A 56,767-nucleotide genomic window follows, 5' to 3' on the forward strand; every position below is an offset into this window, starting at 1 on the left:
AGATTCGATTAATTTTTTTTAATACATCTTGAAAACAAAGTTAGCAGGAAGCATTATTAATTATAATGGCATGAACAGAGGTTCAGTCTTGTTATAATGAGGTATGCAAAAAAACTATCAAGAGATACTGCTTTTTAAATAAATTAATATTTTTTCCTTTATTTACTTAATATCTGGGAGGTTCAGACAAATAGTTAAAATGCATAATTTGTTTCTCTATGTCTGTGTTCTTAGCTGTTCTTTATCAGAAACCCCTTTGAACGAAAACAGATGCGAAATTAGGGGAGTTTGATGAAAATATATGTAATATTCTGATGCATTGCCAGATTGTTTTCCACAGTTGTTTTACCAGCTTGCCATCTCACTAACAATGGAGGAGTGTTCCTCTTTCTCCACATCCTCTAGAGCATCTGCTTTCACCTGAGTTTTCGATCTTAACCACTCTGACTGTTGTGAGGAAGAATCTCAGAAGTTGGCAGAATTAATATAAAAAATTAACATCTTTCCAAAAGCAATATGCAGATTCAATCCCCATCAAAATTCTAACTCATTTCATCATAGAGTTAGCAATGACAATTTGCAATTTCACTTGGAATGACATAATCCCAAATTATTTTAAACAATAAAAGATTTTTTGTGGAAATTACATTCCTTATTTCAACCTGTATTTCAGAGCAATAATTACAAAAACTGCATGTTATTGGTACAGAGATAGGCAGGTAGATCAACAAAATAAAATTGAAGGCCCAGAAATGAATCCACACATCTATTTTCACTTTATTTTTTGACAAAGGAGCTAAAAACATCCCATAGGAAATAAGACAGCATTTCCAAAACACAGTGCTTGTTCAACTACAGTTTTGTATTTAGAATAATGCAAACCAATCCATTATTATCTTGATGTACTGAGATGAAGTCTAAGTAGATCAAGGATCTCCACATAAAACCAGATACCTTCAAGTTAATCAAAGAGAAAGTGAGGAAGAGCCTCAAACACATGGGCACATTGTAAAATATCCTGAACAGAACACTAATGGCTTTTGCTTTAATACAAAGAATAGACAAATGGGAAACCATAAAATTGCAAAGCTTCTGTAAAGCAAAGGACAATGTCAATAGTACAAAATGTCAAACAACAAGTGGAAAAAAAGATCTCTATCAAACCTACATCTGATGGAGAGATAATATCTAATATATACAAATAATCCAGAAATTAGACTCCAGAGAATCAGATAACCCAATTAAAAATGGGGTCCAGAGCTCATCATAGAATTATAAACTGAAGAATGCTGTGTGGCTGAAAATTATCTGAAAATGTTCATTATCTTTAATAGTCAGAGAAGCACAAATCAAAACAAAACTGAGCTTCAATTTTTAAAAATCCAGAAAAAAGTGTATTAGAAATGATACACTTCATTATTTGTCAATCATCTATGAATATGCCAGAAATTTCTTTAAAAGTAAGTGCCTGAAGACAAAGTGCTCTCACCTCTTTCAAATCTAGTGTTATTCTGTTCGATATATAAACAATTATATATTATTTTAATTTTATTTATGACCAATTAATTAATGCATTGGTTAAAAAAGTCAAATATTTACAAAAATGTTTAATCAACCAAATCTCTATTTATTTCTCCATGCAAAAACAAGAATTTGAGTAATAATAATTTGATGAATATATTTTAATCAATGTCATATGATACTAAAAGTCTCTGACAAGATGGGCTAATTAAAATGGGCTTCAGACAAATGAATCAAGTGGAAAGAAAACCATTAACTTGGTGAGTTGGGGGCCCTGAAAAAAAATTTCTTTTAGATAGATAGATTTTCTTTTTTTTTCTTTTTTAAAATTTTTTGAACAACTTTATTTTAAAAAACAAAGATAAATGAACAAATTTTAAGCATTTTTGCATAAAAATATAAACTTTTGTCAGTGCTTAGCTTTTTTTTCTCAAAGGTTTCATAGTGTGCATTAAGGTCTTACTAGTTACAATGAGCAAAAAGTACATGGAAAACAGGATGTAACCCAGAATTAGTCAAAGTTTTCTTGGGGTGTACAGATTGAGCATAATAGTTCTTTCTTTTCTTTCTTTCTTTCTTTTTTTCTTGAACTTCACACAGTCTGTGAGTTGTTTCTGGGATGTTCAGAGCTTTCTGGGGTTAGTATCTGATTATCAGTGACTGCATATTATGTCTGTTCTTTTGTGACTGGGTTATCTCACTCAGGATGATATTCTCTAGATGCAACCATTTTCTTAAGAATTTCGTTAAGTCATTGTTTCATAGCTGAGTAGTACTTCATTGTGTAAATGTACCACAATTGTTGTATCCATTCATGTACTGAAGGACATCTGGGTTCTTTCCAGCTTCTGGTTATTATAAATAGGGCTGTTATGAACATTGTGGTGCATGTAACTTTGTTGTATATTGGAGTGTCTCTGGGGTATATGCCCAGAAGTGGAATAGCTGGATCTTCAGGTAGTACTATGTCCAATTTTCTGAAGAATTGCCAGACTGATTTCCAGAGTGGTTGTATCAGTTTATAACCCCACCAACAGTGAACTGTTCCTCTTTCTCCACATCCTTGCCAGCATCTGCTGTCTACTGAGTTTTGGAGCTTGGCCAATCTGACTGGTGTGAGGTGGAATCTCAGGGTTGTTTTGATTTGCATTTCCCTGATGGCTAAGGATGTCGAGCACTTTCTCAGATGTTTCTCAGCCATTCGATATTCCTCAATTGAGAACTTTTTGTTTAGCTCTGTACCCATTTTTAATGGGGTTATTTGATTCTCTGGTGTCTAGCTTTTTGAGTTCTTTGTATACCTTGGATATTAGGCCTCTTTTTGATGTGGGGTTGGTAAAGATATTTTCCCACACTGTTGGCTGCCATTTGTTTTTTTTGATAGTGTCCTTAGCCTTACAGAAACTTTGCAATCTCATTCAATCTTTGACCTTCGAGCACAAGCCATTGGTGTTATGTTCAGGAAATTTTCTCCTGTGGCGGGCCCTGAAAATTATGCAATGCAACCAATTCTCCAGTTTTTATGACTCATGTTATGGTGAGTTTTTTTTTTTTTTTTTTTTTTTTTTGTGTTCTAACTCCTTTTCCTATCAGTTACTCTTTATACATAATTCCATTTATAACCTAATTAAACTCATTTGGGGCTCACAGTAAAATTTGAGACTTTAGTCTGTCACAAATTCCAAATATGGCTGGGTAGATGAATGTTCATTTCTCCATAGAAGTATTTTCACTTCACAGTATTTAAATTCAATCTGAATGTGTTTGGCTACTCCCAAGTATTTGTGGGCAACCTACAAAAGAATTGTAAGGTTTGAGGAAAAATGATGGCATGAGGTTAGATACATATAAAAATGGGTAACATTGGGGTGACTCAGGGGAGAGGAACAAAAAGTAACAAAATATTATATATGTTAGTTTCAAATACTGATATCATAGTTATAATATATGGTACCTCAGTGATATCATATTACTTAGGCAAATCTGAGATCCTTCTGATAATTTTAATATTTTTATTGTCTTCTATGTACTGGTTTTCAAATTTTATTTGCTGACATGTGAAACCCAAATATATGCATAGATTTGCAAAAAATATAAACTTCAGTACAATACAAGATGATATGATTTATCTGCATATTAGTACAAGAGATTATCAATATCAAGTAAAACCTCAACCTTGGAAGATAAATAAAACAAAATATTAAGTTCATGAATGGGGAAAATTTATTCTCTACAGGTATAATAAATCAGCATTGAAATCCTTGTACTCAACAGTGCTGCTGTTTTTTTGATTGGAGTAAGTCAATAAAATTAAGGAAAAGAACTTTAACACATGACTGGTACCAAGTGACAGACTTTCCTGTTAGACAGTGAATCCCTGAATCCCAATTGCAACACCATGACTGGCAGCATCTTTCAAACAAGAAACTGGATGTGTTCTGTTTTTTGTTTTTGTTTTTGTTTTTTTTTTTTGTTTGTTTTTTTGTTCTTTAGCTTCTGTTTTACAAAATTCAGCGGTATATTTTTATATACAATACCAAAATATCTGAAAGTCAATATCTGAGTGGTAGTTTTTCTGTCTTTGTAAGTGTGGTAGAGTCTATGAAATGATTTTAACTCTTGCTTTCCATTTATTTGTGTAAGACAGGCCAGGTCTTTGAGTGTGAATTTATCTTAACTCACTTCTAATGAAGAGAATAAAGCACTTTTTATAGGGATTTCATTCTTGGTATAGTTTGTTCTGTTGGCTTCATATAGGCAGAAATCTCAAATCATCAAATATATCTAAATTTCACTTTCTCTAAATATAATCATTTTTCTACTCAGAATCTTTAGAGAGGACTGAGCTGTGTGACAAGCATAGCTACTCTGGCCAAACCCAGTGGAGATCTGGTTCTTTACAATGCCCAAATGTAAATTTATGTTAAGGTGATAGAAGATTGAACAGTGAAGAGGTAGGTGGGGAAAGGCTAGGTAAAATGGAAGGGGAGGCAGTAGATAGAGATTGAATGAGGAAGAGGGGCAGTGACAAGATGGATGCAGAAGTGTATTTTTCCCTCATAGTATCTCTAGCTTGATAAGTAATATTATTATTATTTCTGAAGTATTTTTTTGGCTTTTAATCTCATGTAGAAGGGCAGTTTGTATCTTTCTCCATTGGATGGAAGATTATTGTGTAGAGGGTTTGTAGATTGAGAATTTTATATATTAACCTGTTTGATAATCTACCAGGATATAAAGTCAAGTTTGTGCCTGGCAGTGGAGAAAAGGAACATGCTAGGATGATATTATACACTGGAGACAGAAGCAATAGGAGTGGGGGTGCACAGATTGTACCACTTGGGAAGGGAACTATGTGGGGAGGGCAGTTTGCAGACACAGTGACAGATGCAGTGAGCTTGGTTCCACATTAGAGTGGATTCTGCTTAGAGAGACCGCAAGGTCAGTAAAAGGTTAAACCATCATTTGATATTTACTATAACACCCAAGTGAACTTCAAAGTTAATTAGCTCCTACATTTTTCTTAAACTAGTCTCGGAGAGATTTTGAACATATAAATATTTTTTTAAAAAGAGGACAGGGAGTTGTAATTAAATTAAGCTTTTCCTCAATCTTATCCTTAAAGCTACCCTGTTTGAGGAATAATTTGTTTTAAAACCATAAATAAAAGTAACTTCAGAAGAGAGAGCTTATAATGTGTTTGTATCAGTAAACCTCAAATAGTAGATATAAAAATAAGAGAAAATATAATTTATTATCATAGAAACTTTATATAAGAATTTATTCCTGGCCTTGACACTCTCTGCAAGAGGTTCTACCTTCAATCAAAGTCAGAAACATGACTCATAAGAAAAGAATATAGGTAAACTAACCTTCTGTCATGACTTGGACCCCATTGCAGAGAGGGCACCCCTGTATATAATTGTCCTGTGGATATTAATGACTTTGTTGTGCAGAAGAAGTCTGTACCCAATTTGGACAGCTGACATAGGAGAAAACCATCTCAGCAATTCTCATCAACACACAACAGGATGCTAAATTATGTCCATTTAGTTTTCTAAATTCAGAAATCAGTTCATAGTTCCTGAAATTCAAATTCTTCTACCTGGCCTTACATTCTACCTCATTTAGACTCAGTGATGCAGAGACAACATTGCAATGCATTTAAATAATTGAATTGGTTCTTACTTGCAAATCTAGCTTTAAGAGCCTCCTCATTCTTCAAAATGAAATGTGTATTCTGATAACCTGGGAGCAGTGGTTAGTTTTATAGATAGAAGATAGATAAGGAAAACAAGGAATCCTAAATCCACATAAAACCCAAAGAGAACCAAAAGTGCTCATTTCAAGTATATTTTTGCAAAGTTAAAATTTAAGGGATTTTTATTTCTTTTAAACTAATATTTACTTCCTGTTTGAAGAACTTCAGGGACAAAAATGGAGAAGAGTGGAAGATAAAGGAGGCAGAGTGACAGGCTAAAATTGTGATCCAGCTTAAGGAGAAGCCCCAAGAATGAACAATATTGCATAGGCTCTGGAGAGGCCCCAAAAGAGACCTACCCTGATGGCCCTTGGGAAGATCCAGCAAGCAGTTCAAAGAGTCACCTGCAGATATTTGCATACAGCCAATGGACAGAAGATGCTGACCCCTGTTGTTGAATTAAGGAAATGCTGGAAGAAGCTGAGGAGGAGTGTGATCCTTTATGAAGACCAACAGCCTCAACTAACCTGGACCCTGTATATCTCTCAGACACTGGGCCACCAGCCATGCAGCAAATATCTACTGATATGAGGCCTCCAACACATAAACAGCAGGGAATCGTTGGGTCTGTAGTCAGAGAATATCCATCTCACCCTCAAGAAAATACAGAACCCAGGGAGTGGGGAGGCCAGATAGGTTGGTGTATGCTAGGTATAGGGACATCCTCATGAAGATGGTGGTTGGGAGTAGTATGTGACATTGAACAGTTATAGGTGGACTGAGAGGGGAATAAAATATGGACTGTAAAAAGATTTTAAAAATGTTAATAAACTTTAAAAAATTACTAAATGTAGACAGTTTTGGTGATTTCTGATTCTCTCATTGATATGCTCTAATGCACATTTTAACAACTCTGTTTGAATGGCATGATGTGGAATTAAAACATGAATAACTACTTTTATTTAGTCCATTGAGCCTAGTGTAAGAACTGAGTCTAAGCTTGAGGCAAATTGACAGACTATTGTTGTGATGTTGTCTTTAAATTGAAATTGCCACACTGAGAAGGAGTAGAGAAGCTCATATGACCAGAAGACCAACAATGTTAGGAAGTCTCCTAGAATACACAAGGCACAAGTATTTTACCCAATTTTATTTAAGCAATAACTTCCACTAGGATTTTAGAATGATTGATTGTGAAACCAATAACAAATATAAAGAACACCAACAAAGAAGCCTCATGGCTCCAACCACTGGTAAAAATAATTGCAAATGTAGCCCGAATTTAATAAAATACCTTTATTTCCAGTGATCTATAATTCTACATTATACTACACATTTATTCTCTAACCTTTTATTCATATATTTTGTATTATATGGTTACATTAATTTGTCTTTTCACAGCATGTTATGGATATTTAAACACATAATATAGTGCATAAGTCATAATATCAGAGATAATGGTTAACAAAAAAATTGTAAAGGTTTGATATATTTATATTTAAGTGTGTTACAAAATTAAGAAATATCCATGTAAACAAACAGCTTATTAGAAATAGTTTTAGTCACTGATAATTGCAAAAAAAGTTAAATTCAAGCAGTCAAAACAAAAGAATACTTAATATATATTTTTTCTAGACTATACAACAAAATCTATAGTATTTTAAAGATCTATAGTTTCCACATATTTGGCCTGAATTTCTGCCTCCACATTACAGAGAGACAGGTTGGTTTCAACTTCATGTCTCCTAGAATCACAATATATGAATGGAAAGCAGGGAAAGCTGTATTTGCAACCTGACAAAGTAAAACAAAAAGATTTTTCTTCAGTATTTTCTGATTCCAAATTTGAACTATCACAGACAGAATGAAAATAGAATATAGTAGAAGAAAAGCAATCACGATTTTCAAGGCTTTGAAGTGGGCCTTGGTTCTGGCATCTCTGCTTCCTTGAACATGCTGTTGCATCTTCTTCTGATGTGTCCACAGGGAGAAGATGAGCAGGAAAACAGATGACAAAGACAAAACAAAAGGGATGGACAGGAAAATAATGTGCAGACTAAACAAATGCCTTTGACAGTCTGCCTGATAATAGGAACTGAAGCTCCTTGATGTGTTGTTTCTTTGATATTCATTTATACATATGCTAATTTCCATGTTAATTACGAAAGTATTTAAAATGAGGAAGACCAGTGACACCAGAAGTGTAACTGAAACTACATTTTCAACTCTCCACTTTAGATAAAGAAAAAGAGAGTTAGAAAAATTGGCTATCTTGAGAAAGTAAAGAACACTGAGGCAGGTAGCAAGCCAGATGTTGAAATGGTTGGCTACAATCCAAACATTATAAATCACTTGTATCATTTTTGAAGCTGTATTTAAATCTGGACATAAAAAGGAGATGACTAAAGTTATAAAGAAAAGACAGAGATGAAAAATTCTTGATATTGCTAAAGCAGTGAGGATTTGATTAACTAATGACATTTTCTTTCTCTTAAGCCAGTCCATAGAATGTAACAGGGCCATGAGCACATTTCCTATAAATCCAATTATTATTTCAACAAATAAAATTATTGTAAGTGTACTGTGAGAGATAACAAATACTGTCTTCAAAATATTCTGCATTTTATATATTAATTATAAAAAATTGATCATATGTCCATTTGATATATATTTTTAAATATATTATTTAGATGATTTTGACCATTTTTACATTGATTCTCATATTATGCCTTTTCTTAACTCTCCCACAAACACTAACAGAAGAACAAACATACAGGTTAGACAGAGATGGAGTTTGAATTTCTTTCATGTAAATGTGTCTCCTCACACAGTTCAAGGGTGCCTCAGAAGAACTGCTTTGCTCACATACAGCTCCTGTAATGTTTTCAGAACAATGAAGAAGGAAGGTTAGAAACTCACATGCTTGTGTTAAAATAAAAAGATATTAATTCCATCACTTACTTATGTAGCTTTAAATCTATGTGTTTTTTATGATTGTGTTACATGCAAAACACTTTCTGAAAGTCTCACATATATAAAAAACAAATAATTATTAACAGACATGAAACTTTCTCAGATATAAGGATATATGTACATACAATTTCAGAGACCTTGTGATATGAGGTTTTCACCTCTTACATCCTGATCCATTTGACAATGTCAAGAGGTTCTTTAATCTTCCAATATTAAGTGGTTTTAATGCTATTGCCTTATTATTTTACATGCATAAATATGAATACACAAGGCTCACATGTAAGTACCTATTCATTGATATCCAAATATTTTTTCTATAATATATTCACATTAATCAGCATTTATTGTCCAGATAGTCCATGCTTAGTAGTGTACAAGTTTGTCAGGTCATATTTTTGATATAATTTAAATGTTACCTCATGCAATAGGTCTCCTCTATTCATGAATTTAAGAAGGAAAACTCTTCTTTTGCTCTGTCCAGTCAAGAATGAAAATTAGCTAATCCAAAAAGCAAGACACTTCCTTATTTCTGTCCTTTTCTTTGACTGGTAAAGCAACTTCATAAATTAAGAAACGCAATCAGACTGTGTTCAATTCTAGTTACCTGCCTTCATGGAACTCACGGTCACCAAAGCAGAAGGAGGATGTCATACAAGCTGGGAAATATGAACAATGGGTAATTTGATACACTGGTTCCGTGTCTAAAGAGTAATACAGGATTTAATAAAATAAATTTAGAAATATTTGCCAAATGTAGTATAGATGGCAGTGAAAAACATGAAGTGGTTTTGAACCTTTAATATTGGTTTATTTAGTCCCTGATGGAATACTAAGTGAAGAGTTAAACAATTTGAAGACTCAAAATTACCCATCATTTACATGGTAAGATCCATCCATGTACATAGAGAGTGGCACATAACAAGGAAACTTCTGACAATGGAAAAACACACATACCTTCAGTGTAGAGGAAAGATATTCCAGGTGGCTTGCCTCCTTCCAGGTAGTAAAATGAGTTCAAGTTTGAAGAGAAACAAATACAAAGAGGACAAGGGGTGGAGCTAAGTGGAATGGGTACTAATTGTGAGACTCCATGGGCTTTAGAGATAGCCTCAGGACTTGGATTTCCAGCAAGAATTACAGTCACCTCCATGAAATCTTCTTGATAATTTTCATTCTGATTTGGAATCCCACTTCAGCTACAAAAGACAATTAAAAGTCAGCCTGAATTTTTGAAAATAGAAAATACCATGCATTAGAAATGATGCACTTTAACAGGTGTCAATCATTTGTGAACAAATTAGAACTTTCTTTAAATGTAAGTGCCTCAGAGCAAACTGCCCTCACCCATCACAAAGCCAGTTTTACTCAAATAACTGTTGTATTGTTATGTTTTATGTTATTTTTAATTATTGCACTTGATACACTGATTGCAATAAATTCAAATATTCACAAAAAGTTTTAATTATCTACAATATATTTTTTTATTTCATGCCATAGTTAGTTTGCACAAATGGTATTTTGAGGTATACATTCCTATTAATATGTACTTATAATATTAAAAGGGTATCAGACATCTGAGTGGGTTCCAAGAGGCTCCTAACAACTGCGTCATGTGGAAAGTAAACACTTAAACTTACAAGATGCCTGCACTGAAGTTTATGCAATGCCCTCCAAATTTATAGCTCTAATTGCTGTCACCAAACTTAGTCTGAACTTTTAGTGATGTAGCTGTAGTTGATTCATTTATGTTCTTGTCATTAACCCTTCATACATATCCCTATTAGTAATGACATTAAGACTCACTGGGGTGCCACATTGAAATTTGGAACTTTAAACTGTCACCAGTTTCATTTTTAGGTTAATGGATGTTTGTTCCTGTCACCTCCACCAGGAGTACTGTCACATAACAGAACTTAAATCTATCTGAATGTGGTTGGTAACTCCCAAGACTTTATGGAAAACACACTACGTAAGTTTATGGAAAAATGATAATACATGTTAGATGTACTTAAGGAGGGGTGGATCTAGGATGACTTAGGCGATAGGAATATGTAGATACTGAATATATAAAACTTGCAAAATAACAAAATATTTTTCAATGATAATTTAAAAAAAGATACATGTACAGATTTTTAAAAGCATTTTGTAATAACACTATATGAACATAGTTTTGTCAGTACTTGATTTTTTTAAAGGTATGATAGTATGCATTGAAATCTTACTAGTTACTATGAACATAAAGCACATGTAAAACTAAATGTAACATGAAAATAGTCAAAGTTTTCTTGGTGTGTATAGATTGAACATAATAATTTTTAAATACAAAAAATTATCACAACGCTATCTTCTTAGCTCTTGAGTTATTAATGATTTAAGACCTAGGTGGGTGACCTAGAGCTACTCTGAGTGGGTGCTATACAATTGTTGCTTTTTTTTCGAAGAAGCACCGAGGCTTCTACTTCTTGGTCTTTTATTCTTTGAGCTTGCTGTGGTCTGTGAGTTGTTTCTTGGGTATTCAGAGCTTTCTGGGGCTAGTATCCAATTAACATTGACTGCATATAATAAAATATTTTTAAACCATTGAACAACAGTTATAGTAGGTTAATTATAAAAGCTCCAATGATCCTCCTGTAAACTTAAATTTTCCTATTTTGACGTAGGAACAGAATTTTACTTGCTAAACTGAAGACCACAAAAATTATGTATGGGTTGGCAAAATTGCAGCATACAGTATGTTTCTTTTATATGCTAGGAATGAGATTTCATCTTAAAGCTGAAGAAAACAGAGCATTACATTAATGAACAGGGGCAAATTTGTTTTCTTAGAAATAATAAGCCAGCATTGAAAAATTTGTATGTCACATTACTGTACTTTTCTGTTCCATGTTAGTCAATAATTAAGGAAAAGAACATTAGCACATGACTAGAAATGAAATGATGATAGAATTTCATGATAAGACATAAATCTCCATTGCCTAAGCCTTTACAGGCAGTATCTTTCAAACAAGAAACTGCATGCACACTGTTTCTTTGTTTTAAGCTTCTGTTTCACAAAAGAGCAGGGGGAAAGTTTTCTATTTAATGCCAAAAGACCTGAAAATTGACATCTGAGTGTTATTTTTTTCTCTCTAAATAAGTGTAGTAGAGGATCTGAATAGGAGTGCCTCTTGATTTTCATTTATTTGTGTAAACCATGCCATGTCCTTGGGTGTGTGCTTGTGTTAATTCACTTCTAAAGAGAAGAGAACTGTTGTAGTTTTGCTAGATTGGGTAGGTTCTCTAGCCTAAAAGGTCTTAACCCTTTACGTTTATGTAAATTTTTGTTTTTCTAACTATGATGAGATTTCTAATCAGACCCTTTGAAACAGTATGGGCTATGGAATAAGACTTGGCTTTGCTGGCTAATATCCCATGAAGATCTGAAGACTGTCAATGCCCGAGTAAACTTTAAAGTATGTTAACCTCCACATTTTCTTCAAAATAACTGCAAGGATTTTTGAAAGCTTTGAAAAATAAATGGAGGCAGTTGTATTTAGTTAAGCTGTGCCACAATCTTGGTATTTAAGGCTACCTTACTGGAGAATTTCATAATAGATAATAAATACATCAGAAGAGATACATCATGCGGTGAGTTTATGATTCAACATCTACCAAAACACACAAAAGATAGAAGCAAAAGCAATATTTTTTTATTTTAGGAACTCCAGTATGCAATTTGGTTATGCTGTGACAGTCTTTTTAAATCTCCCTACCATTGGCTAATGTCAGAAACATGCTTGGAAACAAAAGACTATAGGTAAACTAACCCCTTGTCATGAGTTGGAATACACTGGATAGAGGGCTCCCATATACATTTTTTTCCTGTACATCTTAATGACAATATTATCTTGAAGAAGTCAGGACAAATTTTGGACAGCTGACATAAGAGAAAGTAACTCTCATAACCTCAGGACAAGAGACTCAACTGTAGATCTCTAAACTCTGAGATAAATTCTTGCTGCCTGATATTAGATGACTCAGTCTTGTTATTTATTTCCATGATGTTTGTCCTTATCCTCCACTTAAAATCTGGAGAAACATGTTCTACTGCTGGCACAAGCCTTGATCCAAGAACTCAGGAGGTAATAGCATGGAGGTCTCTGGTTTCAAAGGCTAGCCTGGTCTACAGAATGAGATCTAGGAAAGCTAAGGGTATAGAGGGAAACCCTGTTTAGAAACAAAAAAATCCAAAAGAAGAAATCAAATGAAAAACAAAACCAAAGCAAAACAAATCAAAAAAAAAAAAAAAAAACTCTCCCATTTAACAACAAATTCTTCCTGCTTATTTTAGGCATCAGATCTATATTAGAAATCCACTAAACCACAGTGTATTTTTACTAATAACCAGAAACATAGTTGTTATATTTCTGTGATTTATATTTTTCTCCTCCTAGAACTGCAAGAGTTGGGAAAGGGAAGGATCTGTGACCAGGCATATTTCTCTGTATTCTATATTATACCTCAAGATTGTGAGTCAGAGCTCTAGAAACATATTTGATATGAATCCAAGTTGTAAACCTGGCCTTTGATTCTACCTAATCTCAGTTCCATGATGCAGATACAATACTGCAAAACATTTAAATCATTAAATTGATTTTAATTGCAAGTCTAGTTTTAAATATCTCTCCATTTTTCAAAATTTAATATGTATTCTGATGCTCTAGGAGTAGGTATTAGTTTTATAGACAAAATATAGTTAAGGAAAACAAGGTTCATAAACAGAACTGAGAAAAAACAGAACAAATGGTGATCATATTATATAATATAAAATTAGAAGAACTTTTTTCTTTTAAAATGATATTTATTAAAATTGAGATTTGGGTATACTTATGCCTCATTCATTCCTTCTGTGTTTATGTCAGTATGACTATATCTCTGAATGCCTGCTTCTCTCTCTCTCTCTCTCTCTCTCTCTCTCTCTCTCTCTCTCTCTCTATCTATCTATCTCTATCTATCTATCTATCTATCTATCTATCTCTCACCTTCCACCCTCATGTCTGAATACACTTAAGTGAAATGGGAGTTTCTGTTGTTGTTATTTTCCATATTTATTTTGTCTGTAATCATATCAGGTTACAATTATACAAAGTCTCTGGATAAAACAGTTCATCTGAATTGCCAGGATGTTGGAACCTTGTATCCCTCAAGCCTTTCTTATATCTTTCTATGTGCAAACAGTAGGATTAAACCTGCCTTTTGTTGGCCATGGTACAGGTGAGGTCGAGGCTTTGGTTGAAAGAATAGAAACCTTGAAGCCTTCCAACCAATTGATGAGATGTAGTGTGATTATTAGTAGGGTCTGTAGAACTTTATGCTTTCTAATGCTTTTAAAACTGGACTATGGTGGAATTTTTGGGGTTCTGGGCATATACCCCAGAGACACTTTAATACACAACAAAGATATATGCACCACAATGTTCATAGCGGCTCTCATTATAATAGCCAGAAGCTGAAAGGAACCCAGATGTCCTTCAGAAGACAAATGAATACAAAAATTGTGGTACATATACACAATGGAATACTACTCAGCCACCAGAAACAATGACGTAACCAATTTTTAAGAAAATGGCTGCATCTAGAGAAGATCATCCTGAGTGAGATAACCCAGTCACAAAAGAACAGACATAATATGCAGTCACTGATAGTGGGATGCTAACCCCAGAGGCTTGCACTCCCCCTGAAACAACTCACAGACTGTATGAAGTCCAAGAAATAAAGAAAACAAAAAATATACATATATTCACAAAACAAGAAGACTTTGACTATTTCCATGTTGCGTTTTGTTTTGCATGTACTTTACGCTTATTGCAACTAGTACGTTTTCAATGCATACTGTCAAGCCCTTGAAAAAAATCAAGTACTGACTAAAAAACATATTCACATGGTTATATGTAAAATTTATTTTAATGTCTGAAAAAACAGTACTGACAAAAATGTATAATTTTAAGCAAAAAATGTTTAAAATCTTTACATTTATCTTTGTTTTGCAAAATAAAGTCGTTTAAAAAATAAAAAAATTAAAAAAAAAACTGGACTATGTGTAAATTTTAGAAAGCATTCTATTTCAGCCTATTGAATTAGTGATCATTTTCCATTGTAAACAAGTACAAAATATATAAGAAAACCTGTCTACAGAATTCTTTTAAGAATATTTTATAAATCCTATGCAATCATTCAAACTATGATTAACATTTTCAGAATTATAAAGCTAGACATAACAAATGTAAATGCTTGTCTATATTCTGCATAAGAACCTTTTGAGCTATATATACATTATGGTAAGCTGTTAACTTGCTTTAGTGAGTTGTTTCTGTTCTTTGCACCACTTAGATGTATTTAATATGTATTTATCAAGTTTTTAGTATTCTGGTAAGTTTCCCAATTGCATTGAAACACATATATGTGTATATAGAAGAAAATTTAAATGGATTCAGTAGGTCTTATGAGTGTGTGGCTACATGATAGTTACTTTAAAATCTCTTAAATTTCAAAGCAGGTAGAGAGACAAAAAGTATAAAGCTAGTGAAAATAAAATAAATTGAGTACTCAGTGTGTGTGTGTTTGCATATTTCATTCTTACAACTGAGCATTACTCAATGATATATTCATAATTTTGATCTCATTTTCACATTATACAAGAGTCTACCAGATCATTGAGAAACCACGACAAGAATATGTTGTATAAAAAGTAAATTTTCAATTTTACTGCCAAAGGAACTGAGTAATAAATGCCATCACCTGTGTACAGATTTTCATGAGCCTCTAGATAGAAGAGCTAAATCTAATATTTTCAAAGGTAATGTTAGGCTATCCTCACAAAGTACTGCAAAATGGGATAAATAAGTAAATCTGTTTCTCTCAAACATTCATTATTAGGTAAATAAAAAAGACCTCAGAGATGGAAAGATCTCCCATGCTCATGGATTGGAAGATGCCACATAGTAAAAATGGCCTGTGTCCCTAAGGCAATCTACAGATTCAATGCAATCCCCAACAAAATTTCAACTCAGTTCTTCATAGAGTTAGAAAGAGCAACTTGCACATTAATTTTGAATAATAAAAAATCCAGAATAGCAAAAACCATTCTCAACAATAAAAGCCTTCTGGGGGAATCACCATCCCTGACCTCAAGCTGTATTACAGATCAATCTTGACAAAACTACATGGTATTGGTACAGAGACAGGCAGGTAGATCAATGGAATGATATTCAAGACACAGAAATGAACCCACACACCTATGGCCATTTGACCTTAGACAAAAGAGCTAAAAATATTCAATGAAAAATTAACAGCCTCTTCAAAAAATTGTGCTGGTTCAACTGGCAGCCAGCATTCAGAAGAATGGAAATTGATCCATTTTTATGTCATTGTACAAAGCCCAAGTCAAAGTGTATCAAATACCTCCACATAAAACCAGGTACACTGAAACTATTAGAACAGAAAGTGAGGAAGAACTTATAACACACCGGGGAAAGAGAAAATTTCCCGAACAGAACACCAATGGCTTATGCTGAAGATTAAAATCAACAAATGGGACCTCATGAAATTGCAATGTTTCTGTAAGGTCAACAACACTGTCAAAAAAAACAAACAAACAAACAAACAAAGAACAAAAATTTTGGAAAATATCTTTACCAATCTGATAGAAGGCTAGTATACAATACATACAAAGAACTCAAGAACATAAACTCTACACAATCACAGAATCCTATTTAAAATTGGGGTAGAGAGCTACAGAGAAACTTCTCAACAGAGAAATGTTGAATGGCTGAGAAGCACTCAAACAATGCTAAACATCCCTAGTTATCAGGAAAATGCAAATCAAAACAACCCTAAGATTCTACCTCACCCCAGTCAGAATGGCTAAGATAAATAACTCAAGTGAGAGCACATGCTGGTGAGAATGTGGAGAAAGAGGTACACTCCTACACTGTTTGTGAGAATATAAACTGATACAACCACTCTGAAAATCAGTCTAGCAGTCCCTCAGAAAATTGACCATGGTACTGCCTAAGGACCCAGCTATACTACTCCCATGCATATACCCAAAAGTAGCTCCAGTATGTAACAAGGACTCATGCTCAACAATGTCTATAGCAGCTCTATTTATAATAGCCAGAATCTGGAAAGTACACACATGTCATTCAGCAGAGGAGTGGATACAGAAATTGTGATACATATACATAATGGAGTACTACTCAGCTATTAAAAAAGTTTATAGAATTTCTAGGCAAATTGATGGAACATGAAGCTATCATCCTGAGTAAGGAAACTCAGTCAAAAAATAATACTCATGGTATGAACTCACTTATAAACAGATACTATTCTCCCCACCCCCAAAATAAGCTCAAATTACCAAAGAAAAAATCAACAGAACTTATGAATCTCAAAAAGAAGGAAGACAGGAATGTGGATGCCTTAGTTCTTCTTAGAAAGGAAAACAGAACAGGGGAGAAAATACAAGGTTAAACATAGGAGCGGGTATTGATCTACAGAGACTGCCTCACATGGAGAGCCACCCCATATGCAGCCACCAAACCCAGGCACTATTGCCGATGCCAAGAAGTGTTTAATGGCAAGAAACAGACATGGATGTCTCCACAGAGGCTCTCCCAGAGTCATATAGATACAGATGAGGATGCTTGCAGGTAAACATCAGACTGAACTAAGGGACCTCAGTGAAAGAGCTAGAGAAATGAAAGAAAGAGGTGAAAGGTTTGTGCACTCATGGGAAGAACAACATCAGCAACAGCCAAAGCAAAGAGGTGGAGAGGGAGATTGGGAGAGGGAGCACCATCATGGAAGCAGGTTGAGGGGCAGGAGGGTGGAGAGTGGGAGAGGGGAAGGGTATACCATTTGAAATGTAAATACAGAGAACATCCAAGAAAATTGAAAAATGGAAAAAAGGGAGAAATAAAATAGCATTTACTAAAAAAGATATAAATGTTTATGTCAGAAACTAGGTACTGAAATGGAAAACACAGAGTATTTCAGGTAAATTACTGTTTCTTTTTCATTTACCTGAAGGAATTTTGACAAAAGGAAATAAACAGTATATATCTTAAAACTTATCTACACTGCCCATATTAGAAGGCAACATACAGGGCATTTACTGGATGTTAGCATATTTTTAAAGATGAACTAAGTTTGGAAGCACAACAAAACACTGCTTATTGAAGTTCTCCCTAAAAGTAACTCACACTAAGTAGAAAAGGAGCTTGGGAAGAGATTGACAAGCAAAGAAATCAACAGTTTCTCACATTGTATTTAGATCATTTAACACATGAGAACAAATTTATGTCAGCCTAACAGTGTCTGCTAGGTTATATTAAATAAATCATGTAAACATCTGGGTAACATTTATTAAGACTCCTCCAAAATACAAGGAAAACTCCCACTGAGAGTAATTTTCATTAGACACTTAACATTGCTGGTTTCAGGAAAAATGTCTTTCAGTGGTTTAAATAATGTAATGTGTTTTCCAATGTGAGACCAATAGATAGAAAAGGTAGACTTAAATTATCAGCCTGATTAAAACCTGGTGGAGGGGTGGTTTTATAAGTATAATTTAAATATAGAGCTGAAAAAAATCAACCACGTCAAAATGATTGCAGACTGATTAAAAGGCTCTTAGTTTTGTGTAATAATGAACAAAGTTGCATTTATAAACAAGCAAAAAAAAAAAAAAAAAAAAAAAAAAAAAAGAGCAGGAGATGATTGTATCACAGAACCCTTTGACCTTGCTCCACTGTTCCTAATATGTGGGGCAGAATGAGACTGAGCAATCATATCAATGACTCTGATGCTGTTGCCATGGTCAGGCAGAGGGAAGTGGTGAGACTAAAGCCTCTGAGTGGCCTCAGATGTAATTAGCTAAAGATGCATTGGAGTAAGACAAAAGGAGAGATGATTCTATCTCTAAATATGATGACTAAAGATAAAGGTTATCATGAGAAAAAAAAATAAATGAAAATCCTTCATTCACATTATGATAAACCAACTCAGAGATCTAGAACTCCGGATAGATTTTGAAATTTAGGTCTTGGTAAAGAACAATGAAGACTGCAGTGATTTTTAGGATATTTTCATAGGAGCCATAAATATCACCACAAATCATGATTCAGAAGTGAGAGCATGTGGTGATACTGTCTAGCACTTACATATGTAGGTCTTCAGGTAATATTATCTTTGGGACTTGAGCTTTGTGGATGGATCAGTGCAAACTTGGAGTTTCTGAATCACAGCTGTTCCCTTCAGCTTACATTGCTGTTAACTTTGACATGGACTTAATGGGTTTCTACTGATTTACTGTTCCTGAGTGTATAATGGAATGTCCCAGATTTGACAGGTGAAAATCACTGTTGCCAGGTTTCCAGAAATGTCACATTATAACAGAGGAAACTACTGTGATTGTTTCATTTCATTGAAAAACACATAAAATATGCACAATTTTACAGAAATAGACATCACTTCTACCATAAAAAGCCTTGACAAATTTTAAACACTTTATTGGTTATTTTCTTTATTCACATTTTAAATGTCATCTACCTTCTCAGTTACTACTCCACAATCCTTTATTCAAGCCCTCACCCCTGCTCCTATGACAGTGTTCCCCTATCCACACACCCACTCCTTTTTCACTGACTTAGCATTCCCTTACACTGGGGCATCAACCCTTCACAGGACCAAAGGCCTTCCTCCCATTGATGACAGATAAGGTTATCCTATGCTACATATGCAACTGGAGACAAGAATATCTTCATGTGCCTTCCCTGGGAGCTCTGAGGGTGGGGATGTATGTTTGTTACTATTGTTATTCTTCCTATGGGGTTACAAACACTTTTCGATCAGTAGCTTCTTCGCCTAACTCCTTTATTTTGGTGCCCATGATCAGTCCTCTGGTTGGTTGCAAGATTCCACATTTATATTGGTAAAACTGTGGCAAAGCCTCTTAGGAGACAGCAGTATCAGGCTCCTGTCAGCAAACACTTCTTAGCATCAGCAATAGAGACTGGGTTTGTTAGCTACACCCCCAGGTGGGGCAGTCACTGGATGACCTTTCTTTCAGTCTCTACTCCACTCCTTTTCCCTGTATTTCATTAGACAGGAAAAATTCTGGATTAAAGTTTTAGAGAAGGGTGTGTGGCCCCATCCCTCCAACAGGGGCCATGTCTAACTTTCTTTTTTTCTTCCCTTTTTTTTCAGCTCCATTTTTTTTTCTCCCTGAAATATTGAGTTTATTATGTTTCTTTCTTTTTTTTCAGCTCCAATTTTTATTGTATAGAGAAAGAAAAAGCTTCTACTTTTTTAATCCTAAATGAATTAAACACAAGTTTGTAAGGAAAAAAAAAACGCTTTGTTCCTTTCAATAAGACTAAACCTACCTTGTTATTAAGAAAGGATTTGTTCTGTCGCATGGTAAGCAGAAGCATGCCTGCTCCTCCTGCTCTCTATGGCTTCTTCTCCTTTCCTCTTTCTCTTTCTGATACGTTCTCTCCAAGTTCTCTCTCACCACTGTGGATAATTTCAGCTAATGTTATTCCTGTTCATCTGGGAGCCTGTTGCTTTCCTGGTGTCTGGGACTTCCTCTTGGCTATCCCAGTTCTCAATGTACAATCACTACACAACTTTCTTTAATTTTTTGACCCTCCGTACATCTCCTCTGTGTCTCTCACACCTACCCCTGCTCCTTTTTTTATTCCTATCCCTGTCTTCACTTAGTCCAAATTCCTTCACAATCTCTAATTCCCATTATAATTTTGTTCTATCCTCCAAGTAGGACTGAGGTGCCCACACTTTGCTCTTGTGTTTTGTTGACCTTCATATTGTCAGTGAGTTATACTTTTATTCAATAATATCCTAATATTCAACTATCAATGAATACATACATTGTTTGTTCTTTTGTGCGTGGGTTACCTTACTCAGGATATTTTCTAGTTCCATCTATTTGCCTAAGAATTTCATGAAGTCATTGTTTATAGTAGCTGAGCAGTATTCTACTTTGTAAATGTACCAATTTTCTGTACCTGGTCATCTGTTAAGGGACATCTGGGTTGTTTCCAGCTTCTGGATATTATAAATAAGGCTGCTTTGGACATAGTGGAACATGTGTCCTTCTCATATATTGGAACTTCTTTGTATACGCCCAGGAGAATAATTGAATGATACTCTTCTATTCTTCATTCTCCTCCACAGATCTGCCTATGTCTTTACATCCAGCTTCATTGGTTCATGTCTCCTCTTCCCTTCTTTTTCAGCTTCTTCTTTGTCTTCTCCCTCCTTCTCCTGTATCTCCTCCTCTTGCCCAATTCTTGTCTCAATTTTTCTCCAGTATAGTAACATTTTTATATAAAGTGAACAACTTTATTTTAAAAAAATCAAAGATAAATGTACATATTTTAAGCACTTTGGCATAAAAGTATACAAATACATTTTTATCAGTTCTTGATTTTTTTAAAGGTTTGATAGCATGCATGGACATCTTAGTAGTTACAATGAGCATAAAGTACATGTAAAACAAGATGTAACCTGGAAATAGTCAAAGTTTTCATGGTGTATAAAGATTAAGCATAATAGTTTTTCATTTTCTTTTTTTTTTTTTTTTTTTTGGCCTTCGTATTTTTTTGAACTTCATGTAGTATGTGAGTTGTTTTTGAGGTGTTCAGAGATATCTGGGGTTAGAATCCAATTATCAGTGACTGCATATTATGTATTTTGTGACTGGGTTACCTCACCCAGGATGATACTCTCTAGATGCATCCATTTTCTGAAGAATTCCATGAACTTTCTGTTTCTGATAACTGAGTAGTACTACATTGTATAAAAATACCACAATTTTTGTATCCATTCATCTACGGAAGGACATCTGGGTTCTTTCCAGCTTCTGGCTATTATAAATAGGGCTGCTATGAACATTGTGGTGCATGTGTCTTTGGTGTATGTTGAAACATCTCTGGGGTATGCCCAGAAGTGGAATAACTGGGTCTTCAGGTAATACTATGTCCAATTTTCTGAGGAATTGCCAGACTGAATTCCAGAGTGGTTGTACCAGTTTAAAACCCCACCAACAGTGGAGAAGTTTTCCTCTTTCTCCGCACCCTCGCCATCATCTGCTGTCATCTGAATATTTGATCTTAGCCATTCTGGTTGGTGTGAGGTGGAATCTCATGGTTGTTTTGATTTGCATTTCCCTGATGGCTAATGATGTCTAGCACTTCTTTAGATGCTTCGCAGCCATTCGATATTCCTCAACTGAGAACTTTTTGTTTAGCTCTGTACCCATTTTTAATAAAGGTGTTTAATTCTCTGATGTCTACCTTCTTGAAATCGTTGTATATTGTGGATATTATGCCTTTATCTGATGTGGGGTTGGTAAAGATCTATTCCCAATCTGTTGGCTGCCATTTTGTTTTCTTGACAGTGTCCTTAGCCTTACAGAAACTTTGCAATCTCATTAAGTCCCATTTGTTAATCTTTGACCTTAGAGCTTGAGCCATTGGTGTTTTGTTCAGAAAATTTTCTCCTGTGCCTATGTGTTCTAAGGTTTTCCCTACTTTCTCATCTAATAGTTTCAGTGTATCTGGTTTAATGTGGAGATCTTTGATTTACTTACACTTGAGCTTTGTACAAGGAGATAAGAAAGGGTCTATTTTCATTTTTTTGCATGCTGAGTATGGCTCAGAAGTTAAAGGCTAGGCTCACATCCATTTTCTGAGATCTTCCTCGACTTACTTCTTTGATATTTGAAGTTCTTTTCATACAGGTCCTACACTTGCTTAGTTAGACTTACAGCAAGGTATTTCATAGTGTTTGTGACTATTGTGAAGGGTATCATTTTTCTAATTTCTTTCTCAGTATGTTTGTCCTTTGAATAGAGGAAGGTTACTGATTATTTTGAGTTAATTTTAGATCCAGCCACTTTTCTTAACTTGTTAATCAGCTGTAGAAGTTCTGTGGTGGAATTTGTGGGGTCACTCAAGTACACTATCATGTCATCTGCAAAAGGTGATATTTTTACTTCTACTTTTCCAATTTGTATCTCTTTTATCACCTTTTGCTGTCTAATTGCTCCAGCTATGACTTCCATTGTTATGTTGAATAGGTAGGTGAAGAGGGGCCAGCCTTGTCTAGTCCCTAATTTTAGTAGGATTCCTTCAAGTTTCTCACCGTTAAATTTGATGTTGGCTATTGCTTTGCTTTCTATTGCTTTTATTATTTTTTTAAACAAAAATATTTTACAAAACAAAGATACATGTACAGATTTTAAGTATTTTTTGCATAAAATTATAAAATACATTTTTGTCAGTGCATTTTTTCAGATTTTAAAATAATTTTTACATAAAACTATATAAATATATTTTTTAGACAGTACTTGATTTTTTAAAGGTTTGAAAGTATGCATTGAAAACTTAATAGTTACAATGAGCATAAAGTACATGTAAAACAAAATGTAACATGGAAATAGTCAAAGTTTTCTTGTTGTGTAAAGATTTTTTTCTTTTGTTTCATTTTGTTTTCTTTATTTCTTGGACTTCATACAGTCTGTGAGTTGTTTCTGGGGCAGTGCGAGCTTATGGGGTTAGCATCCCACTATCAGTGACTGCGTATTATGTCTGTTCTTTTGTGACTGGGTTATCTCACTCAGAATGATATTCTCTAGATGCAGCCATTTTCTTAAGAATTTGGTCAAGTCATTGTTTCTGGTGGCTGAGTAGTATTCCATTGTGTAAATGTACCACAATTTGTGTATCCATTCATCTTCTGAAGGACATCTGAGTTCTTTCCAGCTTCTGGCTATTATAAATAGAGCTGCTATGAACATTGTGGTGCATATATCCTTGTTGTGTACTAAGGTGTTACTGGGGTATATGTCCAGAAGTAGAATAGCTGGGTCTTCAGGTAGTATTATGTCCAATTTTCTGAGGTATCGCCAGACTGATTTCCAGAGTGGTTGTATTAGTTTGCAACCCCACCAACAGTGGAGAAGTGTTCCTCTTACTCCGCAACCTCGCCAGCATCTGTTGTCATCTGAGTTTTGGATCTTGGCCAATCTGACTGGTGTGATGTGGAATCTCAGGGTTGTTTTGATTTGCATTTCCCTGATGGCTAAGGATGTCGAGCACTTCCTCATATATTTCTCAGCCCTTCGATATTCCTCAACTGAGAACATTTTGTTTAGCTCTGTACCCCATTTTTAATAGGCTTATTGGATTCTATGGTGTCTAGCTTTTTGAGTTCCTTGTATACCTTGGATATTAGGTCTCTATCTGATGTGGTGTTGGTAAAGATCTTTTCCCATTCTGTTGGCTGCCGTTTTGTTTTCTTGACAATGTCCTTAGCCTTACAGAAACTTTGCAATCTCATTAAGTCCCATTTGTTAATCTTTGACCTTAGAGCTTGAGCTATTGCTGTTTTGTTCAGTAAATTTTCTCCTGTGCTTATATGTTCTAAAGTTTTCCCTACTTTCTCATCCAATAGTTTCAGTGTATCTGGTTTAATGTTGAGATCTTTGATTTACTTACACTTGAGCTTTGTACATGGAGATAAGAAAGGGTCTATTTTCATTCTTTTGCATGCTCAGTGCCAGTTGGACCAGCACCATTTGTTGAATTGGCTGTGCTTTTTACATTAAAGGTTTACGGCTCCTTTGTCAAAGATCAGGTGACCTTATACATGAGGGCTCATTTCTGGATATTCTCTTCTATTCCATTGATCCACATGCCTATTTCTGTACCAGTACCATGCAGTTTTCAGCACAATTGCCTTGTAATATAGGTTGAGGTCAAGGATAGTGATTCCCGCAGATGTTTTCTTGTTGTTGAGGATAGATTTCACTATTCTAGGTCTTTTGTTCTTCCATATGAAATTGCACATTGATCTTTCCAACTCAATGAAGAACTGTGTTGGAATTTTGATGGGGATTGCATTGAATCTGTAGATTGCTTTTGGTAGGATGGCCATTTTTAAAATGTTGATCTTTCCAATCCATGAACATGGGAGATCTTTCCATTTTCTGAGATCCTCCTCAATTTCCTTCTTTAGAGGTTTGAAGTTCTTGTCGTACAGGTCCTTCACTTCCTTAGTTAGCGTCACACCAAGGTATTTCATAGTATTTGTGACGATTGTGAAGGGTACATTTTCCCTAATTTCTTTCTCCACATGTTTGTCTTTTGAGTATAGGAAGGCTACTTATTTGTTTGAGTTGATTGTGTATCCAGCCACTTTTCTGAACTTGTTTATCAGCTGTAGATGTTCTCTGGTCAAATTTTTTGGGTCACTTAAGTACACTATCATGTCATCAGCAAAGAGTGATGTTTTTATCTCTTCCTTTCTGATTTGTATCCCCTTGATCTCCTTTTGCTATCTAATTGCTCCAGCCAGGACATGCAGTACTATGTTGAATAGGTAGGGAGAGAGTGGGCAGCCTTGTCGAGTCCCTGATTTTAGTGGGATTGCTTCAAGTTTCCCACAATTAAGTTTGATGTTGGCTGTTGGTTTGCTGTATATTGCTTTTATTATGTTTTAGTATGGACCTCGGATTCCTGTTTTTTTCAGGACTTTTAACATGAAGGGGTGTTGAATTTTGACAAATGCTTTCTCAGCATCTAGTGAGATGATCATGTGATTTTGTTTTTTGAGTTTGTTTATATGGTGGATTACATGGATAGATTTCCTTATATTAAACCATCCCTGCATCACAGGGATGAAGCCTACTTGGTCATGATGAATGATCGTTTTGATGTGTTCTTGGATTTGGTTTGCAAGGATTTTTTTGAGTATTTTTGCATCAATGTTCATAAGTGAGATTGGTCTGAAGTTCTCTTTCCTCTTAGGGTCTTTGTGTGGTTTAGGTACGAGGGTTATTGTAGCCTCAAAAAATGAGTTAGGTATTATTCCATCTGATTCTATCTTTTGGAATAGTTTGGAGAATATTGGTGTTATATCCCCAATAAATGTCTGAAAAATTTCTGCACTGAACCCGTCTGGACTTGGGCTTTTTTGGTTGGGAGGCTTTTGATGACTTCTTCTATTTCTTTAGGTGTTATAGGGTTATTTAGATGATTTACTTGTCCTGGTTTAACTTTAGGATCTTGTATCTGTCTAGGAATTTGTCCATTTCCTCCAGATTTTCCAATTTTGTGGAGTATAAGTTTTTGTAGTAGGATCTGATGATTTCTTGAATTTTCTCAGTTTCAGTTGTTATGTCTCCACTTTCCTTCCTGATTCTGTTAATTTGTATACTCTCTCTTTGCCCTCTAGTTTGTCTGTCTAGGGGTTTATCAATCTTGTTGATTTTCTCAAAGAACCAACTCTTGGTATTGTTGTTTTTTTTCAATGGTTCTTTTTGTTTCTATTTGGTCTATTTCTGCCCTAATTTTGATTATTTCTTGTCGTCTTCTCTTCTTGAGTATATCTGCTTCCTTTTGTTCTAGGGCTTTTAGCTGTGCTTTCATGTTGCTGATGTAAGCTCTCTCCTGTTTCTTTTTGGTAGCCCTTAGGGCTATGAGTTTTCCTCTCAGTACTGCTTTTATTGCATCCCATAGGTTTGGGTACATTGTGTTTTAGTTTTTGTTGAATTCTAGAAAGTCCTTAATTTCTTTCTATATTTCTTCTTTGACCCTGCTATCGTTTAACATAGCGTTGTTTAGTTTCCATTTGTACGTAGGCTTTTTATTGTCTTTGCTGTTGTAAAAGACCAGCCGTAGACCATGGTGATCTGAGAGGATGCATGGGAGTATTTCAATCTTCTTATATCGATTGAGGCTTGTTCTTTGTCCAATTATGTGGTCAATTTTTGTGAAGGTGCCATGGGGTTCTTAGAAGTAAGTGTATTCTTTTACTGTAGGATATGTTCTGTATATATCTATTAATTTTAGTTGGTTCAAAATCTCTGCTAGTTTTGCAGTGTCCTTGTTCAGTTTCTGTTTCCATGATCTTTCATTTGTGAGAGTGGGATATTAAAGTCTCTCACTATTATTGTGTTGGGTGAAATGTATTTTTTGAGCTTTAGTAGGGTTTTTTTTATGAATGTGGGTGCTTTTTTTTTTGGATCAAATATGTTAAGAATTGAGAGTTCTTCCTGACAGATTTTCCAGGTAATGAGTAAAAAGTGTCCTTCCTTATCTTTTTTGATAACTTTTGGTTGGAAATTTACTTTATTCTATATTAGAATAGCCACTCCAGCTTGCTTCTTCGGGGTGTTTGCTTGGAAGTTTTTTTCCCACGCTTTTACTCTCAGATAGTGTCTGTCTTTGTCTCTGAGATGAGTTTCCTGTATGCAGCAAAAGGCTGGATTTTGTTTATGTAATCAGTCTGATAGCCTATGTCTCTTTAGTGGCGAGTTGAGTCCATTTATGTTAATAGATATCAAGGAATATTTGTTTCTGTTTCCTGCTATTATTGCTTTTGTGTCTTGAGTTGTGTCTGTGTCTTTTTCTTTTTTTAGTTTCTTGTTTAGGAGTTTACTTGTTTTTACTAGGCTGTATTTTCCCTCATTGTATTGGGTTTTCCACCTATAATTTGTTGTAGTGCTGGGTTTGTGGTCAGATATTCTGTAAATTTTGATTTGTCTTGAAATTTCTTCATCTCTCTATCTATGGTGATTGATAGTTTTGCTGGGTATAGCAGCTTGGGCTGGCACTTGTGCTCTCTTAGGGTATGCATGATGTCTGTCCAGGCTCTTCTAGCTTTCATAGTCTCTGTTGAGAAAACTGGTGTGATTCTGATTGTTCTGCCTTTATATGTTACCTGACCTTTTCCCCTTACTGCTTTTAGTATTCTTTCTTTGCTTTGGGCACTTGGTGTTTTGACTATTATGTGTCTGGAGGTATTTCTTTTCTGGTCCAACTTATTTGGAGTTCTGAAGGCTTCTTTTATGCTCGTGGTCATCTCATTCTTGAGGGTAGGAAAGTTTTCTTCTACGATTTTGTTGAAGATATTTACTGTGCCTCTTAATTGATACTCTTCTCCCTCTTCTATTCCTATTATCCTTAGGTTTGGTCTTCTCATTGTGTCTTGAATTTCCTGGACATTTTGGATTAGGAGCTTTTTGCTTTTTGCATCTTCTCTGGCTGTTTTGTCTATGTTTACAATGTTGTCTTCCTCCCCCGAGATTTTCTCTTCGATCTCTTGTAATCTATTGGAAATGCTTGCTTCTGTGACTCCTGATTTCTTTTTTTGGTGTTCTGCCTCTAGGGTTATCTCTTTTAGTGTTTTCTTTATTGTTTCAATTTCCATTTTAATTTCCCTTTTCCATTCCTTCATTTCTTTGTTTCTGTTTTCCTCTAGTTCTTTGAGTTCTTTGAGTGTTTTTCTCATTTCCTCTTTAAAAGCTTCTGAATTTTTTTGCTTTTTCTCCCGTTCTTGTTTAAGTATTTCTATCAGCATCTTGAGATATGATTTCAGGTCTGTGTCTTCTTTTTCTGGAGTGTTTGAAATTCCGATTTTTGCTGTTATGGGAGTGCTGGGTTCTGGTGTTGCCAGGTTGTCTTGGTTTCCTTGGGATATACTCTTTTGCTTTCCTCTTGCCAGTTTGTTGTCAGTGATATGTTCTCACCTTGCCCTTGTATCTGGTCTGTGTTCCTGGATCTCCACTGGTCCAGGTGGCAGATGGGCCCAGCCCTGTTCTATGCCTCAGAGTTGCCAGGTGGGAACAGAGGTTCCAAAGATCTGTTCCTGGTCCCCGGATCAGGCAGGTCGGAGGGTGTGTCGGGCGTGCGCACTTTGCAGAGGTCTCTCTGCTCCCTGGCTGCCCAGATCTCCCACTCACCAGTTTCTCAACCCCTCGAGTAATATTTATATTATCCCAGGACATTTTGATACTAGCCAAGGCAGGAATCTGGCCTCTGTGCTATGCTCTGTAAGGGCTATCATTGAGCAGATATGCATCTGAAGCTCCTCTAGGCAGGCTCTAAGAATAAGGCTATAAGGAAGCAAATCTACACCTGAAGTTCAGGGCAGGGACTTTTAGCATATGGTATAGGGAAGTTTATTTGTATTTGTAGCTCCTGGCAGCATCCTTAGAAATGCAGCTCAGGGCAGGGTAGATTTTGGAATGTAGGCACAGCAGTATCCATTTTTGTGTCTGACCTTTTCACCTGACCTCTAATATTCTTAATTTGTTTGATCCATGTCTCTAAATAGCTGTTACCATTTTTGCATGTAATTAAAATGGATTGAAAGAGGACAAAAAAAAAAAAAGCTTCACTTCAGCCATGAGGGTAAAACCTCAATGCTGGCTGAAGTCACATTGCTGCTTTAACTAACTTGTCTTTTTCTTTCAATCCTTGCTTCAGCTCCGAGTGGACCTCTTAGGAGTTTCAGCTGGTCTTGGACAGTGTTCTAAATTCTGAATCAGGTTTTAGAGTGATATTCATGAATCCTTTGAAAATATACTACAAATTCTCACAATCTTCATTGTTTTTTTTTACCAAGACATAAATTTTCAAACCTACCCTGAGTTCTAGATATCTGAGTTGGTTTATCATAATGTGGATAAGAGATTTTTTTTTTTTTTTTTGAGAAACCTTTCTATTTAGTGATCACATTTAGATATGGAAGCATCTCTCCTTTTGTTTTACTTTACAGTAGCCCCACATTCACTGCATCATTAGATAATTACATCTGAGTCCACTCCATGAGGCTTTATTCTCAACACTTCCCTGTGCCTGACTATGGCTGCAGCATCTGAGTTCTTGCTAACCATGCTCAGTCTCAGCCATCTATGAGCAGAATTGTGGCTAACTCAAGGGGTTCAGTGATACAACCCTCTCTGTGTTTTATTATTGTTCCTAATTGCAACTTGGCCATAATTAATATCCTCAAGAAGCACACATTATTAAACAAAGCCAAGAGTCCTATAATTAGTCTGCAATCATTCAGATATTGTTGATTTCTTGAGCTCTTCATTTAAATTATACATATATGACACCACGATCCAAGTGTTGGAAAACACATTATATTATTTCAGTTACTGAAAGATAATTTTTTTGTTAAAGCAATAGTGTTAAACATCAAATAAAAATTACTCCTGATAGGTTTTTTTTGTTTATTTTTTCTGTGGATTTGTGTTCACAGTTACTCAGTTGTTGACATACATTTATTTAAGATAAAAAACCCAGACATTATTAGACTGACATGAATTTGTATCATCTATAAATTGGTCTAAATAAAACTATGAGAAGTTCTTGATTTCTCTGCTTGTCAACCTCTCCCCAAGCTCCTATTCTACTCGATTAAGCAACTTTTAGGACAACTTCAATCTGCGACTTTGTGTTGTGCTTGCAATCTTAGTTCTTTCTAAAATGGGCAGTGAAGATAAGAATCTAGATATATTGGGTTTATTTCATTTGGTCAAAATTACTTCCGGTACCTTAAAGTGAAACAGTAATTTACGTGAAATATTCTGTTTCTTCCTTTGCCATACCTACACTTTCTGATGTAACCATTTAGGTCTTCATTGGTAAATGCTATTTTATTCCTTTCTGTTAATAAATGAGTTACCAAAGCATACATAGTATCTTGGTGTTTCTTTGACATTTTAAGTTGGTACAATAAGATCATGCACCTTCCTTGCTTTCTGCAATGAGTACAATGAAGCAGATGATTCTGGCAGGAAGATAGAAAAGACTGTAAATATATTTGATGTTGACTGAAGACAGTATCTGCTGGCAAGATGGAAACAGAGACACAAAGATGTTTATAGCTGCATAAACTCATCTGATTTGTTATTTTTTTACTAATATCATGTGCACATATAAAATAAGTCAAGTTTACTAAGAATTTATATTTATTTTTCAATAATAGGAACTTCAATGCATTTTAAATAGTAATATAATATTAAGTATGAAACAGATCATAATGCATGTTAAATATGAGACTATCTTATGTCAATAATAACAAAATAAATAAACTTGATGTAAACAAATGTAACATTTATATGTGTGAGTGCGTGTATGCATTTGTATGTGTTTGGTAATGTGTGAGCAAGCACATTTTCATACACATTGAGATTTATGTCATGAATTATTTATATTTTTGAGAATTTGGTAATAACACATTATTACTAGATGATATAGTTTGTAGGAAAGTCACTGATTGGCATATTTCCACCTGACAGTATAGATGCAACTTATAAATATTAAAAAACTTCTAAGATTAAAAAGACTTTTTTAGAAAAGAACAGTTTTTAATGTCTCCAGTACAAATATTTACTTAATAATGATTTATCCAATAATAAAATGATTATTTATATTAGAAAAATATGTAAATGAACTAACATTTCTTTGCCTGTCGGTACATTAGAATTCAGGATTTCTTTCCTCTGTGACCAGAAACTCATACATAACGCCTATGTATGAAACACACATTGTGAAAAAAAAGTTAATTTTGTTATCGCAGGTGTTCACTTTCAAGATGACAATCATAACTGAATTTTCATGTGGCTGATACACTGCATATTTAGATGAAATCATTAAGTAACACTCATCTGAAATGATTGATGTTGAGATATTGTCTTTGGGAGAATGAGTGACATGCTTCAGAGTCATTTTTGTCATTTTTATTTTGAATTGGAGGTTTGAGAAATAGACTTATAGGATTTGCTCTTTTGATGATGAATCAACTCTTCACTCTTCTGACAAAAATCAGCCTCTTTTGAGTACTGCTTCTGAATTGTTAGCTATACATAATTGAACAAACTCGATGATTCTATAAGAATTCTTAAAAATATATTAGTAATTGTTAATGTGGAGAAACAGCTCACAGACACTGAGAACCATGCAAGATACCTGGATATTATGTGCTAAAAAATTCAACATATAGCCATGTAGTATTTCCCTTAATTTGAAGCTTTTAACAATAGAATATCTATAAGAAGAGACACACGTTCACACTTGGAGAACTTTCTACATGCTATTGGAACTGAAAATATTGTGTGATGACCAAAAAAGACTTTGTAGCTACTTCAAAGTGTGAAAATTTGTCATATCAAATACTCACTGGAGCTGTGACTCAGGTCTATAATAAGGAAGATTTGTTGTTTGTCTGTTTTAGTTATTTTCCTAAATCTGAATGTATAATTGAAAAGAGATTTACTAGTTTATTACAATCTGCATTGCTTTATGATAATAGAATGACATTACTAGTTTTAAAAATGTTAGATTTAGAACTTCGACGTAGAAACTCACCAAAACTGATACAAAGCTGATGAGATTTATCACTCAGTTTTCTCAGCAGCATCTTTTGTACTGTTCCTTTTATTGAAAATGGTCTTTTTGTATAAAATATTCCGGTTATGGTTTCTCAAGGATATGGTGTATAATCTGGTGTAATATGTGGAATGAAATCAAGGGTACTGATATATCACTGAAGAAATTCAGTTGTAAAAATGAAACATGTAAACCTATAATGTAAGTACTATACCTAAAATAATGTTATTAGCTCTCTACTTTCCTAACTCTTTTTCTTACTCCCTTTTAAATTCAATATTTTAAAGTATTTATCACACACACACACACACACACACACACACACACACACACCTCAAACCTATTAAGTCCATTTAATTTTGTTTCTATATACAGGTATTTAGGTTTCAACTGAATTGGATAACTTACCATAATTCTAAAAATATTTGATGAATATATACTAAATACATATATGTAGTACAAGGAATAATAAAAATAGCAAAAATATTTAAACCAAGTTCAAACTTTACAATAATGCATAAAATAGCTCAAATGGTTATTATGTACAAGGTAACTCAGTATTTATATTAGGTATGCCTGGTTTCATAATTCTGAAAAATGTTAATCATAGTTTGAATAATTACATAGATTTAAAAAAATACATTAAAAATTCTATACACAGATTTTCCTGTATATTTTGTACAAGTCCACAAAGGCAAAAAAAATACTAATCTAATAGACTAAGATAAAGAATTTTCTAGAAAATTCTCTAGAAACAATTTTTATGAAGTCCAATTTTGAAAGCAATATAAAACCTTAAGTGTTACAGACACTACTATAAACCACACAGTTTATCTTACATTGCTTAAAAGACTTCAAGTTCTCTGTTTTTTTAGCCAGAATCTTGCCTTGATCAATACCATGACCAAAACAAAAGCCTCTTTGATTCTCTTGTTTCCCCATAGCAAGATATCAAAATGGCTTGAAGGGTACACATTTCCAGTAACTTGGCAAAACAGATAGAATGGTTCATCCAGAACCTTTGTATACTTGTAACCTGATATGATTACAGACAGAATAAACAAGAAAATAACAACAGAAAGAAGATCACAGCTTGCAAAGCCTTACTGTGGGCTGAAACACTCAGGTCCTGGGATCCTGTTCCATAAAGCCTCAGTTGCCATAATGAATTTATATGGGGAATAGATGAACCGAAGAAAAATGATCATGGATATGGTGAAGGGAATAATATTGTCTAGAGTGACAGTCATCATAATTCTAAGGTTCATGAACTAAGTCAGTTTTGTCTTTCCAGTCAAGTTGCCTTTGTGTCCATTTGCCTTACAGCTTAAGTATACAATTGACTCAATTTATTTTTAAAACCTGTAGGAATCCATGAAGTTATTTTAGAGAACATTTGGAGGTTAACCCAGTTTGAAGGTCACTTGGGCATTGGAAGTCTTCTGATCTTCAAGGGCTACTATTCATATTCTTAAATAGTAATCTGATAATATTAAAAAAGCTGAAGTTTATAAAAACTAAAAAAGTTAAGACATTTCAGGATACAGGAAGGCCCCAAATCTAGCACAACCTGAAGTGAAGTCTTTATAAAATATTTCTATTCTCTTGATTAGAATTGAATTAAGACAAGCTCACATTCAAGGGCATAGCATGGTTGACACAAATGGAAAACAAGAGGCATTTTCATGTAGATTTTCTACTATACTTACTGAGAGAGGGAAAAAAATTACTCACATGATGATTTTCAGGTCTTTTAGAATTATATAGAAAGAATTTCCCCTCGTTTGTGTCAGACAGAATCTAAGAACAATAAAACATAGTGCATGCGTTTTCTTGTTTTAGAAATGCTGCCTGTTATATTCAGGCAATTGGGACACAGTTTCTAACATGAAATTTTATCTTAATTTGGATTCTAGTCATGTGTTAAAGTTCCTTTTCTTAATGATTGATTAACACTGAACAGAAAAGAACAGCAATATGACATGTAACTTTTTTCAATGTTGACTTATGATTCCTAAAGAGAACAAATTTTTCCCTCTTCATCAATTTAGTGTTTTGATTTCTTCAGCTGTAAAGGTTAAAGTTTCAGTGGAAGATGAAATTTCATTACTAGTATGTAAATAAAGCATATTGTCTGCTGCAGGTTTGCAAATCCATGCATAAATTCTGTGTTCTCCACATCACCTATTAAAATTTTGAAACCCAGTCCCTCCCTAGGTAACAATAAAAAAATTTAAATTTTCAGAAAGATCATTGGAGTTTTGTATAATTAACCTACTATCACTGTGGTTCAATGGTTTAAATTTTTTTTTAAAAATTTCAAGTGCTATATTTGAATCCATGTGTCCATATTCCTCAAGTCATTACAGATCAACAAACTCTTTTATATATTTAAATTTGTGTTATCAGTTTTTTCTTAAACTTATCTGTCACGCGCCCACGCTTCCCGCCGCTAGGAACAGGCGTGCAACAAAACGAACAGCTTCTTCTGCGGATAACCTTTATTGAACAGCACTTTGAGCAGGGGCTTCATGAGCAGGAAACTTGTCTCTGAGTCGGGGACTCCCTATCGAGTTCTACTGTCTAGACGGCCTCTCACGCGCAGTCCCCCACGAACGATCTCTCTGTCCAGTCTCTGTCCACACGGGACCTCCCGCAATCTCTCCTATCGGGTCCCTCTCCACGTGGCACCTCTCTGCCATCCCTCCACGTGGGGTCTCCCGCAATCTCCCCACTGTCTTCCTCTTCTCACCTCACGTGGGGGAGAAAATGCACTGCTACACATGCCTAGGAGACTTGTCTTGTTACCTGATTGGTGCATCCTCCTGTAGCTCAATCATGTGCCCCGGGGGTGGGCTGTGACTTATGTGGTGCATGCGCATTAAGTCTCTTGGCTGGGCAACAGCTCTGTTTGCTGAGTTCTCGGCGGGAAGCCGGCACCATGTTTGGGTGCAGCATAAATGGCTCCCTACACTTATCAAGATGATAGTGTGTTGTCCATACACTCTTGGAAGTAACCAATAACTTTCAGATTTGATTTAAGTTTCGTTATGTGACACTACTCCTATAGCAGATGACTGAATCAAACATCTTCTTATCCAAAAATGTAACTGGTTACAGTTGTAACTTCCAAATTTCAATGTGGCAATGGGGATATGTATGAAGGGTTACTGATAAGAGCATAAGTGACTCAAATACAGCTACATCACTAAAATCTCACCCTGGCATTGGTGAGAGCAAATGAGAGCTTCAAATTTGGATGCATGGCATAACCTTCAGTGCAGTCATCTGCCAAGGTCAAGAGGTTAATTTACAGGCAACTCAGATGTCTGATTCCCTTTCAATATTAAGTAGTAAATATTGATAGAATTATATACCTCAAATTAGCAATATTAAAAGCATAATAACTTTTGACATAAAAATATTTTTGGTGATTAAACCTCTTTGTGAATATTTATATGTTATAATCAGTATATTAAGTATAATAATTAAAATAGCATAATATATAATAATATATCAATTATATGAGTAACACTGGCTTTGTGATGGGTGAGGGCAACTTGTGCTGAGGCACTTACATTTCATTAAATTCTGGTTTGTTGAAGGATGATTGACATCTAATAAAGTGTATCATTCCTAATGCATGGTATTTTATTTTTAGAAAAATTCAGGCTGACTTTTAAATTTCCTTTGTAGATGAAGTGTTCGAATAATGCTGTGTGCCACTCTTGAGTTATATACAAAGACTCTATTCACATAATCTATTCTTGGTGAAGTGAAAACTATGCAAATTCCAAGTCATAATGAAAATTAACAGGAGGAGTCTCTGCAGGTGACTGTAATCTTTTCTGGAAATCCAATTCCTGAGGCTATCCCTAAAGCCCATGGAGTCTCACTATTAGTACCTATTTCACTTAGCTCCAGCCCTTGTCCTCTTTCTATTTGTTTCTCTTCTTACTTTAACTCATTTTGCTTTCTGGAAGAAGGCAAGGCACAGGGAACATTCTTCTTCTACACTGAAGGTAGGTGTGTTTTTCAATTCTCAGTTATTTCCTTGATATGTGCCACACCAATCTGTTATCAACATGCTATCTACATGGATGGATCTTACAATACAAATAGTAGATAATTCTGACTCTTCAATTTGTTTAACTCTTCGCTTAGTATTCCATCAGGGACTGAATCAAAGATTCTAAACCACTTCTTGTTGTTAACTGCCATCTACAATATATTTGGTAAGCACTACTAAATTTATTTTATTATGTCCTGTATTACTCATTAATCATTGAATCATTATCTCAGTTGCCCACTGTTCATCTTTCCCAGCAGTATCACATCCTTCTTCTACTTTGGTGACCCTAAGTTTCATCGAGGCACTTGATCGAATTTGAATACAATCTGATGGCATATCTTGTTAATGGAAGAAGTAGTTGTACCAATCAAAGAAAAAGCCAGGAATAAAGAGGTGTCTTGCATTGTAGATTAGGTAATCCTCGTCCTTGACTGAACAGAGCAAAAGAAGAGTTTTCTATCTTGAATTCATGAAGAGAGAAGACCTATTGCATCAGGTAACTTGAAAAGCATATCAAAAACATAACCTGACCAACATGTACTATAGCAAGCATGAACTTTCTGTACATTAAATGCTGACCAATATGAATACATCATAGAAAATATTTAAATATTAATAAATATGCACTTATATGTAAGCAATCTGCATGCATATTTATACATATAATCTAATAAGACAATATTATTTGTACCAGTTAATATTGGAAGATTAAAGAGCCTCCTGATATTGTCAAACAGATAAGAATGTAAGAGATAGCAATATCACATTACAAGGTCTCTGAAATTGTCTGGACTTATAAAACCTTGCTTATAAGAAAGCTCCATATCTATCATACATTTTTTTTTATTTACATGAGAATTTTTAAAAGTGTGACTTTTTAACCTTTCATTTATCATTGTCCAGAAAACAGTAAAGGAGCTGAATGTGAGCAAAGCAGTTCTTGGTCAGGCACTCCTGAACTGTGTGAGAAGACACATTTTCAAGGAAGGAGCTTCAGAAGTTGTCACTGTCGAACCTGTATGTTTACTCCTCTGTTATTGTGTGAGGGAGGATTAAGAAAAAAGCATATTATGAAAATCAACTCAGAAAAAGTCAAAAAATTATTTATATGTCATTGTCAAATTTATATTTCAAATAGATATGTGAGCAAATATTTATAGCTAATATATAAAATGCAGCATCTTTTGAAGACAATATTTGTTATCTCTTACAGCATACTTATAATCATTTTCTTCATTGAATTTATAATTGGATTTATAGGAAATGGGTTCATGGTCCTGGTGTATTGTATGGACTGGCTTAAGAGAAAGAAAATGTCATTAGTTAATCAAATTCAAACTGCTTTGGCAATCTCAAGAATTTTTCATCTTTGTTTATTTTTCTTTCATTTAGTCGTCTTCTTTTCATATCCAGATTTTATTACAACATTCAGGATTATACAAGTAAATATTACTGTTTGGATTATATCCAACCATTTCAACATATGGCTTGCTACCTGCCTCAGTGTCCTTTATTTTCTCAAGATAGGCAATTTTTCTAACTCTATATTTCTTTACCTAAAGTGGAGAGTTGAAAAGGTCATTACAGTTACCCTGTTGGTGTCACTGGTCCTCCTGATTTTAAATACTTTAGTAATTAACTTGTATATTAATATATGCATTAGAGAATACCACAGAAATACATCATGCAGCTTCAGTTCCCATTACTATGCAAACTGTCAAAGGCATTTGTTAAGCCTGCACATTATTTTCCTGCCCATCCCCTTTGTTTTGTCCCTGTCAGCTTTTTTCCTGCTCATCTTCTCCCTGTGGACACATCAGAAGAAAATGCAACAGCATGTTCAAGGATGCAGAGATGCCAGAACCAAGGCCCACTTCAAAGCCTTGAAAATCGTGATTGCTTTTCTTCTTCTATACTCTATTTTTATTCTGTCTGTCATAGTCCAAATTTGGAGATAGGAGATCCTAGAGAAAAATCTTTTCACTTTATTTTGTCAGGTTGCATATACAGCTTTTCCTTCTTTCCACTCATATATTCTGATTCAAGGAGACATGAAACTGAGACAGGCCTGTCTCTCTGTAATGTGGTTTCAGAAAATCAGGCCAAATTATGTAGAAACATTAGATCTCTAAAATACTATAGATTATGTTGTATAGCTTAGAAAAATGTCCATTTTAAATATCTTTCATTTTGACTGAATAAATTTGATTTTTGCAAGTATTATTGACTAAAGCTATTGCTAATTATCTAGTTATTTAAATATTATTTCTTAATATTGTAAACCACTAAAATATGAATATATAAAAATTTTATGATTTTTCAATCAACCATTAATCACTGATATCTTGACTTATACACTGTAGTTGGTTTTTATCCATAACAATTTCTGAAAAAGCAAATAAGTGTAAGCATATAAAATATATGAATAAAACTTTAGATAAGAAATATATTTTAATATAGAATTATAAGTCACCAGAAATAAAGGTATTTCATTAAATTCAGGGCTCAATTTGCAATTATTTTTACCAATTCTTTGTAGTTATAGGGCTACTTTGTTAGAGTTTTATATATGTGTGTGTGTGTGTGTGTAAATTTTTAAACATAATTAATTATATACAATGTATGTGAATTTTTACAGATTAATTAATTAACTAATTAATTAATTATATACAAGTAAAATCTAAGTGTCTTCAGACACACTAAAATAAGGTATCAGATCTTATTACAGATGGTTGGGAGGCAGCATGTGGTTGCTGGTATTTGAACTCAGGACCTCGGGAAGAAGTCAGTGCTTTTTACCACTGAGCCATCTCTCCAGCCTGAGAGGCATTTTTTATTCTGACAGTTTCAGTTGTGTTTGATTGATAGTACTTCCTGACAACGAATACATCTTCAAGAGAATCTTCTCCCTGTTGTTCTTACATGACTTTCATACATCTCTTCCTGTTCTTTTGTAACTATTATCATTACTCACTGCTGTGTTTTCATGGAGTCTATATTTAAGAGTCTGTTGCTTTAATTAAAAATAGAGAAAGACTGTTTAGATAATATAAAAGAATAGGTGTAGATAGTGTAACCTACAAGGGTACCATTAAAATATCCTGTGTGTTAAATAGGGTTAGTATTTCAGGACAAAATAAAATAAATACTCTAAAATCTATTAGTCAAAGAATTTTAGTAAAAAATGTATCATTGAGTTTGGGAGGTATTTTTAGTTTTACTTGGATCAAAGGGTTTTACATATATCCACAGTTGGACAGATCATGTCATTGTGGGGTTGTAATGTTTTGTTAACATACAATAGATATCAAAGATTTTTTGCACTTTGGATAGAATTTCCCAGTTTGTTTTTTATTTTTCACTCTCTCTTTTAATTAGATACTCTGTAATTACATTTGAGATGTTATTCCTTTAACCTGCCTGCCCTATTCCAATACCCCCTCCCCCTCCATTTGTCTTCACAAAGGTGCACTCCCTTCTGTTTCTCCCCTCCACCCCATTGTCTTGGCATTTCCCTATATTGGGAAATCTTGTCCTCTCTGCAACAAAAGCCTCTTTTCACATTGATGCCAGACAATCCTCATCTACATATACAACTGTATCAATAGGTCTCTAAAAGTGAGCACAATGGTTGGTGTTTTATTTCATGGGAGTTTTGGCAGGTTGGTTGGTTGATAATGTTGTTGTCTTCCCATGAGTTTGCAACCCTTTTCAGTTCCTTAGGTCATTTCTTTGGCAACCACATTGGGACCTCTGAGGTCAGACTGATGGTTAGCTGCAAGCGTGCTCAGCAGTATCTATGTGACTCTAGCATGGTTGCTGAGAAGGCATCTGTCTGGTTACTGACAATAAGTAATTTTTAGGATCAGCTATAGTATTTAGATTTGGTAACTGTATATGTGGTGGATCTCAAGGTGAGGCAGCTTGTGCAATCTTTTCTTAAATCACTGTTCCTCTATTGACCTTGCTTTTCTTCCCATGAGAGTTTTGTTGTCATTTCTAAAAGAACATTACATACCTTGCATCACATTTCTAAATGCAATGTATGTAAATTTTTAGAACATAATGTAATCTACTTTATTTTAATACAAAACTATAAAAATTACAAGCCTTGAAAGTTTTTAGGCTAAGAACATTGTCAAGAAAACAAATCGGCAGCCAACAGAATGGGAAAAGATTTTTACCAACTCCACATCAGATAGAGGCCTAATATTTAAGGTATACAAAGAACTCAAAAAGCTAGACACCAGAGAATCAAATAACCCTATTAAAAATGGGGTACAGAGCTAAACAAAACATTCTCAGTTGAGGAATATCGAATGGCTGAGAAATATCTGAGGAAGTGCTCAATATCCTTAGACATCAGGGAAATGCAAATCAAAACAACCCTGAGATTTCACCTCACACCAGTCAGATTGGCCAAGATCCAAAACTCAGATGACAACAGATGCTGACGAGGTTGCAGAGAAAGAGGAACCCTTCCCCACTGTTGGTGGGGTGGCAAACTAATACAACCACTCTGGAAATCAGTCTGGCGATACCTAAGAATATTGGACATAATACTACCTGAAAACTCAGCTATTCCACTTCTGGGCATATACCCCAGAGACACCTTTGTACACAACAAAGATATATGCACCACAATGTTCATAGCAGCTCTATTTATAATAGCCAGAAGCTGGAAAGTACCCAGATGTCCTTCAGAAGATGAATAGATACAAAAATTGTGGTACACTTACACAATGGAATACTACTGAGCCACCAGAAACAATGACTTGACCAAATTTTTAAGAAAATGGCTGCATCTAGAGAATATCATTCTGAGTGAGATAACCCAGTCACAAAAGAACAGACATAATATGCAGTCACTGATAATGGGATGCTTACCCCAGAGGCTCGCACTGCCCCAAAACAACTCACAGACTGTATGAAATCCAAGAAATAAACAAAACAAAACAAAACAAAACAAAAAAATCTTTATACAACAAGTAAACCTTGACTATTTCCATGTTACATTTTGTTTTACATGTACTTTATGCTCAGTGTAAGTATTAAGTTTTCAATGCATACTATCAAACCTTTAAAAGAATCAAGTACTGACTAACAAATATATTCATACAGTTTTATGTAAAAATTATTTTAAAATCTGAAAAAAAGTACTGACAAAAATGTATTGTATAATTTTATGCAAAAAAAATGCTTAAAATCTGTACATTTATCTTTGTTTTGTAAAATAAAGTTGTTAGAAAAAGAAAGTTTTAAAATATTAATATTGAATATGATTAGCCATATTTGGAACTAGGGATGGATCAAACTCCTAAATTTTAATGTGGAAACTTAATGAGTTTAATTGGTTTACTAATGGAAATGTGTATAAAGAGTGACTGATAGGAAAAGATGAATCAAAGACAGCTACATCACAAAAAATTCTCCTCATCTTTAGTCATAAAAAGTACAGAATTGGCAAGCATTGTATAATCTGTAGGACCCCTAGCTCACCAAGTTGAATGGTTTCCTTTCTAGGTGATTCAGTTCTCTGATGCCCGTTTTCTATTGCCTCAGTTCGTCAGAGACACTTTTAATATGAAATGTTGATTGAAATACATCTAATTATTAATACCAGCATAATTATGATGGCATGTAGAAATAATTAAAATTGTAGTTCATAAAACATTTTAGTGATTATTTGAGTTTTGTGTAATCAGTGCATCAAGTGATTATAAATAAAAATTAAAATAGAATTCAATTAATTATATATCAAAAAGATTAACACTGGATTTGGAATAGGTGAGAGCACTTTGTCTTGAGGCTCTTACTTTTAAAGAAATTTCCAGCATATTTATAGTTGATTAACAAACAGTAAAGTATATCATTTTCAATGCACTGTATTCTAGATTGCTAAAAATTAAAGTTCAAGTTTGTTTTGATTTGCATTTTCACAGTCACTAAGGATGTAGGACAATTTTAGGGGTTTATCAGCACCTGAAGAAGGCATCCGTAGTTATCAGGGAAATAAAAACAACCTTTAAATTTCATATCACACCAGTCAGAATGTCTAAGATAAAAAATTCAGGTGATAGCAGATGCTGACAAGGATGAGGAAAAAGAGTAACTCTCCTTCATTGTTGGTCGGGCAGCAAGTTGGTACAACCACTCTAGAAATCAGTCTGGAAATTCATCAGAAAATTGGACATGTCACTACCTGAGTTATACCACTCCTGGGCATATACCCAAAAGAAGTTCTAACATCTAACAAAAACACAAATTCTACTGTGTTCATAGCACCTTATTTATAATAGCCAGAATCTGGAAAGAACCCAGATGTTCTTCACTATAGGAATGGATACAGAAATTGTGGTATATTTACAGAAGGGAGTACTACTCAGCTATTAAACACAATGACTTCATGAAATAATTAGGCAAATGGATGGAACTTGAAGCTATCATCCTGAGTGAGGTAACCCAGTCACAAAGACAACTCATGGTACATACTCACTGATAAGCAGATACAAGCCACCAAACATTACACTGATTCCGAGGACCGCAATGGAGGAGATAGAGAAAAGACTGAATGAGGTGAAAGGGTCTGCAACCCCATGGGAAGTAAAAAAAAAAATATATATATCAACTAACCAAACACACCACAGGTCCTGCGGACTAAAACATCTACCAATGAGTTCACATGGAGAGACCCGTGGCTCCACGTACATATGCAGCAGAGAAAAAAATTCTCTGGCCTCAATGAGAGGATAGGCCTTTGGCCTAGCAAAGGCTTCTTTTTCCAGTGTAGTGAATGCCAAGGCTATGAGGTGAAATAGGTTGGTTGGGAGAGGGAGTACCTTCTCGGAAGCAATGGTAGTGGGAGGGGAATAGAATTAGGAGAAACAGGATAACATCTGAAATGTAAATGCAGAGAATGTCCAAAAAAAAAAAAAAAAAAGAAAAGAAAGAAAGAAAGAAAATAGTTTTCGCTATCCTGTGATTATGTTATTTCATGTGTATTTTCAAATTGCTGTTTCTAAATCTTTGAAAATTGAGCTAAAAATTTTAAGGGGATTGAAATGTTTCTGTAGATTATTTTTGTAAAGCTGATCATTTTTTATGTTAATTTTGCCAACCCCTGAGATTCTTCTTCACAACAGTCTGAGTGGCTAAGATAAAACACTCAAGTGACAGCAGATGTTCATAAATATATGAAGAAAGGAATACTCATTCATTGTATGTGGGATTTCAAGCTGGTACAACTAGACATCATTCTGACAGTTCCTCAGAATATAGACACAGTATTACCTGAGAAAACAGCTATACCACTCCTACGCCTATACCCAAAAATACTCCAACAGATAACAAACCCACATGTTCCTTTATGTTCACAACATCCTTATTTATAATAGCCAGAATCTGGAAAGTATCCAGATGTCCCCCAATAGGTGAATGGATACAGAAAATGTGGTTCATTTAAACTATGGAATACTATTCAGCTATTAAAAAAAACAATGACTTCCAAAAACAAAACAAAAAAAAAAAAAAGCTATGCAAATAGATAGAATTAGAAAAAACCCTCCTGAGTTAGGTGACCCAGGCACTAAAGAACAAGCAAGGTATTTATTCACTGATAAGTGGGTAGTAGCCTAATATCTCAGAACACCCAAGATGCAATTCACAGAACACATGAAGTTCAAAAAGAAGAAAGTCCAGATTTGGAAGCTTCAGTTCTTTTAGAGGAAGAACAAAATACTCAAGAAAGGGACTAGAGAAACAAAGCATGGAGCAGAGCCTGAACTAGAAGCCATCTAGAGAATACCCCACCTGGTGATCCATCCTATGTATAACCACTAAATCCAGACACGATTGTTATTCTCAGATATCTGACAGTAGCCTCATACAGCTGTTTTTTGAGAGGTTCTGCAAATACAGAGTTGTATGCTCACAGAAATCCACTGGATTGAGAAAATGGTTCCCAATGAAGAAATTAAAAAAGGTTTGAAGAAACTTAAAGGGTTTGCAACCCATAGGAAGTACAACACCACTAACAATCCAGAAGCCCCAGTGCTCCAAAGTACTAAACCGTCATCCAAAGTGTACACTTGGAGTGATTCATGGCTCTAGCCACATATGTAGCAGCAGAATGTGGTGATGGGCCTTAATGGGAGGAGAAACCCTTGGTATTGCCAAAGCTTCATGCCACAGTGAAGGAGAATGTCAGTGAGGAGAGGCAAGAAGGGTTAGGTCACTGTCTAAACACCCTCAAATAAATAGGAATAAGGGTGACAAGATAGGAGGTATGAAGGAAAACTGGGAAAGGGTATAGTATTGGAATTGTAAATAATAAAAATTCTAATAAAAATTACAAAAAAAAACAACCTAAAAGTACTCAGGGTTTCCTGGTTTTCCAGTGAAATAAAAGGCTTTGGAAGAGAAAGAAAACATAAAACTATAGAACTGCCTTTAAATTACTTTCTGTCATTCAATGTTTTGATTTTAGTTTTCACAACAGTATTGCTTTAGGAATTCCTTGAATTTTCTGAAACTTACTTTGTAGAAAAAGTTGTCCTCTCACTCAAACATGTGGCTGTTCCTGGCTCCAAAGTGTCAGTATCAAAAATTTGTGCAACTACTAGTGGGCCTGTCTATCAAATTATGTTCAGGTACATTTTGTACATAGTGCTAATTACATAGACATAGTTCCTTGCTATACTATCTCAAAATAACAAACTTTCTTCCATAATTTGAACATGCCTCAATTTGTAGGGCATAAATTTTATTGAGTACTTCTATACTTGAATATACAAATCATCTGGGAGTGTGAGAATTTGATGACCATAAAACCATGAAAGAAAATTTGCCTTCCTTTCCATGCTGGCTAATATGACTTTGGGTTCCACTCCAATGTCTGTTAGTAAAGATTGCAGTTTGTCACCATATCCATAAGTAAGGAAATAAATGGTTTTTGAGCTGTTTTGGAGTAAATATGTATTTCATAAATATACTTCTGAGTTATTTGTTATTTTATTGTAGTCCTCCTTTTTTTGACATTAGCCACAGAGCTTAAAAGAACACTGGCTTAAAGATGTACCCGCCAAACCTATTATGCTTACCATGTCCCTTGATGTCATTTTAAGCATCTTCACATCACATCAGTATCAAAATATTTCACTAGAAGTCTTTTCTATGTGTTTGAAACAGTAGTGGGATGTACTACTTGGGCCAGAAGAGCAAAATTATATTGGTTTACATTGGAAATATTTAGCATGCTGGTATTCACCTGAGATTACAATATAAAATATAATTGGTGAGAAAGAAAAACGAAATACTGCTTTGTGGTAACTCAAACACAAATGAACACATATGCTGTGTACTCACTAATAAGTTTATATTATAAAGAGGGTCCAGAATAACCATAATACAATTTAAAGATCATATGAGATAGAGGCTGAGCAACTGATGAGTGGGAGACCAAGACTGCAGGGGAGCAGAGAGATCTCTGCGGAGTGCACACGGAAAGTGCACACCGTACCTTGCCCTGCCCCGCCCTGCCCGATCCAGCGATTGGGAACAGAAAATTACAACTTCTGTTTCCACCTGGAGGCGACTTCCAGACACACAGCAGAGCCTGGCCTACCTGCCACCCGGATCAGCGGCTCATAGAGGCTGAGCAACTGGTGAGTGGGAGACCAAGACTGCAGGGGTGCAGAGAGATCTCTGCGGAGTGCACACGAAAAGTGCACACCATAACTTACCCTGCCCCACCTTGCCAGATCCAGCCACTGGGAACAGAAAATTAGATCTTCTGTTTCCACCCGGAAGCGACTTCCGGAAGCAGAGCGGAGCCTGGCCTACCTGCCACCCGGATCTGCGGCTCATAGAGGCTGAGCAACTGCGATTGGGAACAGAAAATTAGAACTTCTGTTTCCACCCGGAGGTGACTTCAGGACACAGAGCAGAGCATGGCCCATCTGCCACCAGGAACAGAGGCTCATAGAGGCTGAGCAACTGGTGGGTGGGAGACCTGGGCTGCGGGGGAGCAGAAAGATCTCTGTGGAGTACACCAGGAAAGTGCACCCCCTGCCTTGCCCTGCCCTGCCTTGCCTGATCCAGCAAACAGAAACAGAACGTTGGAACTTCTGCTCACACCCGACGACTATGAGGCATAAAACAGGGCTTGACCCATCTGACACCTCAACCAGTGGAGAACCAGGGACACAGACCAGATACAAGGGAAAGGTAAGAACATATCACTGAAAACAAAATGGTAAGAGGAAAGAGAAAGAGTATATCCCAAGGGAACCAAGACAATCTAGCAACACCAGAGCCCAGCTCTCCCATAACAGCAAACATCGGAACTCCAAACACTCCAGAAAAAGAAGACACAGACCTGAAATCATGCCTCAAGACGCTGATAGAGTTACTTAAACAAGAAAGGGAGGAAAAGCAAAAAGATTCAGAAGCTTTTAAAGAAGAAACAAGAAAAACACTCAAAGAACTCAAAGAACGAGAGAAAAACAGAACCAAAGAAATAAAGGAATGGAAGAGGGAAATTAAAATAGAGATTGACACAATAAAGAAAACACTAAAAGAGATAACCCTAGAGTCAGAACAGCAAAAAAAAGAAATCAGGAGTCACAGAAGCCAGCATTTCCAAGAGATTACAAGAGATCGAAGAGAGAATCTCGGGGGCAGAAGACAACATTGCAAACATAGACAAAACAGCCAGAGAAGATGCAAAAAACAAAAAGCTCCTAACCCAAAATGTCCAGGAAATCCAAGACACAATGAGAAGACCGAACCTAAGGATAATAGGAATAGAAGAGGGAGAAGAGTATCAACTAAGGGGCACAGTAAATATCTACAACAAAATCGTAGAAGAAAACTTCCCTTCCCTCATAAATGAGATGACCACGAGCATAAAAGAAGCTTTCAGAACTCCAAATAGGTTGGCCCAGAAAAGAAATACCTCCCGACACATAATAGTAAAAATACCAAGCGCCCAAACTAAAGAAAGAATACTAAAAGCAGTAAGGGAAAAAGGTCAGGTAACATAAAAGGAAGACCAATCAGACTCACACCAGATTTCTCAACAGAGACTATGAAAGCTAGAAGAGTCTGGACAGACATCATGCTCTCCTTAAGAGAGCACAAGTGCCAGCCCAAGCTGCTATACCCAGCAAAACTATCAATCACCATCGATGGAGAGACAAAGATATTTCAAGACAAATCAAAATTCACACAATATCTGACCACAAACCCAGCACTACAACGAATTATATGTGGAAAACCCAATACAATGAGGGAAAATACAGCCTAGTAAGAACAAGAAAACTCCTAAACAAGAAAACTAAAAGAAGAAAAAAAAAACACAGACACAACTCAACCCACAAAAGCAATAATGGCAGGAAACAGAAACAACTATTCCTTGATATCTATTAACATAAATGGTCTCAACTCCCCAATAAAGAGACATAGACTATCAGACTGGATACATAAACAAAATCCAGCCTTTTGCTGCATACAGGAAACTCAACTCAGAGACAAAGACAGACACTATCTCAGAGTAAATGGGTGGGAAAAAAACTTCCAAGTAAACAGCTCCAAGAAGCAAGCTGGAGTGGCTATTCTAATATCGAATAAAGTAAATTTCCAACGAAAAGTTATCAAAAAAGATAAGGAAGGACACTTTTTACTCATTACCTGGGAAATCTGTCAGGAGGAACTCTCAATCCTTCACATATATGTTCCAAATAAAAAATCACCCTCATTCATAAAAGAATTCCTACTAAAGCTCAAAAAATACATTTCGCCCCACACAATATTAGTGGGAGACTTTAATATCCCACTCTCACCAATGGACAGATCAGGGAAACAGAAACTGAACAAGGACACTGCAAAACAAGCAGAGACTTTGAACCAACTAGAATTAATAGATATCTACAGAACATATCATCCTAAAATAAAAGAATACACCTTCTACTCATTACCCTACGGCACCTTCTTGAAAATTGACCACTTAATTGAACACAGAACGAGCCTCAATCGATATAAGAAGATTGAAATACTCCCATGAATTCTCTAAGATCACCATGGTCTACGGCTGGTCTTTAACAACAACAAAGACAATAAAAAGCCCACATACAAATGGAAACTAAACAACGCTATGTTAAACGATAGCAAGGTCAAAGAAGAAATATAGAAAGAAATTAAGGATCTTCTAGAATTAAACGAAAACAAAAATACAACGTACCCAAGCCTATGGGATGCAATAAAAGCAGTACTGAGAGGAAAACTCATAGCCCTAAGTGCTTCCAAAAAGTAACTGGAGAGAGGTTACATCAGCAACCTGAAAGCACAGCTAAAAGCCCTAGAACAAAAGAAGCAGATATACCCAAGAAGAGTAAACAGCAAGAAATAATCAAAATTAGGGCAGAAATAGACCAAATTGAAACAAAAAGAACCATTGAAAAAAATCAACAAACCAAGAGTTGGTTCTTTGAGAAAATCAACAAGATTGATAAACCCCTAGCCAGACTAACTAAAGGGCAAAGAGAGAGTATACAAATTAACAGAATCATTAAGGAAAGTGGAGACATAACAACTGAAACTGAGGAAATTCAAGAAATCATCAGATCCTACTACAAAAACTTATACTCCACAAAATTGGAAATTCTGGAGGAAATGGATGAATTCCTAGACAGATACATGATCCCAAAATTAATCCAGGACCAAGTAAACTATCTAAATAACCCTATAACACTTAAGAAATAGAAGAAGTCATCAAAGCTTCCCAACCATAAAAAGCCCAGGTCCAGACGGGTTCAGTGCAGAATTTTATCAGACATTGATTGCAGATATAACACCAATACTCTCCAAACTATTCCAAAAGATAGAATCAGATGGAATAATACCCAACTCATTTTTTGAGGCTACAATAACTCTCCTACCTAAACCACAGAAAGACCCTACAAGGAAAGAGAACTTCAGACCAATCTCACTTATGAACATTGATGCAAAAATACTCAACAAAATCCTTGCAAACCCAATCAAAGAACACATCAAAACGATCATTCATCATGACCAAGTAGGCTTCATCCCTGGGATGCAGGGATGGTATAATATAAGGAAATCCATCAACGTAATCCACCCTATATACAAACTCAAAGTACAAAATCACATGGTCATCTCACTAGATGCAGAGAAAGCATTTGACAAAATTCAACACCCCTTCATGTTAAAAGTCCTGGAAAGATCAGGAATCCAAGGTCCATACTTAAACATAATAAAAGCAATATACAGCAAACCAACTGCCAACATCAAATTTAATGGTGGGAAACTTGAAGCAACCCCACTAAAATCAGGGACTCGCCAAGGCTACCCCCTCTCCCCCTACCTATTCAACAGAGTACTAGAAGGCCTGGCTGGAACAATTAGAGAGCAAAAGGAGATCAAAGGGATAAAAATCAGAAAAGAAGAGATAAAAACATCCCTCTTTGCCATTGACATGATAGTGTACTTAAGTGACCCCAAAAACTCCACCAGAGAACTCCTACAGCTGATAAACAAGTTCAGAAAAGTGGCTGGATACACAATCAACTCAAACAAATCAGTAGTTTTCCTATACTCAAAGGACAATCATGTGGAGATAGAAATTAGGGAAAAGGTACCCTTTACAAATTGTCACAAAAACTATGAAATACCTTGGTGTGACTCTAACTAAGCAAGTGAAGGACCTGTATGACAAGATCTTCAAACCTCTAAAGAAGGAAATTAAGGAGGATCTCAGAAAATGGAAAGATCTCCCATGCTCATGGATTGGAAAGATCAACATTTTAAAAATGGCCATCCTACCAAAAGCAATCTACAGATTCAACGAAATCTCCATCAAAATTCCAACACAGTTCTTTATGGAATTGGAAAGATCAATGTGCAATTTTATATGGAACAACAAAAGACCTAGAATAGCGAAATCCAACCTCAACAACAAGAAGATATCTGCAGGAATCACTATCCCTGACCTCAAGCTATATTACAAGGCAATTGTGCTGGAAACTGCATGGTACTGGTACAGAAATAGGCATGTGGATCAATGGAATAGAATAGAAGATCCAGAAATGAGCCCTCAGATATATGGTCACCTATTTTTGACAAAGGAGCTGTAAACATTCAATGGAAAAAGGACAGCCTATTCAATAAATGGTGCTGGTCCAACTGGCACTCAACATGCAAAAGAATGAAAATAGACCCTTTCTTATCTCCTTGTACAAAGCTCAAGTGTAAATGGATCAAAGATCTCCACATTAAACCAGATACACTGAAACTATTAGAGGAGGAAGTAGGGAAAACTTTAGAACATATAGGCAACGGAGAAAATTTTCTGAACAAAACACCAATAGCTCAAGCTCTAAGGTCAAAGATTAACAAATGGGACTTAATGAGATTGCAAAGTTTCTGTAAGGCTAAGGACATTGTCAAGAAAATAAATCGGCAGCCAACATAATGGGAAAACATTTTTACCAACTCCACATCAGATAGAGGCCTACTATCTAAGGTATACAAAGAACTCAAAAAGATAGACACCAGAGAATAAATGGGGTACAGAGCTAAAGGAAACGTTTTCAGTTGAGGAACATTGAATGGCTGAGAAACATCTGAGGAAGTGCTCCACATCCTTAGCCATCAGTGAAATGCAAATGAAAACAACCCTGAGATTCTACCTCACACCAGTCAGATTGGCCAAGATCCAAATCTCAGATAACAACAGATGCTGGCAAGGTTGCGGAGTAAGAGGAACCCTTCTCCACTGTTGGTGGGGTTGCAAACTAATACAACCACTCTGGAAATCAGTCTGTCCATACCTCAGAAAATTGGACATAATACTTCCTGAAGACCCAGATATTCCACTTCTGGGCATATATCCCAGAGACACCTTAGTACACAACAAAGATACATGCACACTATGTTCATAGCAGCTCTATTTATAATAGCCAGAAGCTGGAAAGAACCCAGATGTCCTTCAGAAGATGAATGGATACAAAAATTGTGGAACATTTACACAATGGAATACTACTCAGCCACCAGAAACAATGACTTGACCAAATTCTTAAGAAAATGGCTGTATCTAGAGAATATCATTCTGAGTGAGATAACCCAGTCACAAAAGAACAGACATAATATGCAGTCACTGAAAGTGGGATGCTAACCCCAGAGGCTCTCACTGCCCCAGAAACAACTCACAGACTGTATGAAGTCCAAGAAATAAAGAAAACAAAGTAAAACAAAACAGAAAAATCTTTATACAACAAGAAAACTTTGACTATTTCCATGTTACATTTTGCTTTACATGTACTTTATGCTCATTGTAAGTATTAAGTTTTCAATGCATACTATCAAACCTTTAAAAAAATCAAGTACTGACTAACAAATATATTCATACTCTTTTATATGTAAAAATCATTTTAAAATCTGAAAAAAAGTACTGACAAAAATGTATTGTATAATTTTATGCAAAAAAATGCTTAAAATATGTACATTTATCTTTGTTTTTTACAATAAAGTTGTTAAAAAATAAATAAATAAATAAATATTACTCTGCCATCAACTTTTTGGAGGTGTCAAAACTGCTCTCTATATCTCTCCCTTTTTAATTATATAAACAAGACTGTTTCTGCCTTAGGTCATCTGACAGAAACACTTCCATTACCTGAATTTTTTGAATCACATCATGTCTATTAGTATCCCCTATTAATATTCTGAGTTAACATGGAATATAATATCAAGACAATTCTGGCTCAAGTTGGTAAGGTACTGTTCAGAAGTTCTCGTCCTTGACTGACAGCCTGTTAATAATTCTATGTGGGGGTCCATTCTCAGTGACAAGGCATGCAACCTGTCATCCAACATATTGATGTGGCTAAAGAGAAGCCTTACCACAACAGGCAGGAGCAAAAGTATTCCCAGGACTAGAAAAGCTAGCAGGATTAGGCCATATACTCAGTCGTTGGAGCTGAACCAAGAGGAAAAAACTGACCTCAGACCACAGTAAATGTAACAGCAACATTTGCAGCATCAAAGCTCAGTGGGGCAGCATTCTTTAGATTAATAATCTCAGTGTGCAAGGCTAACACATCTAGAGAGAGATTCGAGCTATGGCAAACACCTTGCAAGTTTCTCTGAATCTTCCCCCAATTATAATGACTATCATTGAAAAGCTTAGAAGTGACACAAATCCTTTGGTACTTAGCATGGCACTCAGGTGGCTTTTTACTCTTCTACACTTTGAAGCACTTCTCTAATTACTTGAATAACAAAGAATATCAATCCATTTTTCTAAGTGCCTATATATATCTTCTACAATATTTAAAATATTAGTAACATTTTTGCTAAATGATTAACAAAACTAGCTGTCTCAACTTCTGTCAGGGCAATAGCAGAAGCAGGTAATACTAGCTATCAATACAATTAAAGCTACTGTGCCAACAATAATCAAGCCCAATACCCTCTTGCTTCTCCATATAAAGCCTGACTAACTTCTAGTATCTCCAAACATTTTTTGAGGACATCATGGTCTTATAATACTCTGGCAATAGAACAAAAGCTGATTGATAAACCACCATTACAAACATGTTAGAATTCCACAATAACACAAATGGAAAGTGTACAATACAATTTACAATAAGTATCAACAAGGAAACATAATTTTTAATATGACCAAATAATAAAAGATTAGGAGTTTAAATACATGACCTAACATTCAAAGTCTAGATCTTATACCAATTTTATCCAGTGTAAATGTAGCTTCACTTAAATGTCTGTAAAAATGTTCAGAATCTCTCTTCCCAATGAAGACTATTTTTTTCTAATATTGAATTGATTTTTGAATCAGTCCATGTTTGAGTCAGAATAACTGGTCACAATAAAGTTAAGAGAAAAGTCATTACAAATTCTGTTCTAACTGACTAATTTTTCTAAGTCAGTTTCCACAGTCCCCATGTTCTCTGTCCCACAAGGTCTAAAAACTGGAGGCAAAGCTGCTTGTCCAATCTGGGTTAAAGGAAAGCAAAGGGGGATCAGAAACAGATGTCCAATACAGCTTCATGGTAACAATTTTCAGGGCACTCAGCAACCTCACAGGTCAGCATGATTCTTTGTCTCAGCATCGGGAAGTCTCACCAATAATTCAGGAAGCTAGCATGCTCTTGCAGCATCCTGTGGGAAGAAACACAACACACCCTCTTCCACATATTAATTGGTCCCCTTGATCAGGACCATATCATATGTCAGTATGTAGATCCTTTCATTTCTCCTAGGCATAAGTTTGCTCAGTTGTAGAATGTCATAGACATTAAAAGTTTTACTTGACTTCCAAATTTTAAAAATTTTAAATAAAAAGCATGATTCAAATTGTTGGGGATGCAATTCCCCCTTTTAATGTATGAAGATATTGTTTTCAAGTTTCACAGTATCTGTATTACAATATCTTGTCCTTGAGAAGTATAAGGAATCTCAATAATATGGGTAGTATTAAATTGTTGGCAAAGCAACTCAAATGCTTGACTGTAATAACCAGTTCCATTATCTGTTATAATCTGATTTGGAGCACCAACCATAGGAAAATAGAAAGGCCAAAAAAATTATACTTTTAGTTGATTCTTCTATTAAAGCAATTGCAACTAGAATGCTTAAAAAGGTGCTACAATTTGACATGTATATTCTCTAGAAATATCAATATTGTTGTCTCAGGCTATTATTATTTTGATGGTAAAAAATGAGGGTATAGTCTTCCTGGTATACAAATTTGCTGTGGCATTTTCTTTGCTAAGGGATCCAGGCAACCTAGTATTTCTTAAATATCTAAGTATGGGACAGTAAGTTCTCTTAAGTTGAATTTGTATAAACAATTGTAAAACTCAAGAATTAGCAATAAAAAAGGAAGAATTTCAAGCAATTGCAAACTATAAGCTATATATTGGCTATCAATACATAAATTTAAGGGTTAACTAATTTATCATTTAAACACAGTGGCTACAGCATGTAATCTAATAATCTCTGCTGTAGCAGGGGAAACTTAAGAAAATGAATATGTGATCCAATTGTATATACTGCTTTTTCATAGATGAACCATCTATAAATACATTATTTATATGCTCCATGTGTAAATTTATAAGAAATAAAAAAGCATGCATAGGGAAGAGAATTAACAACTCGTCTTTTCAATAATGATTATCAATTGTCAATTTTGCCTGACAAGTTTGCATATGTAATAGGCCAAATATCAGTATTCTGTAATAAACAATTTAATTGTTTGGAGTAAGTAATAAATATTCTATCAGGTTAAGACATTACCTTTAATATATTAATTAATTAATTAATATATAATTAATAATATCAGTGTGGAAGACTAAAACATCTTCACTATTCTATTATGCAATTCTGTTTTAACACAGTAAAGGATTTATAATAGGATGTAAAACTTTTAGTTAAAAATGAAAAAGATGAATTCATATTAATGGTTCCTTTTGCTGTGGGTGTGAGGTAAATACAACCAACAATTAATCATAATCTATATAATATCTGCTGTTAACTAAGTGCTTTCTCTATATTATCTGCAAAATTTTTCATCTCTTAGTTAACTGCAGAGGGACTAGAATTTGCATCTCTGGAGAACAGCAAACAAAGGTTTGAGATCTCCTGTCATGAAATTAAGGAAAGGTTTTAGTCAGTTAACATTGGACCACTTTTGAAAAGCAAATCACCTTTATGAACTTTCTATGTTCCAGTCTTACTAGGAAGACTGATAACCTTATTATGTGCTCCTATTTTGGGGCAATGACCATTAGCTAAAATTATAAATCCCTTTGTAAAAGCAAAAACTCCAGTTAACAAAGCAAGTAAACATTGAGGGTTAAATCCCAACTCCCTGCTACTGAGGCAGCAGAAATCTCTGACATAACACAAGGACATCAGCCATTCCCTGAGACAAAGCTTTCCAATGACACCCATGGCCTCAAGGGCTTTCAAAACCTTGAGCAGACACCCCAAGAGCAAACCCTTTAGGATCATGAAGATGCAAAGGAATGTATGAAAACGATCTTTGAAAATCTATGATAATTCTTTGGAATGGCAACTGAAGAAGTAAACCAAGCTGTAAATTTCACAGCCTTAACTCTTCACAAAGGTGCACCAATTTTTACCTGTTTGATTTTTACTTAATTACAAATACAACCCATATAGGAACATCACCTTTTAAAGTAATTTTATCTGCCTGGTGTGTTGGCTTGTCAATGGTCTCAATTAAAAATATCTTACATCTGTTTTTCCTTTCTTAGGGTAACTGCAACAGGCTCTAATTTAGCCCTGATTTTGTTTTCTCAACCCTTGATTAGGCAAATAACCACAAAGAAACATTTGTTGTGTAACTTTTTTGCTTGGGCTATATAGGAGGACTTCCATGTCCTTCATTATATCCCATCTCCACAAATTAGGAGGCAAATTAGGAATATAATGGGGTAACACTAACCGCCTTAGGCCAAGAATTTTCTATTTATTTTTAAGGCTAACTCAAGTCTTTCAGCTTTTATGGCTTGCACCCAATAGGTATCTGAAGAACCAAATCCTTTTGCTCCTGAAGCTCGGGTTTTAACCTGATTTTTAGTTGTAACCAATGGCACAGGGATCAATTGAGCAATTCGCTGCCTGGGTTGAATGACCGAAATTTCCTCAGTATAATCTGTATCTATAACTGCCGAGGCAATCTTTAATCCTGCAATAGTGGTGGTACTTCTTTCTAGCAACAATCTTACAGTTCCTGACAACAACGGACCATTTGTTCTAGTATGAAAAGCCTGCATCCCCACTTCAGGAGTTAATACTGTGCAGGCAGAGACTGAGGTCCAATCCTTGGGTGCCTCAAAAGAAGTCCCGAAAGGACTGTTTTTTCTGGGGAACGAACTACATTGCTCCATAATATTGTTCTGTGGCCTGGTGCTGGCCCCCTCTCTCATTTTCCTGCATTCACTAGCTCAACACATCCCTTTCTGGCATCTAGGACAAAGTCCCGGTTTCTTTTCATTACTATATCTAGTCTTTCTATAAGGTCTTATGGCAGCCTGACAAGCCACGTTGGCATTCTCGTAAGCCAGTTGTTTCACCAAAAGCATTCCAACATTAGCAGTTCCAAATATTCTCTCAGACACTTTAACCAGCCTATCAACAAACTCTTAAAAAAGTTCGGGAAGCAAAACTTAACCTCTAAACTATCTAGTCTTTCCGAAATCAACACATCTTGGATCAAAGCACATCAGCTTAACGCTAAGAAGTTTGGCTGCCAGTTTCCCACACAGGAACACACTACACTGCAGCTACCAATACCTCAGGAGATACTGTCTTAAATGCTAGTTTATTGCATAAAATATGACCTAATTTAGAGGTATTTTAGAAACCTATTTCCCTGGGTTGGTTTATGCCAAGTGGTGTTGTCTAGAGTGACTTCAACCAAGTTATTAGTTTAAACAAATTTTCTGTTACCAATATTGCAATTTTTTATCAAACCCACTTATAAACAAATAATTTACTACTAAGACATGCAGAGCATATTTATAACTTTTAAAATCAGTCAAAAGCAAACATGAAGTGACCACACACCTTATGTACAAAAAGAGATGAGCAACTTGTCACCTTCTGAGCTTAGTAAACAAAGAGATTTTTCTGGGAGAAAAAAAAAAAAAAAGGAACAGCACCCTTATCTAGAAGGGGCCTAAAAATCAG

The 56,767-nt window shown here is 35.2% G+C and overlaps 2 protein-coding genes across 2 annotated transcripts; one reads left to right on the top strand and one right to left on the bottom strand.

Annotated features, from left to right (window-relative positions):
* Positions 1–7,390: 7,390 nt before the first annotated feature.
* LOC308418380 (taste receptor type 2 member 117-like) lies at positions 7,391–8,344 on the bottom strand (the record flags this gene model as incomplete). Its single annotated transcript, XM_080913736.1, has 1 exon — positions 7,391–8,344. One exon carries the CDS (start codon positions 8,342–8,344, stop codon positions 7,391–7,393), a length of 954 nt encoding a protein of 317 aa, XP_080769862.1.
* A 28,841-nt stretch (positions 8,345–37,185) lies between these two features.
* LOC308418381 (taste receptor type 2 member 117-like) lies at positions 37,186–38,145 on the top strand (the record flags this gene model as incomplete). Its single annotated transcript, XM_080913737.1, is given in 2 exon segments — positions 37,186–37,968; positions 37,972–38,145. Coding segments are annotated over 2 exon segments (957 nt in total).
* Positions 38,146–56,767: the final 18,622 nt, after the last annotated feature.

This window comes from Micromys minutus, assembly GCF_963924665.1.
Source record: "Micromys minutus genome assembly, chromosome: 3".
Classification (NCBI taxonomy): domain Eukaryota; kingdom Metazoa; phylum Chordata; class Mammalia; order Rodentia; family Muridae; genus Micromys; species Micromys minutus.